The sequence below is a fragment of the Haemaphysalis longicornis genome, unplaced genomic scaffold, assembly GCF_048455015.1.
Source record: "Haemaphysalis longicornis isolate Haplotype H1 unplaced genomic scaffold, Haemaphysalis longicornis Haplotype H1 scaffold_1, whole genome shotgun sequence".
NCBI lineage: Eukaryota > Metazoa > Arthropoda > Arachnida > Ixodida > Ixodidae > Haemaphysalis > Haemaphysalis longicornis.
In genome coordinates this window covers 331,232,549-331,304,637 of record NW_027526203.1, presented here as the reverse complement: position 1 = coordinate 331,304,637, position 72,089 = coordinate 331,232,549, and the positions used below count along the sequence as shown (strand labels likewise).

Sequence of the window (72,089 nt, the reverse complement as noted above, 5' to 3'; positions counted from 1 at the left end):
GCACCCTATCTTGACTACTTTCCATATCAACGCCAGGCTGATATTGAAACTAGTCAAGAGATGGCGCCGCAGCCACTCTGGGGAATCACTGCTCGCACTTGACAGCTTTTACGTTCAGTGAAACTGCTTTAATTTTTTGTTGCGAAGTACCATTTCTTGTGTTTTGGTTGTTACGGCGATTGTTTTTCATTTCTGTTGAAATTTCTGTTATTTTAGATTCACTTACTACCGATGCCAGCGTACCACGCTTTGGTGACGCCGCATTGCTGCCTCTAGACGCAGTTGATAACGCGACGTCGCAAAAATGCGGCGGGGCTGCCTACGTTTAGAATAATAAATAACACGCGTAAAACAGGGACAACACGGGCGCCATAGCTGACCGTAATAAAAACAAGACGCAACAAAACGAACATTAAAAATGGGGTGCTCTCCTTGGGATAACAGATAACCGTTTCGATATCCGCGCACGCATCCAAAGGTGCAGGCGTTTCCGCATCGAATGCAAATATTTTACCCTGTTTTATTTACAAACAATTCTTCCTAGCCATTTTAACTAGTCCACGTTCGATGTCTCCTCAGCCATGTTCTTTTTGGTGTGAAAGCCATCGAACCATGAAGGGAAGAAAAGGTTAGAAGAGGCCCCGACGTCACGTTTTGTGAGGCCGTCCTAACCATGTCGAGATCCACTGGGCACACTAACAACGGTCAACTGCAGCTCTCTCTCATTGTACTCGCCATTTTTGCGATTGACACATTTGTTAAAAACAAAACTGTCGTTTTCGCAGCTTTTTCTGTCTTAGTTATTCGGTTGCTTACCTTTTAATGCCTAAATAAGTTTACCTGGGTATCTAAAATTGAAAATCAGCATTGTGAACCTAGCTGCTCGCCCGCTCTGCGCGCACGCCACTGGCCGCCGTGCTTGTCTGCCCACAGGAGCCAGCACACAAGCACAGTGGGCAGCGGGGTGCGAGCCGACGACTATATAAACGGCTCATTTATCTATTCTCTTATTCTTTGGCCGGGCGGCTAAATCGAGGGGCAGTCAGAGAGATAGACATACATGCAGACCAAAATTTTCTCGTTTAGTAGCCCAAGAAATTACCTGAAGATCTATCGGTGCATCTTGAAGGATGCGGGAGCATCCTCCACCCTCGAGAACTTCCCGCTCGGCCCGATGCGCACGCTTTGCTCCGGCTTCAGAAGTGCACAACGTGGTGTTTCTGGCACGTCCCTCTAATCGTACACCGAGCCAGCCGTGCTTAGCGGTCTGTCTCAGTGGTCCCGTTTGCACGTTTTAGCAGCGACATTGGGTGAATGTCGAGCGTCTCATTGCCCACCAGTATCGGGTTGTCGTCACCGTCACTCCCGCTCCTTCCTCTCGGGCCTCCGGGCTGAATGAAGACTCGACTCTGCAATGCGTAAAAGCGTCGCGGGAGTCACAAGCCCCGTCGAAGCACAGGCAGCTGGCGCACCACGCTTGCACTTGTCCGCATGGCAACGGGGTCGGCGTTGCGAAGAAGGTTAGTTCTCTCTACTCTCGATGGCAAATCTCTCCACATGCTATCTCCAGTGTGTCGTGTCGTTCTCTGCTCTCCTATCGCTCGCCCTGTTGGCAGAACGACACGAAAATGAACAAAGCGTCGGGAAAATTTTGCCGTCATTCCCCATTTATTGATCACGCAATTAAATGACGCTGTGGGCCACGTGATAGCAGAACACACTTTCGATTGCGGCGCGTACACAATTGTAGGAATTCAGGCGTCGAATGCGTATATGGCTTCCCCACTTTGTTTACTAACATTACCTGGGTCTGTATAGCAGCGACGTTGGGAACCAGCACTTACAAAATGGGAAAAGCAAGCCTCAGCAGCAATCGAATCAAGTGGCTCTGGTTGCAAGCGGCAAAACAATAACACGGATTAACGGGCAACGTCAATGTCCACGAAAGCCGAGGACGTCGATGATGGCGGAAAAGCAGGTTCGAAGCAATCCCAAGTGGCCAGGTAGAAGTGCTAGGCTCTGGAGGATAAAGGAAGCTGCTAGTGACATGACAAAGTACAGACCCGCGTACAAGCGAATAAATAGGCTCATAATGGGCTGCGCCCTACCAACGTTCGTGGCGGCGATTTGTAGCCGCTACATTGCCACACCGTTCTTAGCGGATTGAAAAACAAACAAAACAACAACAAAGTTACAACGTTCCTACGTGTTTTGTGAACTTACGATCTCAAAACAAGGCTGGTGGTCCTTATGGAAGCTTTGTCTGCGGCTTCGCGCACTCTCTGATGGTTGGGAGTTTTAGTCGCCAAAGCTACCCATGGGGTGTAAGGTGCGACGTACACACTAAACTTTTTTTACACCCTTTTTGGCCTAGAAGTGAGTAATATAAGTGAAAAAAGGGCGTAGGGAGTCCATTACAGCATTTTTCTTGAATCTCAATACCCTTATTTGTAGCTCTACACCCTTTTTGTGTGGAAAAAACGGTGTTGACCAACTGCAACAATCTGCGTTTTTCGTAGGGTGTTGCAAGGTTGTGGAAAAGGTATCCAGCTGTTGATTCATTAAGGTCATGCATGCATGTATAATTGCACTGCGACGTACAAGACATCCCCTCATATCCTACGCGCCACCTCGTAAGAAATGTCCAGAAGGGAAAAAAAATGATAGCCTGCAATTATCGCTCAATTCCACATACGGTGCGCCTCATCGCCCAAGTTTAGCTTTGGCACGTGAAACGTCAATTTGAACTTTCAAAATTAAAAAGATTACTAAACGTTTTTACACCCTTATTGCCCAGAAAATGTTTAGTATAAGTGAAATAAGGGTGTTGGGAAGTCATTACGCCCTATTTCTTGGGTTCGGCAACACCGTAATTTGTAGCTTTACATCTTTTTGTGGGGCGAAAAAGGTGTTGACCGACCGCAACGCCCTTGGTTTTCTGTAAGGCGTCGAAAGACTGCCAAATAGGTATTCAGTTGCAAAAAAAAAAAATGCCGGTGTAGCTGGGGGTCTACCTAGCTTCTTCCGCTGTCGCTAAGATTTGTTAGGTGGTGCGATGTTCTTGCTAGGTTAGGCTAGGCGCTGAAGGGTGAGGACAAGTTTAGCCGGATTTTACAAGGCTGTTCCCGCGTATCACCAACACTGACTGCAGATACAAGAGAAAACAAGCTAGACCGACCCCAAGCTCCGCTGTTTCTCCAGCCTTGCACCGCTAGTACAAGCTGCGCCGATTTTTCTTTCTCTTTTTTTTGCGTTTAAGTAGCCCGAGAAAGACTAGTACATTAAAAATGGTACAGTAAGAGATGCGCATACGCACGCGCCACCTGTGCTTACACTCGAACATGCTTTTCGAAAGCCGGATTCACTGTTAGAATGCGCTATCTGTGGTGGTGCACCCTTTACAGGCGGCGCAGTTCTTTTTCTTGGTATTTTTTTGCTAACACCACCGAACCTAGCTCAAGCTGGAACAGCTTCGCTGGTAATAAATTATGCCAATTCATATCGTTTTAAACACCGTGAAGTACAAAATCCCCCCCACCTTGTAGAAAATGTTCAGGCGACCAATGTAAACGGGCATAAAATACCTCCAAAGTTGGAGGACTTTTACACCAATTTTCTTAGTTGGCGGTCTTTCCCACCATTTTTCTTTCACACCCTAATTTGTAGCTTTACACCCTTGTGGGAAACAGGGTGTTGAAATAATGAACATCCTTCTTGGTGGGTGTTGAAGGGGTGTGGAATAGGTGTTTTGTATTTAATAAAATTGGATGACTTATTGACCATAATAGCCACCTTCCGATTAAAAACTTTTTGCGAATTTCTGCGACAAGCCCATCTACTCTATTAGAGGATTTCCTCTGCTGGCTATAAAAGCAAGAAGAGAAGACGTATTTATGAGTAAGTACGTACTCGCCCTCCCCATGCACCCCGTTGGTTTTCCCGCTCAATTCATTTGTGGTCCAAGTGTGACTTCTGCGTGTTCAATGCGTTTGTATGTCATGCAGCGCGCTCAGCGGATCCACATTGTCACGCGTAGATGCGCTGCCCACATCCCTTTTTTTAGGGTGTTAAACAACCTGACACCCTTATTGTAGGGTGTTCGCAAGAACACCCTTTTTCCCCTTTTACACCGTTTTTGTAGTGAAAACATCTAGTAAAGGTGTGCGCCATGGGAGAAGATTTTTACACCGATTTTAGTATGTAGTTGACGGCTACGTATTCATTTACAACACCCGGGGATCTTTAACGTGCGCCGAAACCTCGTCACATGGATGCCTTTTTTTTTCCAGTAAGAAAAGCGACCACCGCGGCCGCGAGTACACCCGCATCTTTGTGTTCAGCAGCAGAACGTGCACTTAGCCACCACGGTGTGGGCTCTAATCTGTTTTATTCAATAGGATGTGTTCTTTGTTATAGGGATAACCACGATAATAATTACATTACGGCTTTTACGTTTCGTTTACAGGTTACATAACTTGATTACTAGATCTAAACAAAGTAATGTTAAAACACGAAAATCTGCCCCGCTCCGCAATTGGACATCTGACCAGCAGCAAGCTTTATATGCGTGGCGTTAGCTTACTTTCCAGATTATCTGTGCGAGAGCCGCTTCAGCAATGTTTTTTTTTCTGTTTTTACCAGCAGGTCATATCGCCACGCGGAAGCATTTGTCAAAAAGTATGTACGTGCGATATAAGCAGCTACTAAAATGTATTTTTAGTAAAGAATTTAGTAAAAAATGTAGTTTTAGTAGAGAAAAGCCAAGCCAACGCAAGCAGTTGCCGTGGGCTCCCGCTTGGGCTCCGGCCAAAAACAAGTTTTTTTAACGACATTCATGTACCACCATAAGAAAAAAAGGTAGAAAAAGGGAGAAAAATGCGGGTTTTCGCTCTCAGCCCAGCGAGTTTCTCCCTTCGGCTCATTACACATAGCCAAACTCTGTACGGCCACTACAAAACACGGACACGGGGGAGCATACATTGTCCCCTGTCGTCTGCGATCTGCCGTTGGCGCTGACGCCGATAACGAGACCATTATTCGCTGTACAGTGGCTTTCGCCGCTCGGACGTACACGATGACTCTGTGCAAAACCGCCCCTGCAGTGTGGTGCTTCCTTATCCTCTCACTGTATTTTTTTATCACCATGTGCTCGCCCCGCAAACGCACGGTTCTCCAGCCGTGTGTTTTGCGGACATCCTGTGGCTGCTTTCTTGCTGAGTGCGACTCGCCTGCTCCCAGTTCTACGTTACCACCGCATTTGTGGACGCTTTCTACTCACGCTCAAGGGTAAAAGAGGGCAGGGATGATACTAAACTGCCCCTTTCTTCATCAACGAGCACGGACAGCAACATATTGATGCATCAGTTACCAACAACAAAAGGACCCATCCCATTCAGTTAGCTTTACGGCCGGCGATTCTGAATGGTTGCAAGATCAGCGGTGTGCTCTTCACTAAAAGAGCGAAGGCAATGAGTGTCGTTACTCGAACATACGCGCCGTACTGTTCCGTTACACGTTTTTTTTTTCATCTTTGAGCTATTCTACTGCTCCTTAAAAAACCTGAAACTGATAAAAGGTTGCAATCGCACAAATTACATTTGACAAAACAACCAAACACAGCCCAGGCTTACAAATTGTTGTGGGTTATTTGAAACAAACAACAAGCTCATTGTTTCTACTTGCGCGCTCTGCAATCAGTGTTATAAATACTATGTAGCCGTTTACGGTATAGTTTAGCTTTGTGATTTCGCGGACATCTGAGAAGTATACTATGTGTTGTGCAGTGTGTATGTATACGTGTATTATGCTTGCGCTGTGGTATATTGCGTGTAATGGGAGTTGACAATGCCTTCAATGAAGTGTATGTCGTTGTGTTGTGCTATGTTTCTTCCCAATTTGTGCCCGCCAGCATGCGGCCGGCGCGGCCTCTGTAACGTTACGTTAGCCATAGAGGCATAGAGGAAGCGCCTTGATGTAAGCGTCCACTGATAGTGATGCTTAGTTGCTGCCCCATCCGCCACCCCAACTTTTTGTTTGCGTCATCTATTGGCCATTTTTAAACGTTTACGATTGCTTTACTTCCAGCTCGCTAGATGGCGAGCAGTGTCATCTTCTCTTTCGGGCGGATGCGCAGGATTAGTTTTGAGTGCCGCCTGCACCGTCTTTGCGCCGAGATGCACGATTTCAGACGATGTGGGTTTTAATGGATCGGTTATAGCGAGGTAAGCAGATTAACAACAACTAGTTGTTCTCTAACGGCCGCATTGGGTGCTTGAGAACTCGTGTGTCGGTGAACGGCGTGGTTACAAGCGTTTCGAAAATAAAGGCAGCATTTTGAATGCAAGCGTTACCACCTTTCTGTTTACAGCAACGCGTTCGCGCTAAACGCGTAGACGGAGCGCTTAGCGGGACGAATGCAAAAAGTCGCACAATACGATTGGCGTCATAGCTGGCTAACCAAAGTTCTGGTGCTTGGTACGTAATGTTTGGGTATTTTAGCTCATTTTAAGTGCACACAACTACAGAAACCGACCTATTTGTACTTCCTCGATCCTCAAACCGATCAGCTCGCTAGGCCTTTCTCGCATAACAAGCCTTGCCTACGTTTCATAAGAAGCCTTGGCTACCACCTCGAAACGAAGGAAAACAAAATACCTTAACGTAAATACCCGAGAAAGTACAGGGAAAACAGCCCCACCGGTAGCGTAGTGGTAATCGCACCAGACGCCTATTCTGGCGGTTGTGGGTTCGGATCCAACCCGGCGGGCATTTTTTCTCCACTTTCTTTCTGTCTTTCCAAATTATTTATCTGTTTCAATGACCTACCACATTATCCCCTTTGCTTTCCGAGGTTTTCTTGACTGCCAACCCTTATTCTGTCTTAATTCACCGAGCCCCTCATTTCCCATTTCTGATTCGCTATATAAATATATTTAGTGTGAGCTTTGTTTGAGGTTACAGCCTGTATGCCACCATAGGTAGCAATTGCCCACTATCATCACCACCGGCTTGAGGTGATCACTTCTTCATTTCCTGTACAAACTCATCATCATCGACGAGCCCGCTTCTTCGGAGATCATCATCAGTGCTGGGGCTTGATCGCCATCTTGCGTTCTAGTCGACTCGCCTCCGAATAAAGGAGCTACGAAGCCACAGTCTGGTCGTCTGCTATCTACGGCCTCGCAAGTGGTGGAGCTGCAACTCGATCCCGACCTGTACCTCTCCTTCGACACCCCTGGAGCTCCGTTCCGGTCGCCGCTTGCCCTCGGGACCAATGCCCATGTCGCAAGATACTCCCAGTGGCGCTGTCTCAGCGCCCCTGCAGTGCATCGTGACCAGCCCCCAGCGCGACCCGCCCCACTTCTATGGTCTTCGGGGAGAAGACGTGGAGGAGTGGCTGGACAGTTACACCCGCGTCAGCCAGTTCAATAGGTGGGATGATCACAACAAACTGTTGAACGTTGGCTTCTCTCTTAAGCAAGTCGCTGAGACATGGTATTTAAACCACCGACACGACTTTGCCGACTGGGCTGGCTTCACTACGGAGCTGCGAAAGATTTTTGGCTCCACTAAAGCTCGGAGCGACAACGCAAAGAGGATACTGGATGTCCGCAAGCAGCAAGCTAACGAGACCTATACCTCGTACATCGAAGATGTTCTAGCACAGTGCCGCCGCGTCGACAATGATATGCAGGAGTCCGACCGTGTCCGTCACATTCTGAAGGGGATCGGCGAGTTCGCGTTCAACGCACTTGTCCTTCAGAACCTGGACACTGTATCTGACGTGATCTCTACCTGTCAGCGTCTCGACGAACGTCAGTCGATCCGCCTTCCACGGGACATGGCGTCTACTCATCATCTCGGAGACGAACAACAACTTCGTGCGATGATTCGCGCTATAGTTCGCGAGGAAATGTATGGCGACGTCTCTCACTGCACACATGGTGTCCCCTCAACATCTCCTGCTCCTGGCCTTCGCGAGATGGTTAAAGAGGAGCTTGTCGCCATGCCGGTGCTATTGCCTCCTGTTCATCCTGTGGCTCCTTCAACGCCGTCTTACTCTGAGGTCGCTGGACGGACACCCCTGCCGCTGTCTCCACTCACGGCTCACCCGTCGTCTGGCTATGTCTCCCCAACACCAAAAAGCCCTTCGCAGTTTCCTCGGTCTAGCATCATATTTTCGTCGTTTCGTCCGTAATTTCTCCACTCTGGCTTCGCCCCTCAACCAACTACTGCATTCCGGAACCTCCTTCGTCTGGACTGATGACTGCGAAAAAGCTTTTGAAGACCTCAAGCAGGCACTTACTTCCGGACCAGTACTATGTCATTTCGATGACACAAAACCCGCCATACTCCATACCGATGCTTGTAGGCAAGGCATCGGCGCCGTTTTGCTACAGCGAGATGCCCAGTTGCGTGAACGAGTCGTAGCTTATGCGAGCCGCTCTCTGACACAATCGGAACAGAACTATACAATCACTGAGCAAGAGTGTCTGGCGGTTGTATGGGCTGTACAAAAATTCCGGCCATATCTCTACGGCCGACATTTCACGGTCGTTACAGACCATCACGCATTGTGCTGGCTGTCTTCATTGAAGAACCTGTCTGGGCGACTTGGTCGGTGGGTGCTGCGCTTGCAAGAATACGACTTTACGGTTACGTACAAGTCCGGAGTCAAGCACCTCGACGCAGACGCGCTTTCACGGTGCCCGCTCACGCAGTCGTCGGACGACTTGGTGACACCCACCCATGAGCTCCACCTGCCCATTGCACCCATAGATGTCACGTCTGCTGATCTCCGCGACTTGGTTGCCCGTCAACGCGCCGACAGCTACTGCCGAAACATAATCGATCGGCTCACCGGTTCGACGCAACCACCTAATAGCCGCCTACGTCGGCAACTACGAAATTTCCGGTTGGTTGATGGCGCGCTTCACCGTATCAACCACCACACCGATGGTGCCGGATGGGTTCCAGTTGTGCCTCGTTCCCTTCGTTCAAGCATCTTGCAAGCTTTCCATGATGACGCAACCGCTGGCCACCTTGGATTTCACAAGACATACGAGCGCATTCGAGGTCGCTTCTTTTGGCCGGGACTGTCTACCAGTGTCGCCAAATACGTCGCCTCCTGCCCGCCATGTCAACATCGCAAGAGATCTACGTCTCCACCCGCCGGTCTATTGCAGCCGGTTCCATGCCCAGCTACACCGTTTGAAGTGGTCGGTATTGACCTTTACGGTCCATTGCCTATAACGGCCACTGGTCACCGCTGGATCGTCACGGCCGTTGACCATCTAACTCGCTACGCGGAGACGGCTCCACTTCGTTCGGCCAGCGCTGCTGACGTCGCTCACTTTTTCTTGCACAATATCTTACTTCGCCATGGCGCACCTCGCGTCCTCCTAAGTGACCGGGGCAAGAGCTTCCTGTCGCAGGTCCTCTCCGATGTACTTCAAGCTGCTAACACCTCTCACAGGATGACATCGAGTTACCATCCTCAAACTAACGGACTTACGGAACGCTTTCACCGCACTCTTTCCGACATGCTCTCGATGTACATACAGCCTGATCACAGAAATTGGGACACTATCCTACCTTTTGTTACTTTTGCCTTCAACACCGCAGTTCAACGCACCACAGGATACACCCCATTCTACCTTGTGTACGGTCGGCACCCTTCACACACTTTGGATACCTGCTTCTTTACCGCTCCGGTTTCCCCTTCTGCATCGTCCCCCGAACAATTCGTTTCTCGCATCGCACATTGCCGCCAGCTTGCTCGCACGCGCACTGAAGCTAGTCAACAGGACCGCAAACAACGCTATGACACTGCTCATCGATCTGTTTACTTCTCCCCTGGTGACGAAGTCTTGATCTGGACACCGGTCCGCGTTCCCGGCCTCTGCGAGAAATTTTTACACCGCTTCCTTGGTCCTTACAAGATTCTCGAGGCGACCTCACCCGTCAATTATCGCGTCACCCCAGTTTGTGGAACTTCGGACCGTCGTCGTCGCGGTACAGAGATTGTACACGTGTCCCGGCTTAAGGCCTTCACTCGCCGTGATCCTGCCTAATCCGCGGCCAGGCGGCCGCTTTTCCCAAGAGGGGGCATTAGTGTGAGCTTTGTTTGAGGCTACAGCCTGTATGCCACCATAGGTAGCAATTGCCCACTATCATCACCACCGGCTTGAGGTGATCACTTCTTCATTTCCTGTACAAACTCATCATCATCGACGAGCCCGCTTCTTCGGAGATCATCATCAGTGCTGGGGCTTGATCGCCATCTTGCGTTCTAGTCGACTCGCCTCCGAATAAAGGAGCTACGAAGCCACAGTCCGGTCGTCTGCTATCTACGGCCTCACAATATATATATATATATATATATATATATATATATATATATATATATATATATATATATATATATATATATATATATACTATAAAGACGTCTCTTTTCTATGTCGGTGAATAAGATACGTTAACATTGTATTGGGTGTCATTGTATAGCTCATATATTTGTTGTGACAGTTCTTGTGTTAACAACTTTTATGCTTATTTTTCAAATCCAGTGAATTTGGAGGTTCAACGAGCATGCTTTAACAACGCGCTACTATACTGGGGTGGTTGTGAGACACGCATGGTCGACCCTGGCCGTTAGCTCTAGGCGGTAAGACGTTGCGACTCGAATTCCGCACAAACAAACCCAGTAAATCTCGTCGCGACGTCGCGTTTCTGTTTGTTCCCTTTCTTAGGCAGTCATCGAACGGTTGACCCTAAACGTGAACACCTTGGGTCGCGCGCCGGTGATCGTTGAGCGGCGAACACAGGCGCAGGCCTGCAGTGTCGCGTGCTGAGGGCGTCACGTCGACTCGATAAGCGCGCCGTCTCACGCGACGGCCTCTCGCTGCCTGATGCTGCCCCGAAGGCTACTACGTGCTCGCTGCGAGCACTTAACCTACAAAGACTTTCGCAGAGCCAGGAACAACCGAAAGCAGAGAGTTTAGGCAAAAAGAATGAAGAGAAAGTTGGCCTCGGTGGTCATTATATTACTGCCTTTGTACACATAAGACATCAGCGAAGTCTCTTGGCTGTGTTACGGAGCGTCTTTGTTGTGCAACTTAAATTGCCGCGCTGAACTGCTTGTGAGATCGAAGGACAAAGTTGGAGCGCCAGTAAAGGAAAGTAAGCCTAACAAATCGTTCTTGAACAGGTCATGGAAGAAATAAAATCACTCTAAAAAGGACAGGACGAACAGGAAGAAGACCTACCACACAACGCAGATGAGTGTCTGGGCTCTGTGGTGGGTCTTCTTCCTGTACGTCCTGTCATTTTTAGTGCGATTTTATATGCAGCATGTCAGACCAACTAGCCCGTCAGATTGCTGTGAATTCCAGCAAGGAAAGTTCCCTTTTCGGGGAATTTCCCGCTGTAATTTTGGCCAAATGGGAAAAAGGGAATCTTTAATAGATTCAGGGAATTTTAGGAGTCATGGAGTAAAAATAAAAATAGTGTAAGTAAACCGGACCTTGCGTCATTTATTGCTTTGTTGTTTGGTTTTCGAATTTCCCCTAAGGATCATAGGGTCTGTGTTCAAATTTCCGCAGTTGTGTTCCTGCAAGACACAAGCAGCCAAGACCGCTTCCAAATCAGTTCATAAAACACGAGGGAGCATAGAGGAAAGAATACTCCCCGAGAACGAGCTAGTAAAGTGTGAAGCGTCGACGCTGAAGGGCTGAAGCCTGTTCGCATGTATTCCTGCGCAATATACAAAAAAGTATTTCGGGTGTGACTTAGTCCGCGTGCTAGCAGTCAACAAGCGATGGCGCCAGCAGTCCCGGCGGTGAGCATAAATTACCTCAATTACCCTATATTATCTAGTTCTTTTCCATACGGGAAGTTTGAAATTAAATGTTTAGCATCCAAAGCAAGCATGCTGTTTGGCACAAAACGTGAAATGCACAGTCAAATGCAGCTGAGCGGCATATGTAGTGAAATTTAGTTCACGCTGAAACTCTGATTCTGTGAACAGCATCTGCGTCCGGAAGGTTACGTAAACTAGACATAGGTGGCGCTGGATAACGTCGAAAACCGAACAGGAATTCATGTAAATATCTATCAGTTGCAGAAAGAGAACGCAGGGAATTTTGTGGGGAATTCTTGAGAAATCTGCGGGGAAAATATGCTAAAAATAGGGAGTTTCTGAACAGAGAAATGGGAATTTTTCAACATCACTGTGAACGTCATGGTCTTTTCCAGGTGCAAAGTTTGAATTAAACGAGTGGAACGAAGTACTCAGAATTGTTTAAAAGGACCACGACGATTAAAGTGACTTTCTTTCATTCGGCCGATTTGGCCATTTGACCGATTTGTGCCGTTCGATACAAAAGGCCGACACCACAGAGAACAAAGGCAAGTCACAGAATGCTCGGATTTGACGCCAAATTTATGACGAAAGCTCCTGTAAACAATTAAAGGTAATGGAGTTGAATAAAGGGTTCGGTAAACTTGGGTCTGGGGGCAGTCGATCCAGGCGCATTAGGAATGCGAGATGGGCACACACCTCTGACGCCACGATAGCTAGCTGACTACCTTCCGAATGCGTGCTGGCCTTCGACTAGGAGACATATCAACTTAGAGGCATACACGAAGGCCTTCATCACTAATTTGAGTATGCTAATGAAGGGGAATGCAATAAAGCGAGTAGAAAATTATATTTTCCCTAAATGTCTTTGCTTGGTGATTCGAATGCGGGTATGTGCCGGCCTAACGTTAAACCTAACGTTACACTTTTTTAGAGTTGGAAGTTGTCTTTATTTAAACGAAAGATGAGATACACACAAAGTGCACACGGGACCCCAACAATGTTCTCAAAGGGTCTTACAGCTCAAACAATAAATCGCTCCCTCTTCGTGCGCTTTCTTGTGTTTCCGCGTCACCAGCGCCTACTTCTTGACGTCACCTAACGTTTTTAATCCATCAAAATGATTTGCAGCTACCATTTACCGTTCTTACTCCCAGATCTACTCTCTACGTAATACTTATTCCTAATCGAACACCCAGCCCTTTCAGTTTACTAATAATTAATCACAGAGTAAGCTGAAATCTCTTCTACCGCCTTGCAGAAAATATCCTTTGCTGCCTTGTATCTCAATGTGTCCATTAATTTGGTAGCTATACTAAACTTAACACTTAAACTTTAAGCTGATCTCGTTAAACTTATCTCAAGATGTTTCTTGCATCCTGCCCATTTCTCGATTACCTGATTGAGGACACAAATGTGCAACTCATTTCGGCACACACTCTCCCTTCGACCACCTGTTCGCCTCCGGCACTTCATATTTTGATTTCATATAGCGTATATTGCCCCTGAAAAAAATGTCTTCCCAGCGATTCATTTGTGTTTAGAAGTGCAGCTGATTTTGGGAGATCGGCATAAGCTTGGTTTTCATAACCTGGCTTTCCGACATTGTGTGTTGCACAGTGATGCCTACTACTCATAGAGAAAAAAAAAAGCGCCCATGCACTCTGTACAGATGGTTAACCAGCCAGGCTGTAACGTATGGCCGGTGTTTGCCATTGCGACGTTGATGCTGCTCCACCCGCACCGCCGCCGACTCTGCCCGCCGTTGTCGCTTGAGCTGTGCTCCCCTTAGGCCTCACCCTAACACACAACAGATCACCCGCACTCACCCTCCAGCACGTAAAGAAATACGTTACCCAAACCACGCATCTCATGAGACGGATCGCCAGCAAACACCACGGCATCACGGAACAGGACCGCCTCCGTCTCGTACACAGTGTTCTACTCAACCGTATCTTGTACCACCTACCATACATTAACCTTACATCTACCCAACTCAACTCACTTGATGCCCTCCTCCGGAAGACGTATAGGCATGCACTCCTGCTTCCCCCATACGCACCAACACATCGCTTACTCGACCTCGGCATACACACCATACGGGAGCACCTAGACGCCCACCGCGTCTCCCAACTCACGCGCCTTGCATCCTCCCCAACAGGGCACTACATTCTCAACTCTATAAACGCACTACCACCCAACATCCCAATCCCGCCACTCCCCATTCTACCTCACATCCGTAACAGCATCCGAATCCGCCCAATTCCTCGCCACATGGACCCTACTTTCCATGCAGCCCGCCGATTAGCACGAGCCAACGCCCACGCCAAACTATACCCACCATCACCATGCACACTATACACTGATGCTACCCCCTACCCTCACAAACCTGCACACTGTGCAGCTGTTGTTGGCCAACACACATCACCAAACGTCACAGCGGCTACCATCCTAACTAGCAACACTACCACGGCGGAGGAGGCAGCCATTGCCCTCGCACTCACCCAGCGCCCCACCCCCCAATTCGTCCTCTCTGACTGTCAGCAGGCCATCCGCAATTTTATTCGCGGTAACATCTCTCCCATGGCATTAAAAATTCTCTCCAAAAATCCTCCATCCGACAACGTGACCCTGCTGTGGACACCAGCCCCACACAAGCGTAGGCGCTAATGAAGTGGTGCACGTACGTGCTCGCGAACTAATTGACCGGGTCGCCATACGCCTACACGCGATGCCCCTGCAGGCAAGCCAGCCTCCCTCCTGCAATACAGGGATATAGCCCTGCACTACCGCCTTCTCCGCTGCCGATACCCACCCCCGCACCCACACCTCTCCCCGGAGGCGGGCCACATGCTGCGCATCCTACAAACACACACCTTCCCACACAGAACACAATTATTACACAGTCATCCACACCTCTTTACTGACCCTACCTGTCCATCCTGCGGGGCACTCGACACTCACTACCATTCCCTCTGCGAATGCCCCGCAGACCCGTACCCCCCGTTCCCTCCCCTCACCACTGGGAGCAGATGTTGCGTGACCCGGGGGAGTCAGGCCAAGTCCTGACCACCCCCCGGGCCCTGGCGGTCGCGGCGGCCCTGTGGGCCTCCTCCACCCCCAACACCTGATCCCGATGGACGAAAAAACGTATTCCTTCCTTCCTTCCTTCCTTCCTTCCGCAGCAGCGGGCCCTGTGCGCGCTCAGCTGCGAGAGAGACCCTTTGTCGCTCCCTTTGATGAGCCGTTCCCACTGACCAGTGTCGTTGGATTCAAGAGTGTAGCTGTCAACTATAAACCTAGTTAATGTTCCTCCCCTCACTTCTATCTCCTCTCCAACCTGTTTTTTTTTTAAGCATGCGCATGGGGTTGCACCAGAGGAGTTTTCTGCCTACACGGGATCGCCAGATTTCCATTTCGCCTATACGTATAAAGCTTGGCGTTAAATTGACGCGAATGGGAGCGAACGCGGCGAAAGGGGACCAATGACGAGGATCGGGCCGCGGACGCCAAGAATACAGGCGATTCCCGTCGGGACCCCGAATACCGCGAGGCGGAAAACGCAAGACGTCGGGATGGCCACAATCCGGCTGAACATTTCCCCTGGGTGACGGCACGATTTGAGCGGGAGTTTGTGGTCAACTAATAACCAACAACAGATATGCTGGCCATGCACTTTCACCTAGTGGGATGACACTGGATTGTTGTACTAGTGTTATCCCACTCCCACCCGAATGTAGCGCGATTCCGCTCCTCGCCATTCATGCGATCACTGCTGTTGCACTTGCGCATCACCACAACCGGCACAATGCCTTCATCGGCACTAACGGCTAGAAAATTTTTGGTCTGCTTTATATTCTCCCGTTTATGGAAGAACGAATTCACTACCCTCACATTTCCTCTCCACAAGACCAACAAGTGTGTCACCTCCGCTATTCCGAATGCCTATTACAAAGCTTCCCCTCTGGACGTTCCCCTACAGGCTCTTCAAATAATCTTCCCTTAAAGTCTCCAATCATGATCCAGTGCTTAATGTTGTGCGATTTAGGCTGGTAAAGTAGGTCGGTACTTTCTCATGTAATACCAAAACGGGCGACGAGAGACACTATCAGCCTTTGTCAACACGTTTCACGCCGCTAGCAAGCTATCTCCTACCACGCGGCGGGCCGTGGCTCGACAGAACAAAGGAAGCGACAAGTCTTTTAGCGCATTGATATTTATTGCTGAGTAATAAACCTCAAAAGAGCATGCAGGATAGCTGTTTGACAGCGAGGATCTATTTGATCGCCCGGGAAATTTAAGGGAATCGAGAATTTGGACTCACCGCGACAACCGTCCGATCCGGGGGCCTCGGTGCGCTCGCGTCTGCATAGTTAGACGCGGACGGCGGCCATTGTCGCGCTTCTCGCACCTCGAAGGAAGGGATCGCCAGGCGCGTCCTGCCGCCTCGCTTCCCGAACACCTACCCCCCGCCACTTGCATCCCGCGCGTTCTCGCCAGCCACAAGGCACTCCTTCGGCGACGAGGTAGGTCTCCCTCACAGACGTCTTCTCAAGCAAGTTCCCGCCACGAGCAAGCAACGGGGTAAAGCCGAACACGAGGGAACGCGCAAAAGTCGCGTTCCCACAATGTTTACCTCATTCATTGCCGATTAGATACTTTCGTAGGAACTGTGAACAACTACGTCCCCGTAGCTAAACGTTGAAAGCTAGGCTTACACTGCCTTAATTGTACGTCCATTTAGCCTGATCAGGATGGGTCGACACCCGGTAGAATTCTTGGCGTAAACTTCTGCCACTATCCCTGCTCTCCCTGTGTTGATCAAAAGTCCTACTCGCTCCTCCTTCCTCTCTGGGTAGCCTCGGCAACAGAATGTGCGCCTTATTAAGCATCCTAATCCCTCCTCTGCTATCTCACTTAGCCCTATCATTACCCAATTTATGCCGGAAAATCTTTCTAATAGCACAGTGAGGCAAACTTCCCTAGACAGAGTTGTACAGTTAAACGTTACCGGATTGAAATTGAAGGAGCCACCTCTCTGAACCCTCAACCCAGAGATTGCTGACCAACACCAACACTCCTTCGCCGGTGGATCCACAGCATCTGGGGGATTAGGGCTGTGAGCTTTGTGTACCACGTGAACACCCCAAACCTACGCTTCTAAAGCCACCCATTCAAACAACACGCATACAGGCATACACGCAGGTATACACACCCGCGCACGCATACGCACACACGCACGCCTACACACACATAAGCATGCGCAAAATCCCACACGCACGCAAGCACGCGAAAGCAGTACAAAAGCCACCGCCAAATATGCATTTTGGCCCCGATTTTCTACCTTTCATTAGGTACGCTTGTCTTCCAATCCCATTAAGCCTGACTTATGATGTTCATTTTTTGCCCATCCTCCTCCTCAGATGACCAGACAAATCATGTGTTTGTTCTCAAATTGAATACGAATGTCTCCCTCTTTTGCTGACTCTCTAATTCATGGGGCACATTTTGTTGCGTAAGTGGGATACCTATAGTCCTAGGGCTGATCTAAGTTTTCACTCGAGGTGGTTCTTAAGAAGTCATGTTGACGCTCTGCAAGATAATATTGACCGTATGCTTTCGTAGTACGCGTTCCTTTTCAGGGGCAGAAATAGACTACTTATCATTGCTTGGGCCGTACTCCCGCCGAGGTTAATTCTTAGCTGAAACACTTTATCTTTGCTTCGGCGCGCATTGAACAATTTCCCGCGATATCTGCACTTATGTAATTCTAGTACTCGATCAGTTTATCTAAAAATCTACTTGACAGGACGAGTTTTGGGCTTTTTCGATTTCTTGGTATCTTGTAAGCCTAGAATGGAGCCTTTTCTTTATAAACCGTTGATCATTTTTTTTAAAGATTCAGTTAAAACGGCGACACAGAAAACAAGCGCAGTAAAAAAAAATTAGCACCAATCCATCCCGTGAATGTGGTTGGAAAGCAAAGCTGTAAAAGGGCACCCAGAATGATTAACAATGCGACGTCACTTAAATTCAATCACGTCCCTCTAGAAATAGTAAGAGAGAAGTGAAATGCACTTAACCACACCCTCTATTACTTCAAAGAGATATTCGTGGTAAGGTTAAATTATTGAATGATGCATGAACGGTGGTTGCAGTTGAGTTGTATTGGTGTAGCACATGAGTGCAAACTCTTTTTTTTATAAAATTGAAGCTCAAACTTGGTGTCAGACGATCTCATTTCTCCGTCTCTGCCTTCACGGACTGAGGCGACGTGATCGGCGGCACAGAGAGAGGAGGACCGGAGGGGGAGGAGGACGAGGAAATATTTCTATTCAGATTTCTGAACGGCCCAGAGTGCGGCCCAGTGGAGTGGTTCCTTCTTCACCGTAGCCCATATTCAGACCGCGCCGCCTGTGCTCCGTCCACCAGCTGAAGCTGGGTAGGCAGAGAGGGGCTGCACAGCACCATCTCCCGTTGCTCTTGTTCGGTAGATGACGGAAAGAGAGGAGTGTGCTCAGGGCTAAAGTCGCACACCCCGATGATGTGGCAGAGTGTTCCTACTTCTGAGCAAAATATGCATTCAGCGTCGTAGCGATTCGGGTGCATTAAGTGAAGACGCATCGGGTGTGGGAAGGAGCCGGATTGTATGTGCCGTAGGGTAGTTTGCTTTTCTCTGGAAAGGGCAGGGTAAGACAAAGGTAGGGTCTGTCTCTGAAGGCGATAATGCTGGGTTATGTCCCTGAACGAGACGAGCGGGTGACTGTCCTCGTGTAGCTCCATAGCACGGGGGGTAAAAGTGCAGGCTTGGTGGGCGTATTCGTTGTCCTCCATGGAAGCGTGAGCGTGTGTCCAGATGAGCTGAATAAAACCATTTGGGGAGTAGTTTTGCAGCACATGCTGTGCAGTCGGGACAGCAAACCCGGCTGGTACTTCCGGTAGGTTTGTTGGGAATCGGTGACTACCTTACGAACACCTGGTTGAGTGAGAGCCAATGCGGTGGCTGCCTCTTCTGCTGCCGTCATGTCTTGGGTCTTGAGTGAGGCACACGCAAGGAAGTTGGTTCTGGAGGTAGCGACAATGATAGCGTACTGCTGCCCACGATGTTGGAAGGCGTCGGTGTAGATAACTGCATGATCCCCACCGAGGGTGGTGTTGAGCGTATGAGCCCGTGCTTGTCGGCGACCCTCCTCGTGTGTCGGGTTCATATTTCTAAGCAAAGGGAGCATGTTTACTTCTTGTCTCCAAAAGTGCAGGAGTACATTAAGTGGAGTGACATTCTGTGCTGCCCAGCCAATCTGGTGAAAGATGCGGCGACCCGCCGCAGTTCTGCTCATTCGGAACTTCTTGATACAAAGATGGCCCTCTATTAGCTCTTCCACCATGTTGTAGAGCCCCGTGCTAAGCAGCCTCGGTGTGGAAACACTCATGGGAAGTCCAATGGTTTGCTCAACCGCCTGTCTAATCACTATATCAAGCATCTTTATGTCTTCCTTACCCAGAAGAAGACAGGGGGTAGACGTAAGTGATTCTCGAGAGGACAAAAGCTTGAACTAATCGAAAGGTATCGGATTTTTGAGGCCTCGCTTCTTGGTGGCGACTCGCCTGATCATGTGTATGGTTTTATTGATGCTGTGTTTGAGGCGCTGCAAAGATACGTCACTCTTGGTCTAGACCTGAAAATGTAGGCCCAGGATATTGATACTGGGGCTTGGAGTGACGGTCTGGCCATCAAGGAGAATTTGAATGTGTTCCTTGAGGTGTCGTTTGGCTTGAGGGCGGACGACAAGAAACTGACATTTTTTACGTAAGCACTGGAAGCCACTGGCCTTAGCACATTGGCGTACTAGAAGTGAGGTACCATGCGTTGGTGTGAGCTTCCTTTAATCGCTATCGCGTGGCATTCAGGGAGAATGCAGGGGTTAAACCCGTAGATGTGCTTGGTGAGTGCACCACTTGTCTTCCCCGTCTCCGCGTGGGCTCGTCGCTAAATCGGTAGGACAACGGGCTCTGGCTTTGTTACTATATTAGTTCAAGGTTCGATTCCTCGCGGGGCCAGTAAATTCTTTTATTTGTTCGTGGGAATTTTATGTTGACACCAACGGTCGCGAAAGAACCCTTGGGTGGTAGAGGTAAAAAGCTTTGCTTTAAAACAGAGGACCAGGCGAGTACAGAACAAGCGCTAAATTTCAACAATTGGTTTAATGCAGAACCTGCGCATATAATGGCTAGCATGAAGAGGGGATGAAGGAAAGGAAAACATCAAAACGATTGGCGAAAGAAGAAAAAGAGTGACTTGCTGCCTACGACAAGAAATCCAGCTCAAGCTTTGATAAGGCAACAGCCGGCCTGCTGACGCATTGATCACCGGATCTTGCGATCTGTGCCGCTTCCAGAGTTTCTCTTGTCAGGCCCGAGCGGTGAAAATACAAAAGACTCGTTCGGTCGAAAAGAGGATGACACGGGTTTCCCGAGATACATTTTTTTAAGTGCGAATGCACTTCATAAGCGACCCCAAACCGTCCACCGCCGGCGGCGGCGGCGGCGGCGGCGTCCGCAGTCCTCCTCTCCCTAGCAACGGCGTGGAGCGGAGAGGAGCGTCGGTAGCAACGGCGCGGTGACGTCACTTCACCACGTGACCGCGCTCGCTCCGCCTCCTCGCCGTGGCTGCGCGGGTGCGCGCCGCTCCCCGCACCGCTCCTCGCGCCGTGACGTCATGGTATGACGTCACAGCGCGCCTCCTCTCACCAGCAGCTGCCGCGCGCCTCTCTCTCCACCGTGACGTCACACTCTCTCCTCTCCCCCTCGCTCGGCTGCAGCTGCCGTGCGCCGCTGTCCCTCTCCCCTTGCGCTCGCCTCCTCTCTCAGCCACCTGGCTCGGCGCGCTCGGCGCGGCGTACCCCCCTATATATGCAGCGATAAACTGCCAGACCTCCGTGGGTCGGCTCGCGCGCGCTCACGGGCGAATGCCAACGGATTTTAACTTTACTCCCCCTCATAGCATCACCCCGTGCATTCGCACTTAACCATGTTCACCCTCGGGGAAATGCTTGGGAGTTTTTTTACAAGAGGCAGCCAGCTGGCCGTCGGTGGAAACACTACTGACCTTGTCCTTGTGCTTTTGTAAGCGAACGTTTAAGCATCTGCCGGTCTGGCCGATTAGTATCTGCCACACGACAGGGGAATTTTGTAAACAACGCTACGTCGGCATTTAACAAAGGCGTCTCTGTGCTTGATAGCGCCGATCGGTTTCCGCGCACGCGTGAGGGAGCTCAACCTGCACAAGGCGCCCGAAACAAGACATTGACCCCTGAACGTTGCCGAAATTTTTTAAAGCAAAGCTTTATACCTCTACCACCGAAGGGTCCTTTCACGACCGTTGGTGTCAACAGAAAACTGCCGCGAACAAATAAAAGAATTTAGTGGCACCGCCAGGAATCAAACCTGGAACTAATAGCGTAACAAAGCCAGAGCCAGTTTTCTTACCGATTCAGCTATGAGCCCACGCCTAGACGGAGAAGACAGGGGGTGGACTCACCAAGCACACCTACGGGTTTACGCCCTGCATTTTCGTTGAAAGTCACGTGATAGCGTCACGCTACCTGACGCGCCGCTCTGCGCTCCGTGCATGGCACGTCTAGCGGCCCTGTGCGCGCCTTGCGCCTGTGCTAGGAGTTACAAAAATTAAAAGAAGCTCACTCCAGCGCATGGCATCTCACTCCTAATACGCAAATGTGCTAAAGCCTGTGGCCTCCAATGTTCACGTAAAAAATCACAGGTACTTATCATCCGCCCTCACGCCAAACGACACATCACGGAACACATTCAAATACTCCTTGATGGCCAGGCCATCACTCCAAGCCCCAGCATCAAGATTGAGGGCCTACATCTCCAGGCCAACACCGAGAGTTACGTATCGTTGCAGCGCCTCAAACACAGCATCAATCAAATCATACATATGATCCGGCTAGTTGCCACCAAGAAGCGAGGCCTCAAGGAATCTGATACCTTTCAATTAATTCAAGCTTTTGTCTTCTCGAGAATCACTTACGTCAACCCCCTGTCTTCTTCTCGGAAACGAGGACATAAAGTTGCTTTATATAATGATTAGAAAGGGGGTTAAGCAGGCCATTGGTCTTCTCTCGAGTGCGTCCACATAGAGGCTTCTTAGCATGGGGCTCCACAACATGGTGGAAGAGCTGATAGAGGGCCATCTTTCTAACCATAAGCTCCGAATGAGCAGAACTGCGGTTGGTCGCCGCATCCTTCACCAGATTGGCTCGGCAGCACAGAATGTCACTCCGCTTGATGTACTCCTGCACTCTTGGCGACAAGAAATAAAGATCCTTCCTTTGCTTATAAATATGAACCCCTCACGCGACGAGGCTCGCCGAAAAGCACGGGCTCAAGCGCTCAACACCACCCTCTGTGGGGATCACGCAGTTATATACACTGACGCCTCCAAACTTTGATGGCAGTAGTACGCCATCATCGTGGCTACCTCCAGAACTAACCTCCTTGCGTGTGCCTCACTCAAGACCAAAGACATGATCGCAGCAGAAGAGGCAGCCCTCGCCTTGGCTCTCACTCAACCAGGGGTTCGGAATTTAGTAACCGATACCGAACAAGCCTACCGGAGTTAGCAGTCGGGTTCGGTGTCCCGACGTGCACTGCGTGTGCTAAAAACACACTCCCCAAACGGTTCTATTCAGCTCATCTAGACACCCTCTCACGCTTTCATGGAGGGCAACGAAGACGCCCATCAACAAAAATGCGCTTTTACCCACCGTGCTATGGAGCTGCACGAGGGCAGTCACCCGCTTGTGTCGTTCAGTGACATAACCCAGCTTTATCGCCTTCAGAGACCGACCCTACCTTTGTCATACCCTGCCCTTTCCAGAGAAAAGCAAACTACCCTACGGCACATATAATCCGGCTCCTTCCCACTCCCGACGTGTCTTCACCTAATGCACCCGAATCGGTACGACTCTGAATGTAAATATTGCTCAGAAGTAGGAACACTCCGCCACATAACCGGGGCGTGCGACTTTAGCCCTCAGCATCCCCATCTCTTTTCGACAACTACGCAACAAGAGAAATGGGAGATGCTGCTGTCCAGCCCCTGTCTGCCTACCAAGCTTCAGTTGGTGGACAGAGCACAGGCGGCGCGGACTCCATATGGGCTCCAGTGAAGAATGAACCACTCCCCTAGGTCGCACTCTGGGCCGTTCAGAAATCTGAATAGAAGTACTTCCTCCTCCTCCTCCTCCTCCTCCTCCTCCTCCTCCTCCTCCTCCTCCTTCTTCTTCTTCTTCTTCTTCTTCTTCTTCTTCTTCTTCTTCTTCTTCTTCTCCTCCTCCACCGTCTCGGCCGCCGATCTCGTCGCCTCCATCCGCTGCGGCAGAGATGGAGAAGTGAGGTCGTCTAACAGCGGGTTTGAGCTTCCTTTAACTTTATAAAAATTACACCCACTTCCCCTCGCGGGAACCCCGGTGTAGATGCGACGCATAGGGGATTCCGTTGTTGTTTCCGTTAGGTTGATTCTCCCATCGCGTGAAACGTGCCGTGAACCCCCTGCCGCGGCTATGACGCAACGTGGCGCGGCTGTGACGCAACACAATCCAACACAATCCACTTTAATCCAATCCAATCCAATCCAATCTAATCCAAATCCAATCCAATCCAAGCCAAGATAATCCAATCGAATCCAATCCAATGCCCCTCGCGAGAGAGTGTTCGCTATCGGAGAGGAGAGGGGGTGAGCAGCGGAGAGCGCAGCTCGCGCGGCGAGGAGAATGGGGGAGGGGTGTGGACGGACAACGACAACGGCGTATGGAGGGACAAGGCGAGTGAATGAGATGCCGTCGCATCTAAAAAACGTTTCCACTCATGTGCTACACCAATAGAACTCCACCAACCACCGTTCATGCATCATCATTGATTTAACTTTACCAAGAATATCTCTATGAAGTAATAAAGTGTGTGGTTAAGTGCATTTAACTTCTGTCTGGTTTCACTATTTGTAGAGCGACGTGACTGAATTTAAGGGATGCTGTCCAGTGTCGAGGCCACCATTGATGATTTCGGTGCGGTCAAATCTCAGAACGCGTGCAGTGTGAGCACGAGTGGATTCTTGGAGCTTTTATCTTTCCATCTTACATCAACCTTTGTTTACTTTGACAGCAACATTTACCTGCAAAAACTGGGTGTTTTGTATTGGGTCGTGCATTGCACCTCTTTTAAGTGATTTGTTTTAAGCCCGTTGTGACAATGCCATCTTTCAGCGGCTGGGTGATCTTAAAGTGTTTGAAATTTTCAGATACGTTTGACGACTTTTTAATTGTTTTTGACACTTCCTGTTTTCTTGCCATTTCAGCCATGAATTGCATTAACGGTTCTTTATCTTTGACTGACCCTGTCGTGTCGCGTATCTTAGCCGATTTTAATGCCCGTTTTATGCCACCCACTTTCACGTTTGGATTGCCCGAGCAGGACAGCATCAGGTTTTTATATTTGCGGCTGCGTTTTAAAGGAGCCATGAAGAGAAAACACAAGTTTGGTTCATTCGAAAGATTGCCTCGTTAGAAACATAACGACACCACTTATAACGCAAACTTCGCTCAAATAAGCTACATAATTAGGAAAAAAGGAAATGACCATGCGGCCCACCCGCTCATTTTCCGCAACAGAACCTATGATGTCACTCGAGAATGCTCTGCGATTGGCGGAGGCCGGCAAAAGCAAACGCATGTTAGGCAGGGCTTACAGTTTGCATAGCGAGCTAAATGCCCGTGAAACATACTGCACATTCTTTTTATGACAAAGAACGGTGGAGTAAACGGCTGAAGTTCCGAACGAACACGCAAGCGTGTGCGCCAATGCGTACGAAACTACCGCCGGCCGAGCTCGACATCTCGCCGTCGCGCAGACGAATTTTCGGGTTCGAGGCTCTTAGGGGCCAACGAACCGTCCCAGAACGCACAGCCGCGACCTTGCTTGGTATCGTAATCCCTTCACAGGAGGTTGGCCATCATATCGCCAACCAGCAAAGGTAAAAATAGAAACGAGGGGAGTAAGGAACAGCAAGCAGCGACGAGATAGTGACAGTCGTCGCAGTTTCGGAATGGTGTTGGCTTGCTGCTATTGTTAGGAGCTCGTTTCCAGTTTACAACCACTGAAAACTTCAGTTTGTTCGAGTACTTTACAATGAAATTTCGTTGCTACGTTTTGAAATGCCCATGTAGTACGGGCAAATCGTCGAGGGAGTGCGACATCCCCGGTGAGGAGATCTCCTTTCATGTGCTGCCCAACGACGAACCTCGGCGAAGAGCAAGTGGCTACGTTTTGTGAACTTTGCAAACGGAGGAGAAAGAGAGCTAAAGGAAGTACGAGTGTGCTCGCTTCATTTCCGAGGAAGTCATTACGGCAGGGACCCTTACGTTAGCTCACTCCTGGGACATGCTGGCGCTCGTCGCCGACTTCGTCAAATCGCCGTCAAAGCGCTCTGACCTTGGGGGAAAAAATGCCTTAAACACCGCGCATTGACGCTCGTACCTTTCTGGTCGAAGCAGAGAGCTTGCGCGAACGGCTTTCCATACACGACACCGGCCAACTGGCATAAGCGATACTGCTACTGAAATTGAACTATTATTAACCGTAATAAAAATACGACACATACGTACCAGTCTGTATTCGTCCGTCGCGACGGGGCTGACGAGGCAGCGGTGCCGACGGCAGGGCGTTCGTCTGTTGTGGCTATCGCGGAATGGTCGCTTTCCCGTCCATCGCGTATCCCACAACTCTTGCCGCTCGTGCACTTAGAAGCATTGAGCGTTCAAGTGGTGTGAGGTTGTTAAATGCAAGCCCGAGCTCCTCGGCGAGAGTTTTGTTCTCCGGATCAGGCGATTCCATGACTAAAGCTGCGGGTGCACTAGGTTTTACTAGTATTTTTAAAATGGCCGCCGTCTCGGTCGACTCCCGCGTGTGGGTGCTATATGGAGTCGACATACTAAGTATCTGTTTCATGGACCGGCTCGTATGACGCCATGGTTCACGTCACGGAATGTGCAATTTTAGCGGGAGATTTAAAATTTTGGCTTAAATTGCCTTATTTCTCAGTGAATACAGCATCATTTGCTTCCGGGAAAGCGCTTGGGGTACTATGAAACACCTAATCTTTCGAATAAAACAAACTTTTGTATTCTCTTCATGGCTCCTTTAAAGATGATCACGTGTGTTGGTTGTACGAGCCAAGAGCCAACAAGCTGCCCCTAACGTACAGCTCGGCACACTCTAAGTTGGTCAAGAGGAATATTGTGCTTTCCTTCTCGTCTAGTGCTCTCTACAAGGCGGCACGCTTGGAAGCTGCGTTTTTTCCCAGGCAGGTTATTCTTTCCGTCGCTGAAGGCCTGTATCGCAAAAGAAAATTGAGTCTCGTTTGCGCGACGAGCAGATGTGAGGGCAGAAAACCAGATAAAGCCCAAAGAAAGAAGAGTCAAAGAAAAGATAGCTGTTATCCCATACACACATAAAATCTCGCACAACCTCAAGAAAGTTGGGCAACGTTCAGTGGTCAAGGTCTTGTTCCCGGCGCCTAACAAGCTTTTGTCCTTGTGCAGGTTGAGCTGTTCCACGCGTGCGTGGAAACCGATCTGCGCTATCAAGCACAGAGACGCCTTTGCTAAATGCCCACGTAGCGTTGTCTACAAAATTCCCCTGTCGTGTGGCAGATACTAATTGGCCAAACCGGCAGATGCTTAAACGTTCGCTTACAAGAGCACAAGTACCAGGGCAGGAGCGTTGCCACCGACGGCCAGCTGGCTGCCCATTGTAAAAAAAAAATTGAATCTCATGAAACCCGTGTCATACTCTGTTCGACCAAACGACTGTTTTGTATTTTCACCGCTCGGGCTTGACAAGAGAAGTTCTGGAAGCGGCAGAGATTGCAAGGTCCGGTGATCAATGCGTCAGCAGGCCGTGTGTGGCCTTATCGAAGCTTGAGCTGGATTTGTTATCGTAGGCGGGACGTCACTGTTTATCTTCTTTCGCCCATCGTTTTGATGTTTCCCTTTTTCTTCCTCCTCTCTTCATGCTAGCCTGACGTGTTTATATGCGCTGGTTCTGCAATAAACCTATTTTTGAAAGTTAGCGCTTGTCCTGTCCACGCCTCGCACCCGCCGCGGTGGCTCAGTGGCTAAGGCGTTGCGCTGCTGAGCACGAGGTCGCGGGTTCGATTCCCGGCCGCGGCGGCCGCTTTTCTGATGGAGGCGAAAAGCAAAAACGCCCGTGTGTACGAGATTTCGGCGCACGATAAAGATCCCCAGGTGGTCAAAATTAATCCGGAGCCCTCCACTACGGCGCGCCTCATCGCCTGCGTTGCGTCGGCGCGTTAAACCCTACAATCAATCAATCAAGTCCACGCCTCGCCATCTGTTTTTTACTGCGCTTGTTTTCTGTGTGACTATGAACGAACACGCCCAAACCTTTTCCCTTCTAAAAAAGCGACGTTGTCAGAGCATCTAGCAGTTTGTTAGTCACCTTAGTTTACTAACACTTCTAACACTTGTCATTCCTGCTTCCTAAACACGTCTTGTAAACCATATGTGAATAAATTCGGAAATATTGCCGCCTTTTAAACTCTCGCCAACTGGTAACATATATTTAATGCAAATATTTATGGGGTCCCAGAAACAACTTTTTAAGGTTAATACTGAGTTCCTTCAGTACATAGGATGGATGATAGGCAGTATTCGAGCCGAACACGCGTCTATATATATTGTGAACAAAAAATTTCACCATCTTCCCATAGGGGAACCCTGAGTTGTATGCGAAGCAGCCATGGGGTCGACTCAAGTTCACATTAGTTTTTAGTTCAATCGCGGCGTTGCGGGAGGAGAATGAGGGGAGCGGAGCGCGCGCGCGCATCATTTATACCGCGAAGCTACAGTGGCGCACCCAGCGGAGTATGCAGCGGCTACCGTCGCGCGTCTAAGCCTAAGCTGCTTCGCATTATCACGCGCGGAGCCGCAGGTGTTGGCATTCGTTGCGCAATCCCGGAGAGGAGAGGAGCTCCGGAGAGGATAGGAGGAATGGCGGAGAGGAGAGGAGCGTCGGAGAGGAGAGGGGGAATGCCGGAGAGGAGAGAAGATGAGACATGGAGAGGAGAGGAGAGGGAGGAGGATGCGCATGCGCAGTGGGGGTGTGGACGCCGCACACGGGACGCACAACGGCGGACGCACAACGGCGGAGGGAACAGGCGTGACCATAAGCTGCTCCGCATCTAAAAAAAAAATTCCCCCGCACCTCCCCGAAGGGAATCGTGCAGAAATGCGAATGCATTGGTTGCACCGATGAGTGTGTTGCGAGTAATGGCGTAATGAATGACGAGAGTCCTAACGTAATCATTTATTCATCAGCACCTGTTTGTGTTATCGTTGTACCTGACGGCCACAATCCCTGCCTTGTGATCGCTAAAGTGCACGGTCAAAGGGTCTTTGAGAAGCAACGCGCGTCACAGTTTCGCGTAAAGACCAGATCAATGCAACTCCCGTGAATGGTAGTGGGGCACGTGTCGAAGCCGGCAGAGAGACAATGCATAGAGTGCCTGGTCTGCATGTACTCGACCAGCCACTCGCCACTCTTCTTGCGCACGTCAACGTTGAAGTCGCCAACCAAGACTATGGGGTCAGAGGGTTTGGAGCGCACGCGCACACTTTCCATAGCCGCGTCCAGCTGCGCGGCAACGGCGTCTCGAGCCCCCGACTAAGAGATGCATTCGCATTTACGACGACGACGACGACGAAGGCAGAACTACGAGGCGCGCGCTCACGTGCGCTCGCGCTGGAGGAATGCAGGCGCCCGCCGGCCAACGGAGCAAGACAACCCCCGGCTAATAAATGCATTCGCATTTAAAATTGGCGCAGCTTCCCGTAGTGGGGCAAGGCTGGAGAAACAGCAGAGCTGACGGCCCCTCTCCCTTCGTCGGAGACCAAGCTGTTACACTTCACATGAATTTCCGAATATGACGCTGAAAAGTTCTCCATGACTGGCAGGCCCGGATCGTTTTGTCCGCAAGCTGTTACACCTAACCCAAAGTGGACCGCGTTAGCACGCTCTAGAAACCTCGAAAACCGGCTTCGCGAACTTAGTGTCTGTAGCGCGAACTCGGCGTCTGTGCTCCCCCTTCAGGCATGAATGCACGTGAACTGGCGATGAGAACAGCACGCTAGAGATCACGCCACGCACGCAGGACAGTGTTCTCGAAGGTCGAGCTGGCCGACGCCGGGCACTCATCCCGAGGCGCACGAGCACGTGCGTTCCTCGGTATTGTGTTTGGTATTTTTTGGGAGCTCCTCACGTGGCTCGAGCATTCGCAAGCCTGGACAACGCCGATTTGTCCTGAGAGGTGCACGCACGCGTACGCTTGGCATTTTTTTTTGTAGTTTTTCTGGTAACGCTCGACGGCGGAATTAAAAGCATAAACTGCTCTGCTGTTAAGAACTTGTAAACAATTTAAAAACATTTTTTCAGCTGATCAGGCGGCCTTTACAGTAAGGGTTTTTTTTCTCCACCATACATTATATCAGGAGTTTTCTTTTTTTTCGAAACGAGTCAAATCCACCTAAACAGAATTTGAGAAGAAAGCGAAAGTTCGTTGCCGCACCCAAAAGCAACGCTATAAAAGCTATTATATGAAATGTTTTACATGTCAGCAACGGGAAGTTTACGGCCACAAGTAACAAAAAAATTATGCGGCAGATTTGTCGAATATTAGGATGATAATTTTGGATTTGGCTCGAACTGAATTGAAACACTGAGTTTGATGCGGCATTCCAATGAAAACTTTATTGAAATTAATATTCAACAATGGCACGATTGAGTTTTGGCGAAAAACCCATTAAACATATGAGCATGGCTTCCAGAAGACTAGAACTATACATGAAGATCCGGTCAGTCATCTTGGCAGAACAAGCAGCTCTATGTGAATCCTCCCGCAGGATTATTTTCTTGGGTACGCCGGAAGGCCCTCACGAACTAAGCAAGATCTTCATTGTCTTGCCATAAATATGCAAAACTTTTCCCAAGAGGGCTGGTCATATCTTCGTCTTCTTCACCTTAGTAATAAGGCGGTGGGGGTGGTGGCGGAAGGGGGGGGGGGGTATTGGCCAGGGCTTGTAAGAGGCGACTGTTTAGTTAAGTGATGAAAAGGTACATATGGGAATAAAAAATTACCAGATTCATCCCTTAAGGTCGGGGGAGCCAGGATGAAATGATTGTTTCACATCTCTCAGTTTCATTTCCTTCATTTTTTCTCTTCACTTTGACGTGGACGTCTAAGGGCAGATATTTCGCCGATCTCTTAATTGCCGTCCGAATCTATGGTGAGCCAGCGCCAATAAGAAAAAAAAAACTAGTAAAACCCCCCACAAAACAGTCAGAACCGTCACACCAAAAGCAAACTCCCATTCGGCAAATGGATTTGGCTAATTTTGATTCGTGCCGCAGCAGGATCTGGCTCATTTTTTATACAAAATACCATCTGCGTACATGTTTGCCGGGCGTTATCTGACCAGTTTTTTGGCAACCTGTTTTCTGTGGGAAAGTTGCCGAGTTTTTCTTGTCACTACAGTTTCACCCGACTTAGTTCCGATTTGTGGGTTTGGTTCATTTCTAAAAAACAAAAACACAAACACAGCCTCGTCATACGTAACAAGGGGAGCCGTTCGACTGGCTTTGCATGGTGACATAACACCTTAAACCTAAGCTGACTGAAGGAGCGTTTCTTCCTAGCACGCCTTTGTTTCTGAGTGCCGTAGAACTCGCTTGCTTCATGGCTTAACTCTGGAAGCTCTAAGATCCTCCTGTGTGGCGCTACAGAACTCATTTATTTAGCTGGAGCCCCTGCAGCAAAAGCGGATTTCTTAGCGCCCCTTCCTTATGTTGGAGGCCTGCCGGCTACCTCTGCCCTTTCTAAATTAATTTCGGTTCTGTCGTATATGTAAGAAAGGTATCACATGGCGGCGGGTCGTCAGGAGCCAAGCGGTCAGACGATTATGACTGCAAGACGCGGGAGACGGCTTCCTGCTTCGAAATAAAAATAGTCAATCGTTTAACCCTGTCTTCAGCCATACCCGAGAGCAACACTACAGAGTTTCGCTATCGCCTTGGCAGCAGGATTCCCGGATTAGCAGAATGCGCTCCATGTCTGTTTGTCGGAAGAGAATGCCCAGGCTGCGTGTTTGGTTGCAAAGCCCACCCCTGCGTGTTCTTCAAGGAGGAAATAGCAGCTCGCAAAATGTGATATGGCCCCAAAAACAAAACAAAAAAAAAAGGATAGATTTATAGATTCATGAGAAAGCAATCGAAAAATACACACGTATTTAGATAGGGTTGGGTGGGGAAAGGGCAACAAGTAACGCACGGATACGTGTCAAAGCTGCGAAGCTGTCCGCAGACAAGAGGAAGCGGTAGTCAGGTGGCCTAATGAGAGTGCCCAGTTATGACGGAAGTGGGCAGCGTTAGTACGGAAGGCATTCTTTCTCTCTCCTCGCAACTCCACCCATCAATTCCCTTACCGTACGCAGCCGCAATCCGGCAATGGCAAAAGACGCGGCTGTTGCGCTGGCACTAGCTCACCGGCCGACCCCTGCTATCATAATTTCAGATTCGAAAACGGCCATCAAAAACTTCGCCAAAGGGACTATTTCTCCGCAGGCACTTACAATTCTCGTACAAAATCCTCCTAACACCGAAAAAAATGATCTGGACTCCTGCCCATACAAGGTTGGGGGGTAATGAGGTGGTCAACCAAGCAGCTCGAGAGCTCACGACCCGAGCAGGACCAAGCCTCGTCCCCTTACACGGAGCCCGATCAGCCCGAGACAGCTTATTAAGCTATAAAGAAATCACCGCACACTACCGCCTCTCCCACCGAATGTATCCGCCCGAACATCGGGACCTTACTAATGCCGAAGGACGTCTGTGGCGCCTACTACAGACGAACACGCTGCCATGTCGCTCCATACTGCACCATATTCACCCGAATTTATATCTGTCACCTAATTGCCCTGCGTGTGGTGCGAAGGACACAGTCGCCCATCTCATATGGGCATGCTCGGAAGACCCCTTTCCCTTGATCCCCTCAGATGAGCTCTGGGAGAAAGCGCTGGGCAGCTCGGACTTGCAGACCCTGAAGAGTCTCGCGGAAAGAGCTGCCATGGTCACCGGCAGGCTGCGGCTGTCGGTCACCGAACGAACTTAACCGGGCTCTTGAATAAAGTGTTTTCTCTCTCTATCTCTCTCCTTGCATAATAGTGCCACTTACCCTGGAGTGGAACTATGGCCATCTAAGTGAGACTCAAGAGCTCGTAAATGGCAAACTCCGATGGCACATATCGTCGTGCGTCGTTTTTGATGATACGCATGGTCGTTCGTGCGCAGTAATATTTAGCATTTAGAATGTATCATAGCAATATTTAACATAATATTTAACATAATAGGGGGGAGGGGGCCTGCGGCCTTGTCAAGCTGGCATCACGCCAGCGTTTCCTGCAGGTCTCCTGCATCGTGTATCCTTGATGCCAAGTAAAGTCTTTATTATTTAGCATTGTAACATTTAGCGTTAAAATTTATTTATTTATTTATTTTTATTTATTTGTCTATTTATTTATTTATGTGTTTAATTATTTATTTATTTCAAATGCCCTCATGAATGAATAGGCAATAAAGAGGGGTAGTGTTAGGTACGGAATCAGCCCGCAACGTCGAAAAGGCTAGCCGAATCGTACCACCAAGAGAGGAGAAAACCGCGGCACGCTTCTGCATTCACGTAGTGAAGGGCTTCCAACAAAAACAATACAAAATATACTTAAAAAATAACTCTGCATGTCCGTAACAAAAAAAAAAACACTTGCACAAACTTAATACCACAGAACAGACAAGAATTCAACAACAAGCAGAAGCACAATCTCAGCATCCACGTAGCGAGGGTTCCTTTAAACAAAAACATAAAATATAACCCAAAGAATAAAACGGCGGGAACGCGAAAAAAACACCTTCCAACGCCAATTAAATCTCACACAAGAGTGAAAAAAAAACACAACCTCAGCATTTACGCAGTGAAGGGTCTTTAACAAGGCCACCTTATTCCCTCCCCACCTTAACCCGACCAGAAGAAATCTTCCTGAACAAATTCTTAAACACGTGTACTGCACCAGACATGATAAGAAAATGGTATTATCCACAGAACTCCTCGCAGTATCCCTATCTCTCACCACCCGCCACAGCCGATCTCAACCACGTTATTTGGAACTGCACGAAAATTTCTCGCTTTCGTACATTTACTACTCATCACGACACCAGAACTTTTATTGACCCCATATCACTGTCGCACGACACCATCTGTGACATTATCTATTTTTCCACGAAAAGCGTCATAATAGGGCCATTTAGTCGCGGTCTTCACGCTGTATAAATGATCCGTCTTCAAGACGACCTCCATATGGACTTAACCACCCTTCCCTCCTTCCTCCACTGGCTATCAGGCCTTCCTTTCCATTAAAAAGTGCAATAACAACAACAATGCAAAGCAGTGTAAGCGCAAAAAAACAGTTAAGACCAATTTAGTTACGCAAAGGTCTGGGAGAAGGCAGAAAAAAAAACCTGAGCACTTACGCAGTAAAAGGTACCCTAAATAACAATGCAAAATATACTCGAAGAGTAACATTGCGAGAAGGCAAAAAAGCACCCAAGACACCTGTGCTGAATAAAGGCAGGCAACGATAGTTAAAAAATGTGGCAGAGTGTTAACGTCAGCCTGTGTTTTTTAATGCGTAAACATTTTTTGCCAAGTGCCTAAAAAATCGTGTCGTGCTTCGTAATCCCTTGTAAAGAAACCAAAAACACGTGACTAGTTGCCTCAAATAGAGGTGCGTCAGCCCGAGTCCTACAGCACAGATGCATTTCCGGCAGGCTAGAAGAAGTTTGAATTTGGAGAGGGGTGCATGGACGTGCAAAATTAAACAAAAAAATCATCCAGCCCTCCGTCTAACGACGACGATGATTGAACGCGAAGCTCTCTTTGTGCGAAACATAATGGGGAAGGGTCAAAGTCAAAGCCTCTGCGATCAAAAGACGACACTGCATACGGATGAAATGCAAAGCTCAACACGTCAAAGTCCGAACAGTCTGCGAGTCAAAATCCAAACCCAGACGGCAACCAAGGAAACCCTCACGAGAAAGCTCTGCGTTAAACCATCGTCGTCGTTAGACGGAGTGCGTGATTTTTCAGGCGTATGTCGCAGCTTGTTGTAAAACGGGAAAGCAGCATTCAGTTGTGATACTGAGCGAAGGTTTTTGGCAGCCTCCTGTCCCTCGTCATTCAGCCACGCAATATTTGTTTTTTTGAAAAACCATTTAACAACTAGGCAACGATCGTTGCCAGTCTTATTACAGGCGTAAAGCAATGCTTTTCTACAACAAGCAATAACGTTCTACTGTCATGCGGTATTTTTTCTGTAAACGATTCCCGATGAGTGTCCTAACGTATTCTGACAAATTAAACGCGTTGAGACAGTAATAATTAGGTTACGTAGCGCTGTCTCTTATAATTTTTGTTTTGGGGTAAATCTTAGCACCTGCTGCGGGAGTCCTTCGACGTGCTAGCGCTGCAGGAGGTGTACGCCTACGGCAACTCCCCGTGCCTGTCGGGCTACGTGTATCGTCTCAGCGCCACCAGCTGCCGCCTGAGATCCTGTAGCAAACACGGTGTCACGACGCCAGACACCCACCGGGGATGTCGCGGGTATGCCGTCTGTGTACAGGCCGCCCGCAACAGCGCTCCTGTTGACCTGACCCCAGTTGCAGACGGCCCCATGGAGCGTGCCGCCGTGACGGTACGCATGGGGACAACGGACACCACCATGGCCAGCGTCTACATCCGGCCTGAGAATCCTTGGGATGCCGTGGCCCTGTGTCGGCTACGTGCAAACCTGGGCTCGGACGCCGTAGTGTGTGGCGATTTCAACGCACGTCATTCGGCCGGGGGGAGCCACCGTGCCAGCCGTAGGGGATGAGAGCTGCTGGACGCCTTCACCTCCTGCGGACTGCCCGTGGCCAACACCGGCATCCCTACCTTCGTACGCCGTTTTCGTCGTCGTGGCATGGTCGGACCACTACTTTCACCTCCTGCGGACTGCACGTGGCAAACCGGCAGCACCACCTTTGTCCGCCCTTGCCGTCGTCGTGGCACGTCTGACCACTACCCCATCCTGGCCACCCCGGGGAACCACCTCAAGCCAGCCGACACCAAGGTTTATGCAGTCACTATCTAGGTCGGCTTCCGCAAAGAAATGACCAAATGCACTGAGGACCTGGAAGTCGACTTCCTTGGAGGAGTCGTGCGGAGCACCGACAGGGCCACTGTACGGGGGGAGGTACCTCACTGCACGTCCCTACCGGACCTGGAGCTGCTTCGGCTTCGAGCCCGACGCAACCAGTTACAGAGGAAGACCATGCAAAGCAAGGGCCCAGAGGACTGGACGGAGTAACGGCGGGCAGACACCCAATAACGGCGGCGGGCATGGCAACTTCGCAAGCGGGGCTGGGAGTCACTGAGCTCGTCCATGGACTCACGCAGGGAGCCGGTCATAGCCTGGCGCATTTTTAAAGCCCTGCTTGGGTCTACCACCCCCAGTCGGCGTCACCTTCTAAATGTCCCCCTATCCCTGGGCATCACAGATAGGGTTCTGGCGGAGTTGACCGCTGACCAGTTTGCTCGGGCCGCTCAAACCCCTCCTCCAGACTCTGCGGCCCCGCCGGACGAGGCGCCCGGCGCCCCACACCAGGACAATGTGGTGTCCCTCTGCTTCATGCACAAAACGCTCCGTGAACTTCAGGGAGCCCTGAATCGCTGCCCTATGCGGAGGAGCGCTCCTGGAATGAGCGGGGTTACGTACCAGACGCTGCGGAACCTGGACGTCACACAGCTAGAGCCCTTTCTGCGCCTGTTCAATTGGTTCTGGCAGACGGGTGTCCTACTGCCACCCTGGCTAGTGGTACTCAATTCGCCGATCCTCAAGGTCGGCCAGCCCACAACGGAGTCCGAGTCCTACCGGCTGGTGTCCCTGACGTCGGCTGGCCCGTCCTGGCCCGCATGGTGCAGACAATGCACCCCGACCCTCGGGTTTTGAGTGGTCTGGCGCCGCGCCCGCTACCTGCGCGCATCAGCAGGGACGCCCGCTACCTGCTGCCCCACATGCGGCCTGACTGCTGCAAGATGGCACAGCGTCTGCACCGACAAGGGTGCAAGGACTCGCCTACTTGTGCGGACTGTGGGCAACAAGTGATGCTGGAGCATCTACTCTGCTTCTGCCCTCACCACGCGGCGCTGAGAGCAGAGCTCCGCCGAGTGCTCCAGCGCCAAGGCCTTCCCTGCGCCGGCATGCAGGACCTTCTTTCTATTCCCGCAGGGGTCTTCGGCAACCCAACAGGAAGTCTTCGCCCTACATTAACTGGAGACGACGGGCCTCATATAGCGGCTGTAGCCCGGACTATGGTGATAATGAGTGATGTGTCCGGACTAACTCGGCCTTATCTTTTATTCCTTCTTCTCGCTTTCTCTGTCTTTTTAACACTCTCCTCTATCCTCTCACTCCCCCCTACTTCCCCTTCATCGCACTGGGTTGTACGCAGGAGAACTCCCTGCCGCACCCCCATTGCACTTCCTTTCCCTTTTCCTTCAAACCACACACACAACAACGCGCCGTATAGGATCCGCATCAGTTTTCAGCACGTGAGGATCTTTAACGTGCGCCAAAATTTCGAACACACGGAGTTTTCGCTTTCGCCTCCGTCATAAAAGGGGCCGCCGCGGCTGGGATTTGGGCTGAGCAGCACGGCGTCTTAGCCACTAGGCTCCACGGCGGGTTGGAGGAAGAACATCGGGAATTGAAGGAGCATCGACGCGCACAGTGGAGCAAATGCGCGCGAAAACAACGGGACGCCGCTGCCGCAAAATGTGCAGCCACCGCCATTGCCGCCTCAAGCAACATCACCACAGTGCAACAACACTCGCCGTATACCATAGTGATCACAAGGCTGTGGTTACGATGGTTACAATATAAAAATGACAACAACGCTCTTTGAGTGTACGTCTTTTTATTCACCCAATATAGCCAATTATGATAATATAAACATTCACTACGGTGAAACCACACCATTGCAAAACCCACCATAGCTACAGCTTCATTGGCTTTCCTCTTCACAGAGTCGAAGGGTTCTGATTTTTTTATGTTGCTACGGGGCGGGATCTCGTGAGCTGTGCTCGGCTTCAGACGTGTGACACCAAAAGCCGACGCCAGGAAACCTTGACCGATTAAGCAATATCTGCGCCGCATAAAATTTCTACGAAGGAAATAAACTCGATTCGATTAATTCTGGCTGGTGTGCGGGTATACTCTTCCATTGACGAGTGCAAGGATAACGTGGATCAGTTCTCTTCCAGTCGGTCTCGTAAGGCTATACCATATTGACGTCGTCCGGTCTACGGCTAGCTGCTGTCGGCTCCTCAGAACCTCCACCTCTCGTCGGAAGCTCTCAGGTTGCGCGGCGCCGACTGTCGCGGCAGCGCGGATTTCCTTTCGCCGCCCGCAGTCGCCGACAACGTCAGGTGCCGTCGGGACCCCAGCAGCTTGCAACAGTGTGAAGAGAAGGCGCCCTCCTGTCTAGAGGCCGCGCCGTTTCGATCCAAGAAAGGAACGCGGCCGAGTTTCAGCAGGTCTGTGGCGGGCCGACCTAGGCGCATCATGATCGCTTTCGGCGCCCTGGTTCCGATGCTCCTGACGTGGACGTGGTGCGCAGCTAGCGAGGAAGTCGTTAACACAACGTCCTTAGTCGTTGCCACATCCGTTGAGAACGTGAGCGCAGTACCGGCGGCTTTGCTGCCCCTGGACGAGCCGGTGAGTCTCGAGTACAATGTCAGCGGCTCGGAAGAAGTTTGGAGCGCCGATCCCAAGGGAGCCCCGTTGACGCAAATCATTGTGGTGAGGGACAGGGCATCAGCATTCGCCACCGAGCCGGACGTGACGGAGGACACTAACGAAGAGGTGTCCAACGTGAGCGGAAACCAGTACTCGCTGCTCGCCCTTCTGCGGCGAAAGCCCGCCGACAGCAGTTTTCAAGCAGACAAAGCAAACGCGTCTGCCCAGACGACGGCGGCTGGTGGCGTGGTAAGAATAATTATAATCGCGAAGAAAATTGGACCGGCGGTAGACGTTATCGTGAGGAGTCAGTAGTATCGTTTGGGTTTATGCACTTCCGGGTTGTGCTTGTGCACAAATACATTGGTAGCATGAATGTAACATATGCGTAGTTTGAGAACACAAAAACGGAAGTTACATATTCCTAGTTGTAATGAAGAAAGGCTGCGGCCTGCGCATTTGCCCTGCAGGAAAATATCATGCATCACATCGTGAACTTACTAGGAGCAGTCGGATCTTGCAGATTTCCCACCCAATTTGATGCACGTTCATTACCCGATACACACTCGACGTGTGTCCTGCTTAGTGTAGGCTCAAAGTGCACAACATGTGTGCACTGAGTGGAGTTTGAGTGCCTAGAGTCCTGCTGTCGCCATCTTAGAACGCTTTTGAGCTAAATAGCATTTAGGGAGTGTGACAAGATGCATGACAGTATGTTTTACGCTCTACCTGAAGCCGGCAGTCTTTATGACTGTTACATAATCATGTTTCAGGAGGCCTACCGAGGTAAGCAATTTGTTTTGTGAGCAATGTCATTAAATTTTCAGTATAATATGTAAGGATCAGTTAAGATAAAAAGAAATGATTCCTTGATTACAAGGCAGCCAGTTATATGTTGCGAACCAATCTAAATTCTGACTATAATTTGAGGAGCTCGCGTGTATAAGGTAAGTTTAGCTGGTCGGAATAGCATCTCGTGCTGCGTATGTGTAACTGCGCCTCCGTTACTTTGCACAGCTCGTACTTTGAGCGCGAGATACATAAAAAACTATGCATAAGCATCCTTGGTGCATTGCGCTACTTGTATCTAAGTATCTGACCCAAGTTTACCCGTTGCTTGCGGGTCTCCAATCAACGGCAAACGCAGGTATGAGGCGGTCTGAGGTTCCCATTGGCTTCGACGGGTCATGTGGCTGCGAAGGCGTGCGTCCACCGTCCGTATGTTCCCATTGACTGGGACTCATTATATGGCTCCGAACGCGGTTACGCGTAGGCCTGATGTCTCCATTGGCTACCACGCGACATGGAGCTCTATGGTCGGTGAGCGCGACCACGGGCGGCTCTGCGAAGCGCGTCTCCGTGACGTCGGCTTAGAGATCGCGCATTTGCCGTCTGCTTCATTTGGGTTCGCTCTCCATGTTCTTTCTGGCGCTCAGTTGACTTTTGATGCTTGTCCGCCACAGATTTTCCGTGTGCGTAACTTTTAAAGACGATAGCCTTTTTTGGGCTACTTAAACGCCGAAATTTTGGTCTGTCTGTCTGTCTGTCTGTCTGTCTGTCTGTCTGTCTGTCTGTCTGTCTGTCTGTCTGTCTGTCTGTCTGTCTGTCTGTCGAGTGAAAAGAGAATTTATTATAACCCCCATATCAGGGCGCAGCGGCTAGTAATAACAGCGCTTCCCCACAAATATAATTATTCAGTCAGTTTTCATGCAACATGGTCATACAACAATTGTATGGGATGGGCAACAAGCTATTAGAAAATGATCGAGTTCACCGATAGTTTACCAGGGTAACAGAAAGAGTTCCTAAACTATACTGACCTCAATACGGCACAAGCGAAACACTCAGGATGTTGCTCCTGACCACTTAAAGCGCGTAGACCAGTGCAAAAGAAAAGATTGTTCTCCTAGAGCTGCAAACTCGTGCTCCAAGTGACTCATGAGAATCGACGAGACACGCCACAGCAGTGGGAACATTGCCTGTTGCGTCCGGTCTCGAAGACATGCAGCACCACGATTTCTTGACAAAACAAAAGCACCAGCACACATCAGAAAATTCACCAACACATCATTTGAACGAGTGGTCATTCGAAGTGTGAGTCCGAACATCCTGCTTAATACAGTCCATAACGGTGCTGCTACACGTCTGTCTGACTGTGACTCGATTCAGCCACCCGGCCAAAGTGAAACAAAAGCTGAGCAATTGTCTTATATACCCACATCCAAATCTAAACGTCTAAGTCCGGTGTTAATGTTCATACTTGTTACCATTTTTGAACAAGTACAGGACATTACGCAAATATATGGCAGAAAATCAATACATAACTGATATTTGCAGTGTTCGTTTATTAGAAAATCCACGGATGCTTCGTTTTTGCGATAGCAAATGAAATAGTACATCAACTGCCAAAACCCTCCCCTGCTGTTTCCCGCGCCACTATAGCTCCTGGCAGCATTTAAGAAATCAAACGGCAGCAGCAACGAAAGGTTCCACTGGATAGGTTCCACGTTCCGCTTGGAACGCTCGTGTAGTAGGGCACCGTGGTTCGATAAACGTTGTAGTAGGGTGCATCGATTTACGCGCGTCTCCGCAGCGCCATGGCATCCAGCACCCGACGTGGAGCAGTGGAACGCGGTTAATTTAAGTTGACTTGAGCAAACCTTTAGCGTTTCATCTTGGGAGGAACGAGACGGGACAGGAAAAGTATGAGAGGAGAGCGGGAAAGAGAAGGGAGGCATGTACTTTGCAGGTGCGCCAGTCGACTACCGTATTTTGTCGACATTTGCAAGAAAAGGAGCAGATACGCGGTCATTTTTTTGTCATAATAAAATACTTAAATAGCATACACTGGCTCAAGGCGTGATTTGAAGTATGGTTTTTGACACCGCTCCGGAAGAAACATTGCTGGCGTCACCCCGTTCCTTGCAAAGCCGGCCCTGTGCGGAGCGCGAAGAGTCCGAGCTAGGCGTCAGCTTCTGTATTCACCAATCTTTCGAACAAAGGGAACAGACAGCGGATAATACTCGATAACAGCAAAAATTCCAGACGAAAACTAATTCCAGGCCATCGGGGCTGTCGGCTTTGGCATAATTAAGGCATTGGGATTCGCGGTAAACGTTTGTAAGGAGATGGTAAAACAGTTTTCGCAACCATGCCGAACGCTCTCAAGTATTGAATCACATCACTTTACGTTGCCATGGAATTAAAGTATGCCGACCTGCACTATGGAACGCAAAAAATGTGGGTTAAGTTCCAAGTAACTAACAGTGAGTATAGGCGCGTGCTGGTTTTATACTAGGTTACTAACCAGTATGGAGGCTTGTTCAGCAAAACCTGAGCAATAAAGTACAATGCCAATAACGTGGATTATAGTTCGGAGCTACTGTGCTCGTATACACTACACGGTGCCATAACCACTTCATCCCCGAAATAATCGTGGTTGCAACCTCGTCTGATATTTGCAGGTGCAAACCAAATCATAGAAAGTAAGGAAGGACCCACCCATTTTTAATTATTGCTTTTCTGCCCTTATAAAAAGGTAGTACGAAGAGGAGCTAGTGCTAGTCAGTTTCCATAAGTTTCCATCATTTCATCAAACACACACCCACGCGCGCGCACACGCACGCGCACACACACGCACGCAGGCACGCATGCTGGTCACGTGTACAGTAAAAATACAGTAACGCTATGTTTTTTCCGACCTGCACTAAAGAGGGGGAGGAGGAGAAAATTGCGTTAGACCGGTGGTTTGGGCTAGTTGGTGCATACTAGCTAAAACGTTGTCTGAGGAAGCTTTATTTAACAGTAAAATCGAGCTGGCTAGTGGACGTGGTCCTCAGCCCCGGACAAGAGAGTAAGAGTAATTTTCTTCAATTCATGGAATGGCATCCCGAGTGGACCAGGAGTTGTTCTTTACTCGTGAAGTGGTTGAAAAACAATAAAGAGCTGCTTGGACATATTCATCGGTTCCGATTCTTGTTATACGGGAAACCGGCACGTATAATATTTATTTATTGCGTTCGTTAGCGAGTATATTAAGCGTTGAACACCGCAATTATGTCATAACTGTTCGGGTTGAGAGTCGATTCGTTATGATAACTAGAGTTACGATAGAAATTTGCGGCACAAAAGCCGCCTTCGAGTACTGTGGACAACGTTGTCTGGGCCGTTTCGTGATGGCGTAGAGCAAGCCTTCTCATTGCATTTGCATGTGAATAAAGAAAGCACGCTGCCATAACGCAAGACAATTTCAGAGGAAGGGAATGTAGGCCATACAGCCTCAAGAAAAAATCTACACGAACTTTGTGAGCCTCTCAAGCATCCCCAAATGTCCTTATAAGACGTTTGTGACGGTGAAGAAAAATTAATGTGTTGGGCACAGAAAAAAACATTAATCTGATACAAGCTAACAGCTTAAGAGATAGAAGACAGTCGTTTTATTTCCGTGTAGGGGCCCGCTGCTTCGTGCGTAGCATTAGACTGATGAGGAAAAAGGAGGAGCAGGAGTGAAACTTTATCTGATGATAATAATAAAAGAGAATTAGGGCCTGTGGCGGTGTTGAGTCATCATAAGACTGTTGAGTTTTCATGAGAGCATCTGAAAAATACTTTTGGGAAACCCACGCATTTTGAATACTTATCGAGGAGCCCTGAGACCTCGCAAATATGCTAGAAAGGACGAGTTACGCACGGTGTTCTCTCTCTCCTGTGCTGCAAACTTGTGCGGGATACAGCTTGAAATTATTCGGAGGTGTCAGAAGCTGGCAAAATAACTGAATCACTGGAAATACTCTTTTAAACGCACTAAAACATCAAAACTGGCGATTTCTAGCACAGGCACTGCTTCCCCTCACAGTAGGAGTGTAGCAGACGACAGCGGCGCGAGTCCTTAAGCTGACGTCAGGAGCCAAGGGGCGCCACTCAAACATGTCTCCGCCAATAGCAACGACATCATCGTCGCTGTCGAGCTAACCGTACTGCTGGCGACGCAGCTCACGGGGGAGATGCGCGTATGCCTGGGCCTAACGGTGGGCCTTACCTTGTGCGCGCCTCCGTCATCGTTGCTAAGGGGCCAGCCGAACTGCTGCGGCGCAGTGATGCGGGATAGTAAGTTAAATCGCTGTCCACACGCACCGGCGCCGCAGTCATTCCGGCGGATCATTCTGGATCATTCCAGCGGTGTTAGCTTCCAGTTTGTTAGAGACCATTTCCAAGCGCTGCTGTAGAACAACAAAAAAAATGTGGGGTAAACGTGCTGAAGCAACATCAGTTCTATGGGGCGCGCCGTGGCTACGGTTCAGTTTAGACTACCGGGGATCTTAACGTGAACCCAAATCTTCACACACGGGCTTTTTAATTTTTGGCCACCATGAGAAAAACGGCCGCCGAGGCCAGGACCGAACCTGCTTCCTTGGGCCCCTGTAGAAGCCAAACAGAGCCATGAAATTGATTTCCGCCTTTTTTTTTTTTTTACGAGAAGGAGTTGCCCCCTTGAAATTCCGCAGATGCACGTCGAAAATAAATCAAACGGGCTGGTTGGCTTCAATGTCTGGGTATTTACTTATACTAATGCAAGCCATTGCTTATCTAACTTTTACGTTGTGCCAGAGTCCTTCAATGCCTTTCTAGTCATGAAACTTCGCCATCACGCTATGGGAGAGCTTCGTACGCTACCGCGCCGCGGCGCTGGTGTTGATCGGAGGACAGCCGGGGGCGTGGTCAGAGCGCGTTTGGCAGGGGACGGACCACGGAGTAAGATAAAACAGACGCTTGCCGCCTTATCAGCAGTGCGCTTTCGCTTTACGTGTCGTGGGCCGCTCAAATGGACTTATCATTTTGTGAGTGGCGGGCTGCTACCATAGAGAAAGAAATGCTGCTACTGCGTTCCTGCCTGCCGATCTCGGCCGCCCGATGCCCTCCAATCTGCGGTGGCGCCCCTCGCTGTAGCCTTTGTCCCCGTACGACACTTGGCCGGGAGTTTCATGACCATAGAAGCCTCGAAGAACTCTGGTTGTGCGTAAGATAAGAACCACGAAAGAACAAGTAGAACCAAAGGTGGCAAGTGGTTGTAGCTCACGCTGCTTCGCTGCTTTCGGACAGCGGTGATCCGGCCTTCGCAGATTAAAGCGTGTGTGGGTCGCGTGGCACGCCAAATGAAAAAAAAAAATGGTTGACTATTATGATACTCATTAAAGAGAAACTTGAGCGGAGCGCGAACTACAATCTTCTCGGCCACAGCGGATAGCTTCAGCTTCGGCTGCGCGCTCCTCTGGATTCTGGCCTCGGTGGTGATGAGGCTCTGGTCGGGTAGTTGTTTACCTGTAGCGGCAGACGAAGAACTTCCTTCTTCTCAGGAAGGGATCGCGCCATCGGCGAACGCACGACCGCGCGCGCTACTCAGGCGTTAGAGCGTTTCAGCATAGCGGCTAGCGCATGCTGACGCTACGGCGGTGGGTGCCGGGACACGACTGGGGCGGTGTGTTCGTTCCGCAGGGAGGGCTCCCATGCCTCGCTGAGCCCACGCATTTGTTCCTGCGAGGCTCGACCTCCTCGCTGTCCCCGCGCGAGAATGCAGTCGAGTCCCGGTAACCCGCCGCCGTAGCGTTAGCGTACGCTATCCGCTATGCTAAAACTCTCTCTTATCTCTTATCGGGTCGTCGCCGCGAGAACGTTGCGCCCACTACTCGCAGCATACCGCTTCCTCCTCACACTTTCGCCATACTCTCCTCCTGCGCTCTCCCTTCGGTGTCCTCGCTCTCTCGGTTACATCAAGGGACGACGGCGGCGGACGACGCGAAACCACAGGCCCGGCCGCTGAAGCGTTGCGCTCTAAAACGTCGCATACTGTGTTCACGCTGCAGAGGGCTGAAGGTACATGCGTGCACCCTCACCTGTTTCTCGGCTTGCTAACGTAATAAGGCGGCGACTTACTGATCGATCGACATCCCCATGATGTCGTTAAATTTTGGAGAGGGTGCACTATTCGCTGCGACCGGTTCTTGTGCTTTGTATGTAACAATGACGTGCACTGCAACGTGCGCCTTTTTGCACTTGGATGTTTTCTCTTAACCCGAGAGGGCAAGGAAGCTTTTTGAAAATGTCTTCACTTCGCATTTGCAGGCAACAGAGGCCTCTACCTACGACCCCAGGACCTACGACGTTCCCGCGGCCGCGGTGCCGGCACGGACGGCATCGGAGCCAGCCGCAGATTGCAAGAGTCCACGGCGGGCGCACAAGCGCCGCCGCCCGAGCCTCCAGGTGTATGATCGCGCCCGGTCCGCCTCCTCCAGGACGCCTGTGCCTCGCGAGCGCTCGCCCAGCCGCGCCGCCCTGCGCAAAGTCAAGGTGGTGCTGTCCCGCACGAACCGCACCAGCGTGACGCCTCGCCCGGGAAGCGTGGCCGAGGGGCTGACCCTCCGCGAGCGCGGGTGCGTGCCGCTAGAGACGAGCCCGGCCGTGCAGGACCGCGCCACGTGCCCGTTCCGCTTCATCACCAGCTTCGACCGGCGTCGGCTGCCCCGGCTGCTAACCAGCGTGCGGTGCATGTGCCCCGGCAGCCCGTGCAGCACGCGCAGCGGCTTCCGCTGCCTCGAGATCAGCAAGCCGGTGAGCCTGATGCGCCGCGTGGGCCGCACCTACGTGGACCAACTCGAGGAGATGCCCGTGGCCTGCGTCTGCGCCTACGTCGGACACAAGGTGCGCGACAGGCAGCTGCTGCACGACTCATTCCACGGCAGCCGCGGATTTTGACGCCTTCCGCCGCGGCTTCGGCATGTCCCGAGGGGCGAGCAAGAGTGCTGTGCAAGAAGCTAATAAACGTAGCTCGTAGAAGCACTTCATTATCTCTCTGTTATCTCACAAAGTTACCAGAGTCAGTGAAAAAAAAACTGTCGGCAGGGTTCTAACGATATTTGGACATCATTTAATAAGAAGGGTATACGTGCACTTCCAACTCCAAAAAAAAAAAAAGAAGAAGAAGAAGAAGGTGGCTCTCCCACAATGGCAGAGTAGGCTTTAGGCTGTTTCATTTCTTGCGTGCCCCCGTATTACACCCAAAAAGTCCCTATCTAGCATGAGCCATTTTTCTCGTTCTTGTCAATGAAAACTAGCCGGTTGCAGGTGACGCAAAACGCGCGTACAAACGATAGCTTTTTGTTTTCTTGCACTTCGACTTTAAGTCGCCTCTGATACTTCCACTTAGCATCTAAATCGCATCCCCAAATAAAAAAATCGGGGTGTACTGTTCGCAATTCCGAAAGAAAGGATTCCATAGCCAGAACTGAAAACTGATTAATTGTAGTTGCTACAAGTCGCCGAAAACCTTCACACACACATGCCCGAAAATATTATGTAAATTCCTTGGACCCACCTGAAGGCATTTCATAACCGACCAAGCGAGCTAATTGTGAGACCGTGTTGCAAGCGATGTAGCTTGTATCGCGGTGCAAGCGCGATGAAACATATACCACAGCAGCGCTGCCTGCTCAAAATGTGCTGGCTTGGGGTGTAAACGCTATACAACAGGTTTACACGCTGCCGATTTGATGGGGCTAATGCTGAGCACGCAGGGCTTGCTCGACCGGTTTACACGATGCTGGTGTACAGTGCGATCCACTGTTAAAAGAGGAGGGCAGCGGAGAAGGAGGGAGCAGTTGGCGCTACCTTAGCAATTTTAGGGACCTTACTCGGAGGTTGCTGCGCGCGCCGGCTATCGGCTGCGCCTGAAGCTTTATCTTCCCTCGGCGCGCGGGAGGTGTAATGATCCGAGGCTGTTCACTTGGGAACCATCCTTTTATTCTGTTCCTCAACCTTCTCTTCTTCCCCTGCCCCTAGTCCTGCCTTCGTCGTCTTCGGCTCTCCACACCCTCCGGGGCCCTGTTTTCGTCCTTCCTCTGTGTGTAGGGAACCACGTTGCTGATGGCCGCGACTTCCACAGTCCCGTTGCTCGTCATGTACCACACGGTCTTCAAAACGCCATTGGTAGATGCTGTCTTGATAACTTCGAAGGGCCCGATAGGTCTGGTTTTTGAGTTGCCACATCCTTTTCGCACCAAGACCAAATCGCCTGGAGAAATAGCCGGAATACTCGTGTTGTGGCGCCTGTCGAAGAAACGTTTCATCGTCTCCCTATACTTCATTTCACTCTCGACTGTCCTTTTCGTTTCTTGAAGTTTAAGCCTTGTCGTCAGACCAAGGATCTCGTCAGCGGGCAGGTATGATGGCTTACCAAAGGCTGCATACTGAGGGCTGCACCCCAGCGCACTTGTGTGCGACCGATTGTGATGCGTGACCGCCGCCTCCAGACAGCACTTCCAACCCCCGGGAAAGTTAGGGTAGAAGTGGATGTACTGTTTAATATCTCGTATGGCCCGTTCTGCAAGACCATTAGCCGCCGGGTGATATGGCGCTGCAAACTTGAGTGTGATGCCTCTGCTTTCCGCCCAGCGTATCATTGCTCGGCTCCTGAAAGCAGGTCCATTGTCAGACACAACGCATTTTACGCCATTAAACATCTCTCTGTTCAAAAGCGCTATTACAGTATTTGCGTCCTCCTTTCCTGGTTTTGCAGCCACTATCCTGGAGCATTCATCGATACACAATAAGAAAGACTGTGTCCTTCTTACCCCTTCACCCTTCTTTTTGAGCTCCGCAAAATCTAGATGCACTGTCTCAAATGGTATTTTTGAATGGGCTGGCAAAGTCATTGCATCCATTTTCTGTTTGTATTTGGCCTTGTTGATTTGGCATGAGTGACACGAGCGGATGTATGCGCTTACATCTCTTTTCATGTGTGGCCAAGTGAACCTCTTTCTGATCTTGTAATAGGTTCGCCAGAAGCCGTCGTGACCTCCTGACTCTGGACTGTCGTGGTAGAACTCCAGAACTTTTCTGACCAGTGTAGGTGGAACGTGAAACCGTCCATCTACACACTGTAGTTCTTCTGTTCCTTCCCACAGCCTCAGGGCCATCAGTGCTTTTAGTTCTTCGCCAGTCTTGCAGCTTATGTCAATAGGAAGACGAGAAAGGGCATCAGCATCTGAAAGCAACTGCCCGGATCGGTGCAATACATCGAAATCGAATTGCTGCAATTCGCTGATCCAACGAGATACTCGTTCTTTAGGTTGACTGTCATGCAGGAGATATGTAAGGGCCTGGTGGTCAGTAAAAAGCTTGAACTTCTTGCCCTCGAGGTACGATCGAAAGTACCTCACCGCTAGCACGACAGCAAGAGCCTCTTTCTCTGTTGTACAGTAGTTCTCTTCAGTCTTGTTGAAAGTATACGAGTAATATCCGACCACGTGTAGTTTTCGATCGTTTGTAGCCGAATGTCCTCGTTGGTATAGGACGGCGCCTGCACCATAGTGAGAAGCGTCCGTGGTGAGCTCAAAAGGAAGTGAGAAGTCTGGCAGCGTGAGCACGGGGTCAGATGAAATGGCTGACACTAAGTCGTGGTACGCTTTTTCGCACTCTTTTGTCCACTGGAAAGCCATACCCTTCTGAAGCAGGCTTGTTAGTGGCTTGGCACGAGCAGCGAAACCCGGAATAAAGCTCCGGAAGTGTCCTGCCAGACCGAGAAAAACTCGCAGTGCGTGTATGTTTTCAGGTCGCTTCATATTTCGTACCCGTTCAACGGACTCCTCTTTCGTGCTTTTAGTGAAGCCATCCAGCACGCGCCCGAGAAATGTGATTTTCGGCTTAAAGAACTCACTTTTCTTAACCCTTTCAGCCCTGGATTTTTTATTTCAAGTGCTAATTGTTTTTATGCATTTTTTCGTGTAGCTTTGAACATCAGAAGCACAGAAATGAAAAATAACGCTAATAGTGCAAGTATTTATTAATTTACAGGCACGTTAATTAATTAGGTAATTAGGCAAGTAAAAAATTTGTTTTTTGTAAAAAAGTTTTTTTTTTTCATTTTTTCGGAAAGCCTATGATACCCTGATCTTACAGAAAAAATATAAAGCTGGTAATCCAAGTATTTACAGATTTATAGACATTTTGACGAACCGGAATTTTCGTTTCCTTACACGCGCGGTCGTCATATCCTATGTCCACTGAAGCTTCGTCTTTTTCATATCGTCCAGCCTCGCGAAATCTCAACAATGCTGGTGTCTATCGCAAGAGGCATCCTTGAACAACCCTCAGCCTGAAAACTAGCAGTTTTGGTTTTGTTGTTAAGGCGCTAGAGGATATTATGTGTTGTGTCGTCAAATGACGACGCCAGGGCCGAAAGGGTTAAAATTGACTTTCAGCTTGGCTGCACTCAGGGCGGTCAAGACAGTGGTCAAATGTTCCGCATGTGAGCTATCATCCTTGGAGTACACTATAATGTAATCAACATAAACGTTGCAAAATAGGCCCAAAATGGTTTCAACACCCCATTCATCATCTTCTGAAACCAGGCGGGGCTGTTCTTCCACGCGAAAGGTAGTCGGTTGTATTCGTACACGTCGAAGGGTGTGACAAAAGCCGTGTACTGTTTGTACTCTTTTTCTAGAGGAATCTGCCAAAATCCCTTGCACAAGTCTATGCGAGAGAAGACGTGGCAGCCTCCCGTCTCTTCAATGATGTTGTCTATTCGTGGCATCTGAAATGGGAAAAGGTCAGTTTGTCTGTTTAGAATCCTGTAATCTGTGCAAAAACGCAATGAGCCATCTTGTTTTAACTCTAATGTAATGGGGGAAGCAAATTTGGAGACTGGCGGGCGTAATATTTCAGCTTCCAGCATGTGCTGAAGTTCTTTCTTTAGCCAAAGTCTTCTTTCACGGGACATATTGTAAGGCTTTCGTCTAATGGGTGTTACATCAGCAAGCTTGAAAGGAACAGAGAATTTTGTTGTGGCTGGCGGGTAAGTACCGACGCAAACGAGCTCTGGAAACTTGAGGCGAACGTCCTCCTCACACCGAACAAGTCGGTCTGTTGTGCTCAGGGAACCGCAGGCCTCCATGTCAACGCAGACATTATCATTCCAGTATAGGTTTATTTTAAGTCTGTTCATATCAGGTCTTGAGAGTAGAAATTGGTATTCGCACCCATTAACAACTAAGGCGTCGATCTCGGTCCTTTGACCTTGGTACGTCACCTTGGCTTTTATCCACTCATCGTAAAGTTGTCTCCTTCCGTCAAAGCCCTGTATTTGTACTGGTCTCCCGTTAAGAATATCTTTTTCAGACACAAGTGACTTGTTTATAACGGACACGGAAGCGCCACTATCAACTAGTGCTGTGACGTCTGTGCCGTTAACTCCCAAAGTTATGAAAAGAAGATTTAATGTGGTGAAGTAGACAGTCTCAATTTTTGTCGTCGGGTGGGACTGATCACCCTCATTTATTAGTTTTTTTTCTGGGTTGCTTCATCGTCACTATGTGCTTCGACTTGACAGGACTCATCCGAGGTTATATTGTCACTGCAGGGGGATGCAAGGTTAATGACACCATGTCCTCGGTACGAATTTCTTTGTGTACCCGATGACACTTCGGAAGTTCCAGACCTCTGTGACGATTGCCCGGTTTCGAAATTGAAACGTCGCGTACCCTGCATTCTCGGAGGAGCATCTATGCACAAGCCTTGAAAGCACTCCAAAAGTTCCTCGATTGTCTTTGTGGACTTAAGCTGCACCTGCTTCTGAAGATCCTTAGGCAACCCGTGAATAATCAGTGGCACAGATGAAGACTCCGGGAGATTAGAATCAGCCATTTTTAGTAGGCGCCTTTTCTCGTAAAAATCCTCCAAGGGTTTGCCCGATCGGTATTTATAGAAAATTGCACGGTCCCACCTTTCCACGGGGTTTTCCTTGAACGCTGCGAGAAAGCTTGCCTTCCAGCTGTCCCAGCTGTCTGACGCGTGTGTGGAGAAGTGCAGCTCATACCACTTCTTTGCAAGTCCCGTCAAAAACAGCCGCAGGTTTTCCACTCGGTCGGTAGCATCGTGCCAGGAGTTCTTCTCGGATGCGTATTCATAGGAACGAATCCAATCCTCAGGACTTGAACTCTCTCCGTCAAACCGATCCGGCTTCACCATTTCTGTGCGCTGTCTTTGTTGAACTTGGACCGTAGCGATGAGGGTCTCCATGAGCTGCTGTTGCCTCTCTGCCTGCCGTTGTTGCTCTTGCAGAATCAGAAGAAGGCCTGGGTCCATGGCGGTAACGTTAACATTCTGTGTCGTGTTCGTGTTCTCTGACGCCCTCATGGTTGGCTCCATGAAGTATTCCTGGAACTCGGACAGCTTCACCCTGAGCTTGAGAGAAGACTGGGTAGTCAGGTCCTCGGTTGTCTGGCCAGACTTCTTTGCCACCCAGTCACACAGTTGTGGTGTTGTGATGCACTCGGGCAAGACGTACGGCACTTCGTCGTCGACTTGGCATGACGAGAAGTAAAACTGGCCTTATGAGTTCCGCGTGGCATGCAGAGTAATCCACATAGTGTCCGTTTTTGGAACCCTGTCGGCTGCGCCAATGTAATGATCCGAGGCTGTTCACTTGGGAACCATCCTTTTATTCTGTTCCTCAACCTTCTCTTCTTCCCCTGCCCCTAGTCCTGCCTTCGTCGTCTTCGGCTCTCCACAGGAGGTTTCGGCGACGCGCTCACACAGCGACCTCGCTGCGGGCGGAACCTCGGCAAACGGCTTTAGCGGCGTAAATGGGCCCTCCCGATAGCCTGCGTTGCCGATATCCCCAGAATGACTGAGACCGTCAGTAGGGGCAAGTGGACGACACGCATTCGCCGTACACGCTGACTCCAACTCACGACGAGGCGTACGTCACCGCCTGACGTAACATCAGCACACGCAAGCTGGAGCAACTTCCGCGCGCGAAGCCGAGCTGCTTTGCACTCGAGATTGGAAACGACCTCGTCCCCTATCAGTGAAGTGCTTGCCCCTGTGTCCAGCAGTGCCTTAAAACTCCGCCCCGCAATGGCGATGTCGAGAAAGGGCGCAGGCGCGCCGGTCGGAACTCCGACTCTGAATGCGGCGGGTCCGGTGATGTTTGCCTCTCGGGCGCGTTGATCAGCCGCCGGTGAATTCACCGGCGGCCCAAGGTGTTTCATTGCCCACTTGGGCACATTCGCATCATATGACCAACTTGGCCACAGTTGAAACATCCCCCTCTCGAGGGGCACGATAAAATGCAGAGCATTTCCGGGGGCGCACGAGGTTAAGTAGTTTGCGTTACGTTAATGTTGTTGCACTTGTGGCAACTGCTGACGAGAGAGCGCTCGTCGGCAGTAATTTGAATGAGTCAACGATATAAGGCGCGTTCGTAGCGTCCCATTCTGTGTCGGCTTTGTGGCGCAGTGGGTAGAGCACCATGTACATTGCGTTCCGCCCGCAGGGTCGAGGGATCGAAACCAGGCGCCGGATAGTATTTTCTTTTATATAGTGTAGGGGGAGGGGTGCGGACAACGACGGTGCGGACTACGACGGGACAACGCGGGTGACATCGTGAGTTACTGAAATGCTCTGCATTTAAAAGTATACGGCGAGCCCGTGGCCACTGAGCTCGGCGAAGCGCCGGCGCCGAGAAGTGGCGAGAACCGGAGACAGCCGGCACATACCACGGCCGGGCTGGAGGAGCGGCGGGCGCGCACTTTCATACGGCCTGCGCTTCGGGTATAGTTCCCACCTTTGACCGCCGCTAGTTCGTGTCGCTGCGGACCAACCCTCGCTAGGGTGCCTGAATGTTCCTCCTCGCCGCCCCTCCGTGACGGGTGGAGACAACTGCGTCGTCTGCTACGGAAGCCGCCATGTTTAACCCCGCCGCTGGGGCAGCGCGCTGCAAGCACGGGGATGTCCTATCGGATTCTTATATGCACACGCATTCCGTGGCCACAAACCGCTTCCAGAGGGAAGGAGAACTTATTTGTGGGCTTGTTTGTACGTCTTAACAGTGAAAACACTGCGCTAGCTAAGTCGACAAGACGAAATAGCGGGAGAAACACGGCACACAGAGGCGCATCCGTGCCCACCGCCTATACGTGCGTCTCCTACTTTTTTGTTTGTAAACTTAAGTCAGCGCAATGTCTCTACACTTTTAAATGTAACACGCATAATAAAGCATCAATGAGGCTCGCTTCTTGATCGTTAGTTTTAGTGTTAAATCTCATCTGCGAAAAAAGTTGCGTCTTATATAAGTGCGTTCGACCGGCAATGTATTGTGAAAAGAATTCGCGCGAGAGGTATGTTACATGAATCGCCCTGTTCTTCCACTAGGTCTGTCTGATTTCGCAGTTAACTGATATTAATCATGAGCCTTCTTTGCCGAAAATCATAGCCGCAATAAGCATACCTTGTATATGCAAGATAATGCGCAAATGGCGAAGCGAGGACTCAGTTGTTGTAGTAGTGTATGTAGTTATTTCTCCAAGGGGAAAACGAAAGCTAAAAGTGAATGAACGAAATAGCAGAGGCTTATCTAAAGCACCGCGGTTAACACATAAAGAAAAAAAAAAGAAAAATCTGCCAAGAAGCACCAAATGTAAACGCTTTGTAAATGAACAAAAATGCCTAATCGGCGAAGCCATTTAATAGGTACAGTAAATAGTGGCGCAGAATGCAGAAGTTAATTTTGGGTGAGGGGGTGGACCTTAGAGCTGTGCATGGGCCGAAATTTCTAGGCCCGGCCCGACCCGCCCCGATAGAGACACGGCCCGGGCCCGGCCCGAGCCCGCCAGTGTTGTTAAATATCATCCCTAGTCCGACAGGATATTAACATGAACTTGAAGATGTTTGTTGTTAACCTAAAAACCGTAAGCACAAAGCGAATACGACTGTCTAAGATTTAAATTTCCTTTAAACTTGGATCGAACTTTGTACAACTTATCCTCACTTAGAAGCTTTTTTTTTTTTTTTTCGGTAGCCGTGTTTCGGTAGCCAGCCTTCGAAATCAAGGCACACCCGAGGATACCTTAAATGATTCCGAGTAAGGGGATTTTTTTTATTATTGTAGTTCTTCAACAGATATTGCACCTTGCGTTCTTCCATTCCTTGCTGAAATTTGATCAGACGATGCGTCCGGTTTCACCGTTTAATTTTTGTGTCTTTCCCTCTAGTTACGTTGGCAGCATGATTTTATCTGCGCTTCAGTTCTTTCTTGCCTTTAGTCATGGCTCTAAAGAAATTCTTACGCGAAATAATTATGGGCTCTGCTTAGAAAATTGGTTCTTCAAACTCTGCACACACTGCAAAATCCAGGCCACGTTTGTTCTGTTTGTTTTCGAAAAGGAGAGAGCAACTACAATCATGTTGTAGTCGGTGGCTGGAGTGTCCTCGTTTCCTGGCCCCTTCTCTCCCAATAAGCTGATGATTTGATTGATTGTAGGGTTTAACGCGCCGACGCAACGCAGGCGATGAGGCGCGCCGTAGTGGAGGGCTCCGGATTAATTTTGACCACCTGGGGATCTAACGCGCGCCGAAATCTCGTACACGCGGGCGTTTCTGCTTTTCGCTTCTATCAGAAAAGCGGCCGCCGGGGCCGGGAATCGAACCCGCGACCTCGTGCTCAGCAGCACGAACTAAGCTGGTGGGACCCAGACGTTTCTTTTATTGATGTGAAGGCTTTCTAAGTGCAATCGTTTTTTTATCATGTCTTTTAACGGCGCGGTAGTGAATCAGCACTTCCTTTTTTTTTGTTTTCACGTTACCTGAAATATCAACAAAAAAACTTTCTCTTGCCAACAATTTAGAATTTGCTGCACAGGATAGCCGTGTCTCAGGAACTGCCCGGGCCGGATCGGACCGGCCCGGCCCGACAAAATTTTCGGTTCAAGCCCGAGTCCGGCCCGGGCCCGAAATATTGCGTGCTACCCGGCCCGAGCCCGGCCCGCGGGTCGGGCCGAGCTCGGGCTTTCGGGCCGGCCCGGGCCCGTGCACAGCTCTAGTGGACCTACCTCCAAAAATGGAGGAGGGGAACTTGTAAGAAAACTATCAGAAAAAAGAAAAATCGATTCACAGTCGATTAATAATTAAAAGTAAAAGAATTGGACATCAATAGACCCTATGCGAAATTGCTTGATGATCTAGCAACACTGATGTAAACGAGACCGTCGGCCATATTGGTACGGGCGCCGATCGGGAAGTCTCGTATTGTTTACTGTGGAAGAGTAGGTGACGGTAACGCGGTATGGCTCAAACTGGACGGTGTTTTCCGGCTCTCGACCGCGGATTGTGGACGAAGGACTTGCCTGCGCTGCCGACTGTGTCTGAAGACTCATACCATTTGGTGTGCCGCGCCAAAGACCCATCCGAGCGGCAGCGGAGCAGGGCATGCCGCCTAGCCACCGAGGCGCATTGCTCGCCTTCATCGGTGCGGACAAACACGTGCGACTCACAGTAAGTAAATCCTTCTTTGTTTTTACTTGACGCGAGTTAACCGGTATGAGCATTTGTAGAGCACTTTGTTCACCGTTGTTTACCACGCAAATGCGTAGCGGCGACCCTGTTGCAGTAACCCTGAAAGAGGAGAGCGACAATCGCCAGACCGTACCGCTAGTGGGTGGATTAGTAGGTATTTTCAAATGGTGTACATGGAATTTACGGGATGATTTTTGGTGAAGATGTTTACGGAAAGGTTGCGGCCGTTTTCCGTGACGGTCGTCCGCCCGCGCGTTTGTCGCAAAGCAATCGTGCTTTGCGGCGAAGTCAACTACAAAAGCGCACATACGCCTTGAATTTTCTTTTTTTTGTGTGTTTTCATTATTCATTGCGCATGTTCTGCGCAAAAATCTGTTTGTGTGTCTTTCTTCTCCTTTTTTGGCGGTGGGGTGGTTGTGTTTGTTTCTAAAGCGCATGTTTTTGGTGTGCACTAATAGATAATGCAGTGAAACCTCGTTAGCTCGAACTCACTGAACTAGAAGATTTTTTTTAATTCGATGGGTCATCGGTATAGCCCGAATGTTTACCCGTTTATCTCGAAAGATTCTGGAAGTGAGTTCCAGATAATCATATTATTGCTTGCTTAAGTTATGACGAACACGATTATGCGGGTACTGGTATCATTACCCACGCTGGGGTTTTTAAATGTTAAACTTCCTTCTCTTGAAAAATGCATTAACAAAGCATGCAGAGATACTTGCACGCTCGAACTTGACAAACAATTTTGACATCATTGCTGTTTAAGGTGTAGATTATTGCCCTGTTAAGCAAGACACAAAATCTGGTCATTTTGAGTCTGTTCCTTGTGGCCACTTCTTTCTGCTCTGTCCCTTTACCATAAACTGTAGCGGACTAGTCCTGTTCTTCTCTGAGTGTTATTTACTGATATTCTCTCTGTTCTTGCAGGTTGGGCCTCACCCATGCGCTCAGCAGCTGCTTTCGCTCCCAGAAGAAAAGTGGCCGGCCCTATGTTGTGTGCCTCACCTTTGAGACGGACAGTGGGGCGATTGGGGAGGCATCGTGCGAGTACCCAGCGGGTTGCAGTGGAGCATGGAGTCACATCCTGGCTGCTGTGCACCTACTCGCCCTCTTGCAAGCCGAAGGTTTTAAGAGGCGCCACCGGAGCTTGCGTGCACTGAGCTGCCACAACAGTGGGGACATCCGAGACAGCAGGGCATCAAGCCAGCGAGTGTCCAAAACATTGACTGGAGAAGCCCGCGATAAAATGGCCCCTCCCTTCCCTTGCCAATGCGTCTGTTCGATGCACGTCGAGTACAGGAGCAATGCGAGCAGCAACAAAGTGCCGTGCAGGCGCTTGGGAGAAAACTTGGTAGCCTTGGGAATGAGTTTTTTGCCCCAGTTGTGCTGGCCTCCCGCTCCTCCTCCTCCCTCCCCCCCCCCCCCTTCCCCCAGTGACAGAAACAAGGACTGGCATGGCACCTGAAGGGTCACCTATGAGCTACCAGCAAGCATTCATGCCACATTTCGCCGTGGTCATCTCGCGAGCACGCAGAGGCTGGGCAACGTCGTGTTTACTAGACCGCAACATGCAGGGGTGCGCGAATGCTTCTGTTTGTTCCATTTATATCCACAGTTTGCTATACTGCACGCGCTATAAATCAGCGAAGTAGTTTAATTTACTGGGATTTTCACTGTGGATACAAAACACGCAAAAGCACTCAAGCTGATGCGCGGCGGCCTGATGCAACTGTGGCCGTTTTCTTTTTTTCTTTTTGAATAAAACTTACAGCTACCTACATCAATGACCACTATCATTACGTCGGAGGCATGCATGCAGCCTGTGACAAACTGGAGGAGTGAGTGTGTATTTTGGTCGCAAAATATTCGACAGTAAATGCATCGTTGCTGGAATGACAATGGGCACCAAGTTAACTTGACGTAACAACAAACCTTTGAGCCCGGCAAATCGGGAACCAAGTGCAAAAGCTCGAATTTTCCACCGTTAGATCATCATAAAACAGTGTTCGCCACTTCTGCAATGACACGCGGCTAAATGCAACGTAACGAAACCAACAACATACTCCCATACCGTGCGTGCCCGCCACAGAGGAAATTTTCAACCGCGCCGTGACGGCGTAGTGCGGCAGGAAAAGTTTGTTTACAGCCCTAGGTAAGATAAAGGCTCGTGTAGGGGCTAAGCGGTACCTTTTAACAATGAAATGAAGCGGGCGCAGAGCCACAGGGACGAGTAACGAAACAGCCTAATTTTGGCAACGTGTGGTACTGTTTTCCCGGTCGAGCGCCGCTGTCAGTCGCCTGAATAGGCGGCGCACGCTCAGGCTTCATTTAGAATACAAAGGTTGGACAACAGAACTCCAACGCAGCTCTATTTTTCATACGGACAGCGACTACGGAACCCCGCGCTTAGCGAACCAACGACAAATATTCGCTCCAAGCGCACCGCGCCCAGCGTGTCACTAAGGTTGCTCGCGCCGTCACAGTTCGCGTCACAAAGTTCGTTCAAAAGAGTGGAACTCCAGGTACCTTTTTTCCATTTGAACCGGTATTTCCGCATTGCGTGCTCTGCGGCACGAAGCAATGCTCCGGCATTGTAGTCCATCACCAAGAGCGGTCAATGCCCGCCTTCTATGTTTTGTAATTGGTTTCGGTTTCAAACGACCGTACCAAAATGGCGGACCTAGTTACCGGAGTCGACGTGAGATGGCGCGGCGCATTTTGCATAGGGTCTATTGGTAAAAAGTTAAAAACAAACAAACACAACCAAACAAAGCGAGAAGTCATGAAAGGGGAACTGATTACAACAGCAAGTCTCCCAGTTTGCTACACACAGCCACATCTCGTTATAATACTCAAAATGATGCAATGAAATCCCAAAAGTACGTGTCTGGTTCAGCACCTTCACTTGATCAATTAAAAATATTGCACAAGATACCACCACAGAAACATTCGCCAACCATTCCTGCAGTGGTTTGTGCACAGAGGCACGCAGCAACCAGGCATTTTGAGCCGCTAATCGCGGCCACACAGTGACAGCACGTCGGCCGCTGCACAATTCGGCGGTTCCGCCGCAGTAGCGGGGATGGTAATGGCGGTCGGTGGCTCCGAAAACCGGTCGAGGCGGCGAGGGACCCTGCAAAGAATGTCTCCACCCTTCACGGAGGGGCGGGCGAGGAGGAACATCCAGGCACCCTAACCCTCGCCGGTTGACCTACAGCACGCGCGGGGTAGGTAGAGCGGTGGCGCGCGCGCACTGCTCTAGCCCTGCCGTGGCTACACGCGATACCTGTCCGTGTAAATTTACCTGTGCGTCATTAAAATAGGCGACTCCTCCCCCTTCTGAATTTTCGGTCTAATTGAGTCAAACAGCGTAACATTATCACTCGGAAGCGCCTAATCAAAAAATTGAAAGAAACATTTTAACTCGGGGCACATGAAGAAAAATATGCGAGGCCTTCATATCTTATCAGCGACTGTATTATATGAAAATGGTGAGACAGGCAAATAAACACGGCACTTTCCGCGACTGAAATATCATTTCTTATTTTTTATTTTTCCTTTCGGATGATGTCTTGGTTTGCACACGCACAGGGCACGACCAGTGACGCGAATGATTTCCCGTCGAGGGAGATAGGGTTATCGCTTAGCTAAACGTGATTCTGCTATTCACGCTCCGGTCGGGCTGAGCGGCCCGCCGGCAGCGAAGCGCACTGTCAAAAACACACAGCTGCTCGGCCAGAGGCGATGCGTCGACTAACAGAAAGGCGGGTTGGAAGGGCGGAGGGTTGGTTCGAAGCGCCCCCACTGTAAAGAATCTGCTGTATTGGTTCCTTCTTGGGTGCGCAGGCCGTATGAAAGTGCGCGCTCGCCGCTGCTCCAGTCCGGCCATGCACATACGCACTGACCGCATGGGCGGGAAAAGCCGCTCTGTCGTCTGCTACGGCGCTCCGCTGCGCCGCTCAGCTTGCGATATGAATTTCGCACTCGAAGTACCTCGAAGGGTACTGAGCGGCACCGCGAAGCGCTGTATTAGACGACAGAGCAGCTTTTCCCGCCCATGCGGTCAGTGCGCATGTGCCGGCTGTCTCCGGTTCTCGCCACTTCTCGGCGCCGGCGCTTCGCGGAGAGCAGCGGACACGCGCTCGCAGTTTCACTTTAACAGTAAACCGCACAGTACAGCCGGTAAAACGCTTGTCTATAACAGCGATTTCAACTTCAACCAGCTACATCCGAAAACTGTCGAAACATACTCGTTCCAAACATGTCGGATGCAAAAGCGAAGGGCTAAGACTTCAGAATTCCGCAGTAGTTTTATTCAAATCCCGCTCCGGTGGGGCAGGATAGGGCTGAGAGTACGAACGCTGTGTTATAGACAAGCCTTTTACCGGCTGTACATGTCTCGCAGCCCGAGAAACTTTCAACAACTCTTATTCGCCTTCGCTCACTGAGACCTCTGAAAACCACACGAAGAGATTAGAATCCGGCATCGATCACTGAGCGCTTTTTTAAAGGGAAGCTTTATGTGGCTAAACGGAAGGAAAATCCAGCGGTCCTGTGCACGCGGAAAAATGCTCCGGTGCAACCCAATGCGTATGCGCGAGAAAACAAAGTTGTAGGGGAGTTGGAAGTAAAGGGGAGGGAGCGATAAAGGGTCTCTCTCGCAGCAGGTAGCGCGCGCAGCGAGCTACTGCCTGAAGCACAGCGAAGCGATAACGGCGAGCAGGGGCGGTGGCGGAGCAGCGTCACCGTGACAGTGGCAAACACCGGCTGCACGTTACTTCGAAATAGGTGGGCCACGTGCCATACGTGCTCTCGAGGAGCAAACAGCGTACGATCGGCGACGCCACGAGGAGGAGCCGGAACGAGCTTCTCTACGCCGTGCCGATGCTGCAGCTGGGGCGCAAAAGCAGGCGTCAATGGATCGTAAAGAGTAAAGAACGGATAAACACCGGTCGCACGTTACAGCTTCGCTGATTGACCATCTGTACGGACTGTATGGGAGCTTTTTTGGGGGGCGAAGCTCCTATAGCCGTGGGTCTGTCCATCCCTTGTGTGTCGTGGTAAGTGACCGCCTAGTTCGATGACTCACTCGCAGGTGGCGCTACGTGACCGCCTAGTTCGATGACTCACTCGCAGGTAGCGCTACGTGACCGCCTAGTACGGCAGAAAACCCCCAATCTGCAGCAGTGTTTACGGAAACAGGGTCTTTACAGGTAAACAACATTTCCAGTTACTACCACTGGTGGTAAAATCTATGCACTTTATTTAGCGCAAAAAAAAAAAATCCTGGGCCCTCTTGAGTAAAAAACACAAGTTCACAACTTAGGATAGCGGTCTCTTTTTTTAAAAAAAATATGCGCGGATTGGTTGTAGAGAAAACATTAATATCCTCCGCCCCCCCCCCCCCCCCCTGTGTGGGAGGAAGTGATGGAAAAAAGAGGCGATATAAGTAGACAAAAAAAAAAGGCGCTCACCCACTATTTGCAGGAGCCGCGTCGCTGACGGCGTCTACGTCTTATAAACCACCAGCCCTCTAGCCCCTTTACCGCATCCGCCTCAAAAAATAACAATAAAGGCGTTTCTATGGCGCAGCCAGCAGAAGCTGCGAGGATGGCGTCCTGGTGACATGGCCTACTAACACACCAAGCAGGCGAACACTGCCGGCATGGGTTATCATTTATAGACCCACGCCTTGTCTGATTCCCGGTGATCAAGCTGACCAATTCTTTTTTTACCCTTCAGGCCGATGTTACTATAGAGTATAGTAGCACAAGATTTACTGCCATACGTGTCACCTCTGCGAAAGTAAGGCGCCAATTAACCGCCAATGTGTTTTGTTCTGTACTATTTGAAAAAAAAAAAAAATACAGGGCGCGCTTTTCAGAAGCCAGATGCGTCTCATCCCGGATGAACTTCCGCTGGTATACTAAGCGAGTGAGACCTATCCACTGAGCGCATGCAAGCTCGGCTTCATATCTCGTGGGGCATGCCTCCGGGGGATTGAATTATTCGACGTTATTTACCTTAGTCTACGGGCTGCATACTAGTTGAACTACTTTCGCAACCCTCACTCATTAACGATCGGCGTAAGCACACCAAAAACGCCTGAAAACTGTGCCGTCTGCACGCGTTGCTTAGGGGAGAAACTGGATCCCGAATATTTCAGGGGCACACGCTGAGGGAAGAGATGGGCTTGGAAATAGAACGGTGCATGTACCGCGGCGGTACTTTTGAGTAAGCGGAGGTTTGGCCTGTTGCCCGCTCGGATGGAATGTATCCAGGAAGCTGCGTAACCGTATTCTCTCGTCTCTCTTTTCAATGGCAACAGATGTTAGGTTACGCCTAAATTTAGCTTCCCCCAGAGAGTAACAAGTTTCGCCCAGCATAGTTAATCAATTCCTCTAGAATTCTGACGAAAAACGCCGATGGTTATCTGAAGCATCCATGCAAGCAACCACCTATAAAAAAAAATAAAAACATGGAAAGAAGTTGAGGAAAGAGCGCTCACGTTTTTTTTTCTGTTTTTTATTCGAAATTTTGCTCTGCGGCATAATAGACGTAGGCGCTTACAGAAACACGAACAAGTTAGTTTCGTGTACTATAAAGTTCAGGAGTTGTCGGTGACACGGTCCATGCACCCAGCGTTGCAGGTCAGGAGGGCGGCCACGGTGAATACCGGTTGCACGAAGGTGCCGCAGGCGAACTTGATGCAATCCCGGGCAGGCCCAGAGCAGGTGCTGCACATTCACGTCCCCAATGGCAGTGGTGCAGAATGGACAGGTGGATCCGTATGGGCCGCGGTATTGCGATGGCCAGGAGGCAGTCACGGACGGCGTAAGGGCCACCCCAACGCGTAATCTCCGCAGCGCTACCTCCTCTCGGTGAGTTAAGTCGCCAGGGAGGTTTGAACCACACGGTGGTATGAGTGCTCATGTTGTGCGCCAAAGATTTTCCTTTTGTTGTTCCAGGTGCCCGCGAGCGTCTTCGGGGAAAGGTAGTAGCGGCCGCATGACGGTGCTCGGGCGGCTAGCTGAGTCTGCCTCCGTATTGCCAGGCACAGATGAACGGGGTACCCATTCGATGCGTATCCGCAGCGCCGTGCTTCTTGCCAAGCGATGGATGGCATCTGAGAAGGATGTCGATTGTGCCACGCGATGAATGTCATGTATGGCTTGCGTACAGTCAGTCCGGATGATTAGTCGTGAGTACGGCCCCGCCCTGACAAAAGGTAGTAATGAGACCAGTCCACCATGTATTGCAGCTAATTCAGTAATATACACGGGTGGCTGTGGATTGGCGGCATATGAACAGGTTTGGTCAACCTCCGGTAGCTGGGGACAAACCAGTGCGGTGTGTACCATGCCATTTTTAGCGCTGGCATCTACATACGCAATGATTGCGTCGGTGTCTGTGCAATGAAGACCAAAGACCTGTGCCGTGGCCTTACGAGGGACTGGGCGACGGAGACGACCGATGCGTTTATTTTCTGTCAGCGTCTGGTAATCAGTTCGAACCTCGTCCCGATTTCACATAAGTACAACGCGCTCAACGCATTGGTAAATCGGCAACAATTAATAACGCCCAGTCATGATAAATCTCAAGTGTTGCAAAATTAAATTAATGCGTCCTTAATGCAGCAAAATACCCCCTCTTCTTCGTTAATGTTTTCCGACGCGAGCCGTAGGTTCACAGCCCCGCGGTGAAGCCAATTCCTCGCGTAAGTTCCAGGCCACCCAACGGCCGTCCATTGCTTTGTGACTCGCTTCAGCACTCTCCTAGAAAGATTAAGAACAATTACCAAGCTTCCAGTTTTTCACTCTTTTAATTCGGTGTGTTTAACCAATCCCAAATGTGCTGACCTGCACCCTAAATCTGCCCAATCCTTTTCAAACGGATACAAATAATGTGCAGGGTGTTACATCAGTAAATGAAACACTTTAAAAAAATTTCCTGAGCGAACTGCTGCCCCGTGCGCGCTCGAACTTCACACGGAAGTCGCATTTTGTAGTCTATTGTGTTTGACACCGGGAACAACGACGGTACTTACCTATTTATTCTGAAAATAAATAAAAACCATTTTAGCCCATGGGAAAATGGCGCCCAATTTTGACGTGAAAGCTTATCTTGGAACGACGGCGCCACCTGTTACATGCAAAAATAAACGCACGATGGCCGTTATCAATTAGCTGAGTATCAATTTTATGGCGCTGAAAAAGAGAGCAATGAAAAAACACATTGCTGCTCGAAACTCCAGAAACCAACATGTAATCTTCATCAACAAATAAAAGGGAAACGTAATCCTGCCAAGCTTCTGTTGTTTTAGCTTGTTCAATGTTGTAGTTGGGAAACAAACGAGTTCGCCCCCCTTTTTTTGGTATCGGCTGTCTGAGCGGGGAGGGGAAATTGATTCGTATCTAAGGGAAAATACCACAAAGCTATTTTTCTCGGGTTACGGCGGAAACGACAAGAAAGGAGCAGGAAATGACTACCACAGATAAAGGCAAACCCTCAAGGGTCGCCCTGTTTCATCTGCGCACGGCGTCTATTTATCTCGGTCGGAGGAAAAGCGCCATTTTCCGAGGTCGATATCCGTTCTGTTGCAGCCTCGCCTTTTCTTCTGTCATGACGTGCGGGCTTCTTTGCGCCTCTCGTATTCTTAGCACAAAGGGAATCACTTCACTCGCTGTTACACACGGTACTAAAGGCATTCTCGAGGGAATATTTTATTCAGAGTTTAGACGAACGAGAGCGCAATGACCTTAAGTTACATCTTATTAGACATTATCTTCATCTCACTTTGTTGTGGGAAAATTGTACGGTAGCGATGGAAAGGCCGCTTGAACGTAAAATCTCCCAATGGACGAAAAGGCCACACGCACAGTAGAAAACAGCAGCCCTTCACGAGGCAGATTGCACTTGCGCCGTTTTCAAGTCAACTAAGCATAAGGCGTTGTCTCCATTTGGGTACTCTGCGCTGTACATGATAAGTATTGTTACGCTGTAAATCTTCAGTGTATAGTCCGACTATATATAAGGGAAATGTTTATCATTATCATGATTATCATTTATTGAACCCTTAAAGGCCCTTCGCGGGGTATTACATAAGGGGGCGGCAAATGCGAAGAGACGCGTTCCGCCGGCTGCGCTTGCCTCTCCTTGCAGTTTATTTTAAATAAACTTTGACGTTTTGTGTGTCGAATTTAGTACGTCACATCAGCCAAGGACATGCTTCCTGCGGCGGCCGCAGCCCCGCCGGGCTCGCCTCCTGGTATGCTGCCTGGTGCCACGTCTGGATTTCACCTCTCTTGCCCCCGCTGTAGGGGCTGCTACCGGTCATTTGGAGATGAACCCATCTCATCAGGCAACCTCCGCGACGGCCTCTGGAGACGCTCCTAACGCCTCCTATTAGGAATCGTCGCCGATACTAGCTGGTCAGGCAAGTCCCCTCTCATCTCCTTGCCCGTCTGATCAACCGCTGCCGGACGTTGAGGATGCTTTCTCAGACAGCACAGACGCAACCTCTGCCCCAATTATCTATGCTGAAGAAAAATCGAGGACCACGGACGAACAAAAAAATTTTCAGACCGTGATGCCTCCAAAACGGCGACGTGGCTCTAAGAGACGGCATCTGACTCTCAGCTGCCAGCTTATCATTAAATTTCCGAAGCATGGGCGCGTAGTAATTCTCAAACCCACAAAGGTGGAGAGCGTCATTACCCGTTTCAACCCGCTCGCTCTGAAAAGTGGCCTTGAGTCTATGGCTCCAGATGGAGTTCTTCAAGTAAAGCCAAATTATCAGCTGAACCTTCTAGCAGTGGACACGCGCAACGCTGACGCTACTGCACGTCTCCTGAAAATAAAAACCATTCAGGGCATCCCCGTCCAGGCGTACGATCCTCGCTCGAGTGAGTGCGGGTCAGGGATGTTCCAATTGATCTGTCTGACCCTGAAATCCTCGTAGCTCTGCGTCAGAAGACACCGGTCAAATCTGTGCGCTGTCTAGGCAAGTTATGCAAGAGCGTGCGGATTGTGTTTGCCACTGAAACAGCGCCTGAACACGTTTTCCTAGGCTACACACGTTACCGCGTATATACTTATGTTGAGACACCCAGGCAATGGTACCAAGTGCCAGCGTTTTGGCCACGTGGCAACCATGTGTAGACTTCCGAGACGCTGTGCTCGGTGCGGTGGCAGTCACGAAAGTTCTGCGTGTGACGCTGATAATCTTCGGTGCCCCAACTGTGGGAACAGTCACGAGTCGACGTTTGCCCTCTGTCCAGTCCTTCGGAAAGAGAAGGACTGTCACAAACTGAAGGGTGACAAAAACATTGACTACAAGTCAGCGACCATGCATGAGCAGCGGCGGAAAGGTGCTGCTTGGAAAAAAAATTACACCATCTTCCCGTAGGGGAACCCTGAGTTGTATGCGAAGCAGCCATGGGGTCGATTCAAGGGCCCATTAGTTTTTAGTTCGTGGTTTCCGTTAGGTTGAGGTACGTAGCTACTGTTATATTTACCTTTTGGTTTCCATGGTAATTACCACACTTTTCACTTACCAGAACTACGAAATGGGAAATTGCGTTGACCCCATGGCTGTTTCGCATACTACTCAGGGTTCCCCTACGGGAAGATGGTTTAATTTTATTGGAGGGGAAGGGGGGTGTTAGAGTGGAGAGGCATTAAAGAGAGAGAGAGACGTTGTAGGCGGTATGAGTTTGTCTTTATTTAGGCATTATCATCATTATATTCAACGTAGGTGACGTCGAGCTGTGGTTGGCGTTCCGCTTTGATTATTACCGCATTATGGTCTGTGAAATGTAAAGTCAAGGGCTGTTGTGGTGGATGAACCCTACAGTTGCTGAAGATGAGGTAGATGCACGTTCCCCGGATGGTTGTGGGCTACTTGTAATCACGGCCCGCCGAGACTCGCCGACGGACGTCACTGCCGACGACGATGAAATGTCGAAGGCGCCTGAAGCGTGCTCGTCTCGTGCCGGCCCAGGAAGACACCGGCAACACTGTCGCTCCGGGAGCCCTTAAAGGGGAAGCCTGCTCGTCTCGTACGGGCCCAGAAAGACATCGGCAACACTGTCGCTCCAAGAGCCATTAAAGGGTAAGACACCACAGGGCGTTCAGTAAGCCGAGCATGCGCAGTGGGGGTGTGGACAGCGCAACAACAACAAGAAAGGGACATAGCCCCGACCATGAGATGCTTCGCATCTAAAAGTCCTCTTCATAAACCCGGAATGCCGCCAAAAGGCAAGCGCCACTCTCCAACACTTTAGATGCAAGCTTCGACGATGACTTCCCGCCCTACCTGCTTGCGGACCCGTGAAACCTGCGGCGCCCGCTGCAGCGACACCCACGCCGTCATCCGAGTCTGCATCCATGGAGACGACATAGTCACTGCCTGCACCTGCAGCTGCTTCATCAAAAGTGACAGCACCTGCATCTGCGTCGTCGAGTGTGACAGCGCTAGCGGGGTCTTCCGGCCAGCAGGCAAACCACAACAGGCCCAGGCGCCGTGTTCACCAAAACTCTGGGAACATTTGTACGCTCATCGTTTCAGTTGTGGAGGCCATTACAGTTTTCCTGGCTCCGCTCTCATCTCCACTGGCCAAGGGCATAGACACAATAATTTACCTTGTATTGCTTCTCCGCAATGGCGAAAGGAGCTGTGGCGCCAAAAACTCCGGAGATACGGAACAAGGCCACTGTGTTTCAATGGAACGTTTGCGGTCTTCGGAGCCGCCTTCCAGACTTCCGACGGTTCATACAGCAGCACTGCTTTCCAATCATCGCAATATCAGAGTCAGTTACGCGCAAACATTCGTCTCTCTGGCTACGCTGTTCTACAGTCTAGAACTGGTGAGGCGCTCTCAAGAGTTCTGCTCGCTATCAGGAACGACCTGACGTACATGGAGCATACCTTGCCTCCACATGACACAAACGAATATGTCACAGCGACTATTAAAAGTTATGCGCAGCAGTTTACCCTTATCGCGGCGTACTTTCCACCTGATGCTGCATTTAACGGGGATCGTCTCCAGCACATCGTATGCTCGACACCGGCAACGCACGTGTTAACTGGAAATTTTAACGCGCACCATCCCTCCTGGGGCAGCATTAAGACCACAGTGAGACACAGGCGCCTTTTCGACGTGGCTTGTCGTAACGGTTTGACTGTGATTAATACCGGTGAACCCACGTCTAGCCGGGGCGCAGTATTGAGCACACTGGATGTCACCATGGTTTCCCTCTGACTGTCATGTAGGGCCCGTTGGTACGTCGAGATCGAGTCACATGGAAGCGGTCACCTGCCAACATATATCTTACTTGATGGTCTATGCGGAGGGCCATTCAATCGACAAATTCATTGCCCGGACTTATCTCTATATTCTGCTCTTATTGAGGAACTCGATGGGAATTTGGAATCGTACAGCGACCTAATCGACGCCATGACACGGGCGAAAGGTTCCTGTATGAAGTTTTTCCGTCTACCCTCGAGGTTCTCTGTGTCCGATGCGGAGTATCAAAGGCTCCACGTGGTGCGCTGCAGGGCTGAAAGGTGTGCTCGGAAAACACGAAGATCCAAAGGTATACAAGCCGCTAGACGCGCACAGAGGCGCGTACAGCGACATATGAAGAAATTGGCTCAGCGGGAATGGCAGTCTTTCTGCTCAAAACTAGACGCGCGAAATCCTCTCACGAGGATTTGGAGCTTAGTGCGTAGCCTACGGGCACCGCCTAGTGCTCCGCACCCTTTCTACTCTATCGCTTTGCGACAGAACCGCCGTGATCTAGACGTCGCTGAAGATTTTTGCGCCAAGGTCACAGCCTTGTCGGCTCCAATCTTACCTGCCAGCCTGACAGCTGTCTCTCTGCCCTCTACAAATTTGACCGTTATTGACAAGTCACTCACAATGGCAGAACCGCTTGCTGCCTTGTCTTCCGTAATCAAGGCTTCTGCCCCGGGTTCAGATGGCATCAGCTATGCAGCTTTGTCGCACCATGGAGACAAAGCTAAGCGCTTCCTTCTCGGCACATACAACACAGCTGGGAAACGGGTAGCCTCGAACCCGGATGGAAACGCGGTCGCCTTGTTCCTGTACTCAAACCCGGCAAAATCCCCAGGGAAATTGAATCTTGCCGGGCCATTGCACTCCTGAGCTGTGTGGGGAAGCTGATGGAGAAAATGGTCCTTGGATGCCTAGACTCGGACTTAACAAAGCTGAACATGTATGCCCCACAGATGACTGATTCAGACAGTTTCGCAGCAGCATCGACAACGTGCTTGCCCTTGTCAATGACATAAAGAGTGCAAAAGCACAGCGTCGCATCACCTTAGCAGTGTTCATCGACATTAAAGCAGAGTTTGACTGTGTGGCACATGAGGCAATAAGATCTGCATTAGAGTCGGTAGGCATCGGAGGTTACATGTATGCGTGGATATCTGATTATCTGTCTGACAGATCTGTCTTTATGCCCACGAAGGACGGAGAAACAGCCTCTCACAATGTCACGCGAGGTGTGCCACAGGGCGGCATTTTAAGCCCAACCCTATTTAATATCAGGCTCATTGGAATTGAGAAGTGCATGCCTCACACTGTTGAAATATCGCTCTATGCCGATGATATCTGTATCTGGAGCCCTGGCCGAAATAGGCGAGTTTTACGAGCTCGCCTTAAAAAAGCCATCATCTCAATAGTGGACTTTTTGACCAGACGCGGCCTCGAAATCTCGGCTAGAAAACGTGCGGCAATAGCCTTCAGCAGGCGTGATGTCTCCCGGTATTATCTTTCAGCGGCAGGGGTGGCTATACCTATCGTGGGCTCTCACCGATTCCTGGGCGTAACACTTAACAGGTCGCTGACGTGGTCCCCTCACGTTCGTCTCCTGAAGGAGAAGCTGGGCTCCTTTGCTCAGGTGTTACGCATGCTGACCAGCCGCTCACGAGGATGTTCTATTGGGCCCCACCTACATCTACACAGCACTCTGCGAAGGACTGCTCCGATACAGCCTCCCAGCACTCGGCCCTCTTTTCAAGGCCAACACAAGGCTGTTAGAAAGTATGCAGGCCCGAGCGCTGCGGTTTTGTCTTGGCCTTCCGAAGACAACTTCTACGCTGGGGACCATACGAGAGTCAAGGCACTTCTTACCCAGTGTATTGATCAAAGAGGAACAACTTCGCCTACATTTGCGGCTGGCGTCTAGGACCCATGGACATCCGCTGAGCTCTAGCTCCGCCCTAGAGGTGCAAGACCTTCTACCACCCTTGTGTCAGAAGTACCCTGTGCCGTTTGATCTCCCGCCCTGGATGTACTCCTCCTGGCGAATTGTCACCAGAGTACCGGGCATCAGCAATAAGTCAAGGTTGGCAATTCCAGCTCTAAAGAACTTCACTCTAGAGCACATGTGGAATTGCTACCGTAATCACAAGCATATCTACACCGATGCATCGGTAACGGCCACTTCATCTGCCATTGGAATCTGGGCTCCATCGACGCGGACTACAATGGCGGCCAGGTTAAGCCACAAAACAACATCGGCAATCTCAGAACTTTCTGCCTTGCGCTCCGCTTTGCAGTACATTATTGTGCGAGAACCTTCTGTGTGGGTGATTTTCAGAGATTCACAAGCGGCGCTTTAACAACTGGCACCATTTCCGCGCGAACAACTGGCCCACGAAATACACACACTGCATACACAGGCTGCCAGCTTGCTTCACGAGGTAGTGTCACACTGGCTACCTGGCCATTGTGGGGTGAATGGGAATGTGGTGGCCAACGAAACAGCTTGCGCGGCCCACACCCAATCTAGTGTCATCATCTCGATTCCTTTCTCTCGACAAGTAGCCGCGACACTTGCGTACTCCGTGGCGCGGCAGTTACAACTCTCAATATGGACGGATGGATCAAATTATGAGCCGTTGTACAGAATTGATCCCGCCGGCAGTTTCCGAATGCCGTGCGGCCTGGAGAGCACGACGAAGCAGTTGTTCAACGCATTCGCCTCAACGTCGCTTCTACCGGCGACTACTTGTACAAGATGCGCCGAGTTGCCTCCCCTCACTGTCACGTATGCAGTGTTCGTGAGGACATAGAACATGTAATATGTGTGTGTCCCCGTTACGACACCCGGTGGCTAACCTTGAAGACGACTTTGGGACTGCGTGCTGATGCACCACTGAAACTTTGCGACGCCATTGGCCCGTGGCAGTCAACTGCCGCGGCAACACGGAGCACACGGGCCTTGGTGTCATTTCTCCGTGACTCCGGCCTGAACAAAACCCTGTGAACGTTTGCCTTTACTTTATCACTGTGCGTGTGCTGTGTGCGCGATCCTGCGTCTGTCAGTTTCTGTGTTCTTATTTGTGTTTGTAGTGTCTGTATGAGTTTTTGTGTCCGCTTCCTTTCACTTTCCCACCTCTCATGTTCATGTGGAATAGCAAGCCAAGCTCGCTGCCAGGCTGACTTCTCCTCATCATTAAAGGCATTCCTCCTCCTCCCCACAATTCAACAGATGCGTGATTGTTAATGGTGCAAAGCATAATCGTGAGTGAACTAGAGGGTAAAAACAGTGTTAACAGAAGGAAATAAATATACATGGAAGAAAACGGCAACAATTGTAAATTTACTAACAAATCAAATGATCAGTAATTAGCTGTTTACACTTTAAGGGGTTTTTCTCGTTGAATATGGATTCGGGCAGGTTATTCCATTCCTCAAGGGCTGTAGGGGGGGGGGGTTGAGTGATAGTTTAATAGTGCTATTACTTAAGCGATGACTGTATTGTGAGGTAATAAATCTGGCATCGCGATTTTGAATTCTTTCTAATGCGTTAATTAGGTAATTTTGATTAGGGTTCCAAATAGCAGACGGATATTCAAGTTTAGTACGCGTGAAGGTTTCGTGAGCTAGATTTGGGATTTGCGGCGGGCAGGAGGTAAGGGATCTTTTCATGTAGCCAAGTGATTTTGCTGAAGTGACGACGAGTTGTTCTATGTGATCAGACCATGTTAGTTTACTTGATATTATTACGCCAAGATAACGATACGAGTCGCCCTGGGTTAAGGGTTGGAAGTTCACAGAGTACTGGAAGGAAAAGTTAGTGCTCTTGCGCAAAACGTGCATGAAGTTACATTTGGTTGTATTAAGCTGCATTAGCCGTCGCGAACACCATTTCTGTATGGTTGACAAGTCATTCTGAAGTGTAAATTGGTCAGTGCAGCATGAAATGCGACGGTAAAGCACGCAATTGTACGTTCTTCCACTGCTTCTTTTTGGTATTGTCATGTTGCTCGCCTGGCCCCTTGCCTCGATCTCTATTTTATCATGTACACGGATGACATCACGGTGTGGACAGTGCATCCAGATCTATCACAACAAGCCAAGTGCCCAGCGTTGCCGACTAAGATGGAGCAATTGTGCGAGTTACACTTCCTGGAAGAGGGAAATGCTGTACTATACCTGTGGCCAGCGCTTGGAGTCGCCGTTGCCTCGGGTTCCTCCATCGCACTGCAGCCGAATGGAAGAATAGGCTCGCCATTTTCATTATTCACAGTATTCGTGTCTGAATCTGAATCAGGTCATGGCTTCTGAATCAGCAGCTCAGAGGCTTGGATATGTTCACCAAGAAATCGGGCAGACGCTTCACCTGCGAACCTTGTATGCCGCTAAACCGCCTATCCTCTGTTAGGTGATGGACGCCAAGCCTCTTTCCACACTTCATGTCCACGCATATGTCCACCCCGAATAGCACACCTTTCGGGGACGTTGGAGCGCATGACCGTGCCCTAATTAACTACAGCTTTGATGTGTCGCTTCCAGGCTACCCTAAACCAAGACTGCGAATGCTTTTATCCTCCTTCCGCTGCTAACTTGGCAGGCGGAACTGCACTGGAG

At 50.0% G+C, this 72,089-nt stretch overlaps 1 protein-coding gene across 1 annotated transcript; it reads left to right on the top strand.

Annotated features, from left to right (window-relative positions):
* The first annotated feature begins 30,876 nt into the window (after nucleotides 1-30,876).
* LOC144159662 (uncharacterized) lies at nucleotides 30,877-45,686 on the top strand. The gene is made up of 6 exons (XM_077691292.1): nucleotides 30,877-30,904; nucleotides 32,008-32,105; nucleotides 34,495-34,834; nucleotides 35,600-35,998; nucleotides 37,454-38,088; nucleotides 44,959-45,686. The coding sequence occupies exons 1-6, from the start codon at nucleotides 30,877-30,879 to the stop codon at nucleotides 45,586-45,588; spliced, it is 2,130 nt and encodes a 709-aa protein (XP_077547418.1). The 3' UTR covers nucleotides 45,589-45,686.
* The last annotated feature ends 26,403 nt before the right edge of the window (nucleotides 45,687-72,089 follow it).

Coding starts and splice junctions, on each gene's coding strand:
- LOC144159662 (XM_077691292.1), top strand. CDS start 30,877: ATGGCGGCGGGTCGTCAGGAGCCAAGCG. Junction 30,905..32,007: donor GGGTCGTCAGGAGCCAAGCG/GTCAGACGATTA, acceptor TGATCCCCTCAG/ATGAGCTCTGGGAGAAAGCG. Junction 35,999..37,453: donor GGTGTCCCTGACGTCGGCTG/GCCCGTCCTGGC, acceptor TCTCGTCGGAAG/CTCTCAGGTTGCGCGGCGCC.